Here is a 72,089-nt window from a genome sequence, read left to right on the forward strand (position 1 = left end):
AATTCTCTTTAAGGAAGTCTCCGCCTTCCTATCCATCACGTCCTTTAGGCCTGACCCATCTTCCACCGGAATTGTGGTTCTTTTTGAAAGTCGGCCGACTGCCATATCCACCTTTGGAGTCTCCTCCCATTTTTTGAATTCTTCAGATATGGGAAAAAGAGTTTTAAACCGCTTGTTAATTGATGGTGGTCTGTCTGGATTTTTCCCTTCAAATTCAATCAGATCTTTAATAACTGGATGCAACGGAAAGGCTCTAGGTACTTTCCTTGACCATCCTTTCTCCTGTTCTGGCTCAGCACTCTTCCCCTCTTGATCTTCCATCGCACCTTTAACTGCTTTTATCAATTTTGAAATTGATTCTGATTGGAACACAGCCATATCTACTTCATCCTCTGAAGAAGAATTCACCTCATCAATAACCATGTAATCCTGTTCGTCCACCGATATAGGTGATTTTTCAGCAGGATTACTGAGGTTCTGAGTTAAAGAACTCCTGATCTCCGAAAAAGACTGTTGCATGAAGTCTTTTAACCAGGCCATTGCAGTTTCTGCAGTGTTAGGGGTTTCATTAGCTTTTTGTAGACAGGTTTCACAACGACCTCTCTCATAATTATCTGGGAGCGGCACCTCACATTGACTACAAGCCAAGTGTCTGGTCTTAGAGCGCTTTTTCCCCTGTCTAGTTTCCAGACTGGACATCTGTAGAGAGAGTAAGAAAATATAATACAATTTTCACTTTATAATACTGGGACATACTTAGGGCAATCAGAAGATCAGCAATACCTTAATTGCTTCCTCAGTTAGCACAGCCCTTATTTGCAGCGTGACCACGTGTATACAAGTAACAATAGGCACCTAAGGTAATAGACGCTGGCTTTTTAAAACCGGCGCTTCCTTACTGTGTGATGACGTCATCGCTATGCGCCTCCTGAAAGCCTGCTCCGTGCAGACGCGCATCTCAGCAGTCACGCTGAACGGACGGGTAGGAGCTGTGTCCTCTACCCTCCCCAAGGACCACCAACCGAAGCTGGCTCCCTGGAAGTCCCTGAGCTCTCTCACGAGCCCCACAAAGAAAAAAACGGCCCACTGTCCAGGTAGGACAGAAAAAACACGGTTGGAAGGGGGAAAGGGGGGGTTCTTATGAATGTAAAACGCTGTCGATTGGTCCTGCTGTCCTAATTAGGGGGAGGGAATCTCATTGTGTGCTGCTGTTGGACGTTTAGGAAATATATATATATGTATGTATGTATATATATATATATATATGTATGTATATATATCTATATATATATATATATATATATATATATATATATATATAATAATTCCCCGAAATCCCAGCACTCTTGATAAATGCACTCACGCTGCCTCGGTGCACGCTTCGGAAAGCTGCATACAATCCTCCCCGGAAGAAGCCGCACTTCTCGGGACTTATCAAAAAATATTTGTTTTTATAAGAAAACTAACGTTTCGGCTGCAACATCATTTGTCTTTGACAAAGGCTGATGCTGGAGGTAAACACTCCTGTTGGGTTTATTTAACGGCATATTTATCAATGGTCGAATTTAGAATTAAAAAACCTCGGAAATTTTAATTCAAAAAGACCAACCGAAATTAAGTCTAAATTTTTTTTTGGTCAAATAGGTTCATTTTCGATCCACCAATTGACTCCAAATACAGATGAAGCCACTTGGATTTGTGAGTTAAATGCGTCATGAGACTGTGTTTTCTAAAGTCATCTTAACCCATTTAATGCATTTAATGCATGTTGTGATGCAGTGTTAAATGAGATAAATGGGATGTCTGTGTTTAGTTATTCTGTGTCAAACAGACAAACCAAAGTGGCTGCATCTGTAGGTTCTAGGAGGTTCCCCATAGGCTAAAACAGCAATTCGGCAGGTTTTAGATGACAAATGATCGGTCTAATTTTTAAAGAGAGATTACATGATACATTTCAATATTCAAATTTTTAATTTTTTTTCAAATTCAAATCTAATATGGACTATTCCCTAGTCGAAGTACACAAAAAATAGCTTGAAATTCGAATTTTTTTCATTCGAAAATTCACCTCGACTTTGCCCCCTAATGTTTAAATAATTTTTTGGTAGACTTAAGTATGATGATCCATACTAGGGAAAGATTGCTTATTCATAAAACTCCAGATTCCAAGCATCCTGTCATTCTAGTCTTATTAAAATGGGCTTCAAGTTATCAATTTGCAAAATATGTTGGCACTAAATATAAAATGCATGTTCAAAAAATACATGTTAATTAGATAACAGTATTTTTTGCTGATGAATATTTCAACTTAAGATCATTTTTTTGCAAATATATAAAATTGCCATTTATCTATAGCAATACATCTTATTCTGCTTTTTATTTTTCAAAACTTTTTTATTCAAAACTTCTTCTGTCACTTCCTCTGTCACCAATTCCATTAAATACATGCAACAATCGTTTATTCCTATTGTTATTTACCCTGAAAGTAGAGATGATTTTCTTTATAGAACCAATATTGCATTTGTAATCAGTAGAGCACAGGAGAAAATTTGTTATGCTAGGTATGGGATCTGTTATCCAGAACCCCATTATCCAGAAAGCTCCGAATTACAGAAAGGCCGTCTCCCTTAGACTCCGTTATAATCAAATAATCCAAATTTTTTAAAAAATTGTTTCTTTTTCTTTGTAATAATAAAACAGTACTTTATACTTGAGCCAAACTAAGTTATAATTAATCCTCATTGGAAGCAAAATCAGCCTATCGGGTTTACTTAATGTTTACATAATTTTCTAGTAGACTTAAGGTGTGAAGATCCAAATCACAGAATGATCCATTATACGGAAAACCCTAGGTCCCGCGCATTCGGGATAACAGGTCCCATACCTACTTACTAGTATTCTCAGAGATTTTAAGATCCAAAATTACGACCAAAGGTTTAATTTTCTTTTGACAATGTCATCAATTCACAATTATTGCACTCATGTTGTGGTGTAGCAATTAAATGCAGTAAGACAAATGCAGTAAGACATAATAAGATGTTTAAATACTTGTTCTTTACAGATATATATATATATATATTTGGGATATAGAGAAATACCTTTAATAAAAACTGCATAAGTAAAAGTAATAATGCACACATACAGTAGATGCAGTAGTCCAGGTATTAACAGCTCTTACTGTAAATGCCAAAACTGTGCCTGATACTAATCTGCTTTTTTTGTTGAAAGATAAAATCCACTATGTAGGATAGAGATACGGCACTGACAGAAATAAAGCTTCCAACATCATACCATAGCGTGTCATCTCTTATACAAAGTAAACTTAACACCCAAAGTCACAGCAGAAGCAAGCGCTTAGTCAGTAATCCGATACCAGCTGCTCTGTTTTTTTTTTTTTTTTTATTTATTCTCACTTATGCATAAAGGGAACATTGCATTTACTGGCAATTGATTTTCAGCTTTGAAATATGCTTGAAGCATTAAAGCTAATTACAATTTTTGATTAAATCATAACAGTAAACACCGCAATTCTCAAAAGCACAGAAGAACCACAAATACTCAAATCCGCTTCACTTTGAAACCAAATATTTGTTATCAGCATCCTATGAAGTTGCTTAAAGTGATAGTCAAAGGTGCAATTTCAAAAACAAAACAAAAAACTATCCTTGGAAAAAAAATATTATTCATGCCTGTGAGCTGATATTATTATTACATACTACAGTATATGTGAGCCTGTAACATTGTAATATAGTTTACATTGTATCTGCTGTATGTCTAACACATTCTCAGTGAGAATGTGTTAGACATACAGCAAAAAAAGAATAAATGAATACAAATAATTGTCTCAAAATTATTACTTTGGATTTTAAAATTTCATAAATAATTTGCTGTTAAATAAACATTTAAGTCATGGAACAGCAATCACTTACCTTCAGTTTTTTTTACATGAGACCACAATATTTTAAACATCCACAGTCTATTGGATATGGAGCTCTGAATTGGTGGTATGGACTTTAAATAGCTTCAGTACTGCCTCTTCATTATGCTCAGCCAACTGGACTTTTTGGAAGTTACACCCCAATGTAGGTATTGATGGCAGCATTTGGAATCACATTGCAAATACCTACATGATCTTCTCTTTAATCCTTGATCTTTAAACCCATTTTACATGAAGCTTGTAGTAATAGCTCAAGAGTCCAGTTGGGAGACCTTCAAAATTCCACCAATTGCATAAAAAAAAAACTTATCGCACAAAATGTAACCTCACTTGATAAAATCTGAATAGGGATTTCTTTAAACCCAGTGCAGCCATTTACTTAATCTCCCAGAGTAAATTAAAACTTGTGCAATCTGATACTACAATCAGAAGAAAGTTGGAATGTTGTCTAATCGCTGTTGGCTATTGTATGACATGTGACATCTGAAAATATGTTGTTCTTTAGAACTGTTAATCTAGATGTGCATTCTTCATTATCACATAACAACCACAGAAAGAGACAATGTTAATGAATTGTGTCAGAATATATCTTGCTAATAGAATCCGCCAGAGATGAAGTCAAGCCCCATTTGTGTGTGTGTACCCTTATGGAATTAACATAGATTAGATCACTGCATTTAAGGGGCATGGCCATGGCCAGAAATGAATTAGAATAGGGGGAAAGTAGATTCCCAGTAGATGGCCTTCAGCCTGTTGTTAACTATACCCCAGCATGTTTATATAATATCAAACCCTAAACTTCCCCTTTTACTAAAAGGAGGTCAGGAAGTGAAATGAAAATATTAACTTGATACACTTGTGCTTTGTGTCCAGAGTGTGTCCTTGCCTTATTCTCTTGTTTCACACACTAGACAGAGCATAGTTAATACATGATATTTAGTACAAAATAAGAGGCATACAGTAAGTATAGGTCCTTCACTCTTAATGCAAACTGTTGGTCTGGGCATTCCAGAATATGTCCCCTTAGCCACTAACAATTTAGTAATCCTTGATCCTCCATATTACCTTAAATGTTTAGTGTGTGATTGCACCCCTTAAACTAGAGTTTTTATTCTTCTGTGGTGGAATATCCATTGTGTTTAAGGGGTTTAAGGGGCAGTACCTGCAATCCCATTACCCTCTTCAATAATGCCCCTGCACTGACCAAATATAAGCTGTATTCTTCTGATTTAAATATTAGCATTCATGTTGTTTGAAATAATCAGTGTATTTTTATACTAATATTACAATGGTGTTTTAACAGGGAACATTCCCAAGTATGACAAATTGCGCAATGTGCAAGAAGGCGTATTAATAAACGTACCTCTCTTGCTATCATGTGGTTATAAGGAACAATATGTTTGATATTGACATGATGCTGGTTCAGGAATGAAATTATATTGTAGAGTGGATTATTTGCAGTTTAAACAGTGTAATTTCGAAATAAAAACTACATCATAAAAATAGTGACTGAATCCCACACCAATTAAGTGACAGGATATTTTTACACATGTGTATAGACTGATTGTACAGGAGAAACCAAAGGAAAGCTGATAAAAATGCACTGACAATTTCCAACCAGATACAAAAAAACATTTTTTTCCCCCATATAAGAATTACTTCTGCACATAAATAGATGTACAGTATAGTATAGTGCTGGTATGGGATCGCTTATCTAGAAACTCAATATCCAGATAGATCAGAATCACAGAATGGACATCTCCCATACAGTTAGTTTAAGAATTCTAGTATTTTAAATGATTTCTTTTTTTTCTGTAATAATAAATAGTACCTTGTATTCGACCCTAACTGAGCTGCATGGATCTATATTGGTGGTAACAATCTTGTTAAATTTAATCAGTTTTTTTTTTTTTATTTTTAAGCAGACTTACGGCATGGTGATTCAAATTATGGAAAGACCCCTTATCTGGAAAACCCCACCAAGCATAAAATATGCAACACCTGTATTTATCTGCTGAGGGCATTCCTAAATGTTACTTAATTGTTGCTTTGATATTAAGCAAAGATTAGATGTAGCTAGCATACAATTTTTTGTATGCACAATGGCGGTTGTGTGTGTCTTAGGAAATCAAGCACAATAATGTGTAACCCCCCTAACAGTGTCTAGTTTTGCTATACAGCTATGCGACCTATCATCATGAATGTTTGGGACCTGGGGTTTTACAGATAAGGAACCATTTTGTAATTTGGATATTCAAACCATAACTCAACTAAAATACTATAAACATTAATGAAACCTATTACTTGTAGTATCCCACCCCAATATTCCTTCAATACTATACATTTATAGCATATATGGGATTGTGTACCTGCCTCTTGATCGCACCTCCAGCATCTATTTGAACTGTTCAGAAATATTTTCTTTAATTTGGCTGGTGTATGAAGCCATCTGGTAGCTAATTTATAGTTCATTTCCCTTATTCTTGCTGCTCTGGATGATTTGTGGGTTATAGCTAAAATCTTGTCCCATGTACTGGGTGAAATTGAGATATTAAGAACTTTTTCCCATTCCTTGTGGGCTACATTTTTCAGGAGAGAAATCTCCGACAGTAATAATTTGTATAATGTTGAAATTACTTTATTTGTATTCTCCTTTCTGTCCAATATATTTTCCCACTTTGCAGGTAGTCTCTTTCAATCAACAACCTTGTTTTTATGAATATAATGCTATAATTGTTGATGATTCCACATGTCTCTAGGATGACAACCCCATTTCCTTTGTATTTCTGATAGAGAGATTATTCTATTGTTGTTCACAAATTCGCTTATTCTTGTAGGTCTTCCGTCTTAATCTTGCCACTTGTTAAACGCACCAGATTCTAAACTAGGATTGAACAAAGGATTATCCTTAAGTGATTGTAAAATAAAAGGAGATTTTGCCAGATTAATTTTTTATCTATTGTTAAACCATACCTTATAAGTGGATCCTATTAAAGGGTGTTCTTTGGCTATTCTTGGTAGAGACTTCAACCCATAAGTAGTTAATCATGGGTTTATCTAAACATGTTTTTTCCAACCATGCTTTTATTCGGGCTAAATGGATTGAAATGTAATATAACTGCACATCTGGCAAAGCTAACCCCCCCCTTTCTTTCGACAATATTAGTTGTTTGCATTGTATCCTAGAGGGTTTCCCTGCCCATACAAATTTCAAAATCATTGTTTTAATTTTTTTTGAAAAAAATCCCTGGTATCCTTATAGGTAATGATTGTAAGTAATAGATCAATTTTGGCTTTAAAGTCATTTTTACTGCTTGAATTCTTCCACTTGCCCACCAATTCCTGTGCTGATCCCAATAAGGATATGAAGTTTTTATTATATAAATCTGACATCTTCTGGGTTATATTTACCCCTAAGTATCTAAACAGGGGGGTTGTGGGAGCACTCTAAAGGCTTTAAAGTATATATATATATATATATATATATATATATATATATATATATATATATATATATATATATATATATATATATATATATATATATATATATATATATATATATATATAAGTATAATAAATGCTATTGCATATGTACCCAAATAGGGGTTATTTTGTTACAAAGTTATGATCATAAAATTGATAAGCCACCATACCACGTCAAGGTAAACCCTGAATGGCGGTCCCTAACTTGTTTAATTTTTATGTGCATTCTAGCATTACCTGTAATCAATGTCCATTGAACGCTGTTTTTTCACTGAGGGCTAAATCCTCCCCAGCCAGCAATCAGGCTTTTAAAGGAGAGATATTCCCAAAACAAACGCCCAATTTTAAAAGCATAGGATCACCACTAGTTTAAAGGGGGGTATGGGGTGCTACAACCACTGAAGCTATGCCACAGCTTCCGGCTAAATATACAATATCAAAACAGGGGGGTTGTGGGAGCACTCTAAAGGCTTTAAAGTATATATATATATATATATATAGCATTACCTGTAATCAATGTCCATTGAACGCTGTTTTTTCACTGAGGGCTAAATCTGACATCTTCTGGGTTATATTTACCCCTAAGTATCTAATATAATGTTTCACCTATTTAAAGGGAAAACTTTGTTCCAACCTTTTCATTATATTGTCTGGTGTATTGATATTAAGAATCTGTGATTTGGTTAGATTCACTTTAAAATTTGATAAAGTTCTGCAAAAGCCGATATCTTATATTCCTTTTTCTTAACCTTAATCCCTGTGATTTTTGGATTTGCTCTAATGTGGGAAAGTAAGGTTTCTATTACTAATACAAAAAGCAAGGGGGATAGGGGGCATCCCTGCCTTGTTCCATTGAGTATATTCACTGGAGTTGATAAAGAACCATTTACTTTCACCCTAGCATATGGTTCTTTATATAATGCTAGAATTCGATTTATTGTTATGTCGCCTAAACCAAATCCTTTCAGTGTTTTTTATAAAAAAGGCCAATCCATCTTGTCAAATGCTATTTCAGCATCTGTCATAATCAGTAGTGCAGGATTCTTTCCTTTTTTCGCCAAATGCATTAACGATATGATTTTATATATATTATCCTTTCCTTCCCTTCTAGGTATAAAACCTGCTTGGTCCTCATGGATTAAGTCCGGTAAGTTTTTTTTTAATCTGTTAGCTATCATTTTGACATATATTTATTAATGAAATTGGCCTATAACTAGCACATAATTGGGGGTCTTTACCAGTTTTTTGGATAATGGTAATGTGTGCTTCTTTAGCCTGCTTATGGAAACCATGTGATTGATCGAATTAAAGTAGGAACTTAATAGGGGAACTAATTTTTTTTGTACGCTTTATAATATAGGGTACTATTCCCGTCCGGTCCAGGACTCTTTCCTGCAGCCAGTGAATCTATGGTTTTCTCAATTTCTTGTATTGTAAATGGTAATTCCAACATATCCCTTTCATTATCTGGCAGTCGGGTTAACTGTACCTGTATTATAAACTGATCAATTTCAACTAACTTTTCTTTATGCCCTTTATCTATTTATAACCCGTATAGTTTTTGATAATATTGTTGAAATATTTTTGTTATATTATGCGTATCATAATATATGTTCTGATCTCTATCTTTTATGAAGTTATATGAGTAGCCTGGTTCATTTTTTTTAATTGTTGAGCAAATTGTTTGTTGCATTTATCAACAAACTCATAGAACCTCTGTTTGCTATTCATATACGACTTGTATGTACTTAGATACAATAAAGCCTTCAGCTGCAATATTTTTATTTTCTAATTGAATTGTTTTTTCATCTGTTATGTTTGCTTTATGCATCTGCTCCAATGTCTGTATTTCTTTAATTAAAATACTTATTTGCTTTTCTTTTTCTTTTTTTAGATTGCTTCCAGGTGCTATCAGTTGACCTCTAAGCACACATTTCTTTGTTTCCCATAACGGATTAAAATCTCCTCCCAATATCACTAGGCCTTCTTTAAAGGTGTCTAGTTCATCTAGAAACATACTTAAATACTTCACCTGTGCTTGATTTGGTACACAAACATTAGCTATGGTAACAAATTTACTATTGGTCGAATATCGAGGGTTAATTAACACTCGAAGTAAAATCCTTCGACTTCGAATATTGAAGTCGAAGGATTTACCGCAAATGCTTCGATCAAACAATCGAAGGAAAAATCGAACGATTCGAAAGATTTTAATCCATCGATCAAAGGATTTTCCTTCGATCCAAAAAAACGTAGAAAGCTTATGGGGAAGGTCCCCATAGGCTAACATTGGTGCTCGGTAGGTTTTAGGTGGCGAAGAGACAGTACTTAGACTATCGAATGGTCGAATAGTCGAACGATTTTTAGTTTGAATCGTTTGATTCAAAGTCGTAGTCGAAGGTCGAAGTAGCCACTTCGATGGTCGAGGTACCCCCAAAAAAAACTTCGAAATCCAAAGTGTTTTTCATTCTAATCCTTCACTTGAGCTAAGTAAATGTGCCCCTTAATGTTCCTATCCTTCCTTTTATAATGACATACAGATGGAGCCAGAATAGATTGTACGTTTGACGCGCTGTAACGGATCAAGATAAATGCGCTGTTCGCACTAAGCGCAGGGAAACGCACAGTCCCAGCGTATAGAAAGGATTGCTCTTAAATTTTAAATAGGTGCAGTTCAAGCAATGGACACCAGGTGGCGCCTGAGCTATTAGAAGCCCCATAAGCAGCACCTATAGTGTAGTGGTTAAGGTGTAGGTCTAGGAAATAGAGGGAAATAGAGGGTTATTAGTTTGAATCTGCCCACCATTATTTTTTTTTTTTTAATAAGCGTTATATTATTTGTTTTTGCTACAAAAAGGCAGAGATCATTTCAGAAAGGATCTCTTGAGGGGAAGAAACAGGGCTTCTGCGGGGAAAGTACCTTTACTCTCCTCTTCCTGAGCTGAAATATTTGACTGTAGACAGCAGAGTGATTTGCAATCACCCTTTTTAGTGATTGAAGTTTTAGGCTTAAGCTTGACATTCTTAGCTAAATGGGTAGCAGTTTCTTATAAGGTAGAAGAGCTAAATTAAGTAGTGACCACAGTCCCCCTTTCCCTTGTGTGCATTTGTTTTTTGTTTTTTTTTGGGTTCTGTAGCAGCCTGACCAGTGTCTTATATAAAGTGATTCAGCTTTACTCTTGTTCTAAGAAATGGCTCAGTTGGCTAATGCTCTGCTTTATGATACAAAAGGTTGGTGGATCGATTCCCATTTTAGCAGTTTTATAGTCATTAGATTTTTTTTTTTTTTTTCAATTGTAGTGGCAGTTTTGAGTCTTTTAAGGGCTCTTACTCACGAGCGTTTCTTCATGCGCTCCGTTTGGCTGCGTTCAGCCGCAGGGGAGCGCAGGTCTAGACGCTGTTAATATTTTTCTATGTGCCTGTACTCACACAGGCGCATGTAAGCGCTGAACCATTGAAAAACGCAGAAAAATGCAGCATGCTGCATTTTTCCTGCGTTCAGCGCTTACATGCGCCTGTGTCAGTACAGGCACATAGAAAGACATTAGCAGCGTCTAGACCTGCGCTCCCCTGCGGCTGAACGCAGCCAAACGGAGCGCAGGGGAGCGCATGAAGAAACGCTCGTCTGTAAGAGCCCTAACTGTGATATGGAGTGGGTAAAAACGGTCAGCAACTTCTATTAATAATATTTTACTACATTGATGTATTCAGTTTTTGGGGGGACACAGCCAAATAAATGGAAACAAAAATCAATGGGCTTTTGTGCCAATAATTCTAGGCATTAGTAATTTGCATAGTACTGTATTAATACTTGGTTGAGTACTTTACCCCCCTATAAAAACAAATAATAATTATAAAAACAAATACATACATCAATGTTTTATAGCAATATTTATTTATTTATTTATTTATTTATTTATTTATTTATTTATTTATTTATTTATTTATTTTACTTTTTAATAGCTGTGTGTATTAGCCTAAAAGAAATGTTTTCAGCACATGCAATAGATCAGAGGCTTCATAGCCCTGTGGTTAAGTGACTGGACTTTGAAGATGAAGGTCATGGGTTCAATTCCTCTATTTTCTTTTTCACAATCATGATTTTTTTTTTTTTTTGGTGTGTGGGACACTGCTAAATGAATGGAAATAAATGAATGGGAGTTGTGATAATAATTATCTTATAAAATGATAAGCCTAAATATGACAATGATTTTTTTTTTATGTTATTTTACTATTAGCCTTGAAAAAATGTTTTCAGCCATAACAGCCAAAAGGCTTCATAGCATTGGGGTTAGCTCACTGAGCTTTGACACACAAGGTCATAGGTTCTAGTCTTGCATTTTTTAAAAAAAAAATTTGTACTGTTAAATGTTCCACAGACAGCTGCAGCAACCTGCGCTACTAAAGACACAAGAGACTCAGAGAGGGGCCCCGGTCATAACTAACTAGGATTGCAGACACCTGTAGCGCAAAGTAATTAGGGACCCGGCTTACCGGGAACTAGTGTTGCCACCTGCCCGGTATTTTACTGGCCTGGCCGGTACATTTCATGGCTGATCCCAATGTTATTAATAGGGAAAAAAATTAAATATATAAGGGGGAGGCGGCCGACATTGATCCTCTGCTCCCCCCACCACCTTCACTACCAGGGCTTCCTCCAGAAATCACTGACAAGGGAGAGAGATTTCAAATCAGCGGCCTCGTTCTTCACAGACTCGCAAGACTCTTCTTCACGGACTTAGACCCACTAGAACGATCTCCGGAGTCGCTGGAGTCACATTTCCACTGTGCCAGTGCTACGTGCTTCTTACCAAGGACCACAGCTCCTTCACACACTGTCACGATATATGGGATAGAGCCAGGGAGGAGAAATCCAGTGCCAAACGATTGATCGTCGCCATTTCTGAAGAGGACAGGAAGTGGAGTTTCAAGTTATTTATTAATAAAGGATTTGCGATTTTAAACTTTAATTTGTGTTTGTGGGTTTTTTTGCCGTATACTAACAAATTTTTTTTAAAAAATTTTGATGTTACTTGTCCTTTAACACAGGGGTCCCTGAACTTTTTTGGACCGGGGCCGGATGCAAAATTTTTTTTCGAGGACCAGGGGGTGGGGTGGGATTGGGGTCAGCGGGGTCAGGTTGTGGGGGTCAGCAACATAGTTGGATGCGCTGGCGTCCAATTCGGGGCGCGTCGGCATCCAATTCGACGCACTGGGTTCAGTGTCCACAGGCTGCTTCTGGGCTGCAGCCCGACAATTGGGGAACCCTGCTTTAACAGACCTTCCCCCCAACAAAAGTCCTACATATGTGAACACTGTAATATAAACAAACCCTGGTGCTTTTTAAATGCAAATGAGATGAGGGCATGTAATTAGTACAAAGCTCCTAGACTCAGTAACTGGAATGCACAATTAAACAATGAGGCAGGAGTGGGGGTTGGGTGTGCTGTACTATACCATGTGCTAAGTAGGGAATTGTCAGACCATTCAAATTAATTTACAATGCCTTCAATTCTTTGAGCAGAGATTCACCTGAGATCACTAAGGGCTCATACAGAGAAGCAGGTTTAAGCTGTATAACAGAGCATTCTGTCCCAGTGGCTGCACAGATCCTATCTGATCCCCATTGTAAGCAGCAGTCCTGTCCTGCTTTATGGCAGCTGAGATTCTATCAATCTGTATAACAGAGCATTCTGTTCCAGTGGGGTGGGGGGCATTACTATGCACATATGCTCATGTTATTGGTGGGGGATGGGGTGCCTATATATTATTTACCTACCAGCTGACATATTTGCAGGCCCCCACGAGACTGAAAAAAGCAGGCTAATGAGGGATGTCACCGAGTAGGCCGGGACTGGCAATCTGTAGGTTCTGACAAATGCCAGAGTCCTGACCAGATACTACAAAAAAGCAAAGCATTGCGTCTGCATGCGACAGTCGCGTCGCGTCGGAACAACGCTGCGACACGATGCGATGTGACAATTCTATCTATAACCTTATTTTTGACGCATGCATCAAATTGCATGCGTTTTGACGCAGCGCGTATTATTGATGTTACAATGGAGTTCAAAAAGTAAACCCTCATCTATATTTAAGGTTTGATTTTTTGTAGTATCTGGTCAGGACTGGGAGTCAAAATAGGCCCAAACATTACCCAACCAGCCCACTAAAGAGTGACTTTCTATAGCTTGTTAGAGAAGCCCCTCCTCTGGCATTTGTCAGAACCTACAGATTGCCAGTCCCGGCCTACTCGGTGACATCCCTCATTAGCCTGCTTTTTTCAGTCTAGTGGGGGCCTGCAAATATGTCAGCTGGTAGGTAAATAATATATAGGCACCCCATCCCCCACCAATAACATGAGCATATGTGCATAGTAATGCCCCCCACCCCACTGGAACAGAATGCTCTGTTATACAGATTGATAGAATCTCAGCTGCCATAAAGCAGGACAGGACTGCTGCTTACAATGGGGATCAGATAGGATCTGTGCAGCCACTGGGACAGAATGCTCTGTTATACAGCTTAAACCTGCTTCTCTGTATGAGCCCTTAGTGATCTCAGGTGAATCTCTGCTCAAAGAATTGAAGGCATTGTAAATTAATTTGAATGGTCTGACAATTCCCTACTTAGCACATGGTATAGTACAGCACACCCAACCCCCACTCCTGCCTCATTGTTTAATTGTGCATTCCAGTTACTGAGTCTAGGAGCTTTGTACTAATTACATGCCCTCATCTCATTTGCATTTAAAAAGCACCAGGGTTTGTTTATATTACAGTGTTCACATATGTAGGACTTTTGTTGGGGGGAAGGTCTGTTAAAGCAGGGTTCCCCAATTGTCGGGCTGCAGCCCAGAAGCAGCCTGTGGACACTGAACCCAGTGCGTCGAATTGGATGCCGACGCGCCCCGAATTGGACGCCAGCGCATCCAACTATGTTGCTGACCCCCACAACCTGACCCCGCTGACCCCAATCCCACCCCACCCCCTGGTCCTCGAAAAAAAATTTTGCATCCGGCCCCGGTCCAAAAAAGTTCAGGGACCCCTGTGTTAAAGGACAAGTAACATCAAAATTTTTTAAAAAAAATTTGTTAGTATACGGCAAAAAAACCCACAAACACAAATTAAAGTTTAAAATCGCAAATCCTTTATTAATAAATAACTTGAAACTCCACTTCCTGTCCTCTTCAGAAATGGCGACGATCAATCGTTTGGCGCTGGATTTCTCCTCCCTGGCTCTATCCCATATATCGTGACAGTGTGTGAAGGAGCTGTGGTCCTTGGTAAGAAGCACGTAGCACTGGCACAGTGGAAATGTGACTCCAGCGACTCCGGAGATCGTTCTAGTGGGTCTAAGTCCGTGAAGAAGAGTCTTGCGAGTCTGTGAAGAACGAGGCCGCTGATTTGAAATCTCTCTCCCTTGTCAGTGATTTCTGGAGGAAGCCCTGGTAGTGAAGGTGGTGGGGGAGCAGAGGATCAATGTCGGCCGCCTCCCCCTTATATATTTAATTTTTTTCCCTATTAATAACATTGGGATCAGCCATGAAATGTACCGGCCAGGCCAGTAAAATACCGGGCAGGTGGCAACACTAGTTCCCGGTAAGCCGGGTCCCTAATTACTTTGCGCTACAGGTGTCTGCAATCCTAGTTAGTTATGACCGGGGCCCCTCTCTTGCAGGCCCGGACTGGCAATCTGTGGGTTCTGGCAAATTCCAGAGGGGCTGCTATAAGGTCCCATAGAAAGTCAGTATTTAGTGGCTGGTGGGGTCTGTTTGGGCCTCTGTGTAGGCTGGTTGGGCCTGTTTTACCTGAAATGCCAGGGCCTATTTGGACTCTCAGTCCAGCCCTGCTCTCTTGTGTCTTTAGTAGCGCAGGTTGCTGCAGCTGTCTGTGGAACATTTAACAGTACAATTTTTTTTTTAAAAAAATGCAAGACTAGAACCTATGACCTTGTGTGTCAAAGCTCAGTGAGCTAACCCCAATGCTATGAAGCCTTTTGGCTGTTATGGCTGAAAACATTTTTTCAAGGCTAATAGTAAAATAACATAAAAAAAAAAATCATTGTCATATTTAGGCTTATCATTTTATAAGATAATTATTATCACAACTCCCATTCATTTATTTCCATTCATTTAGCAGTGTCCCACACACCAAAAAAAAAAAAAAATCATGATTGTGAAGGGGGAAAAGAAAATAGAGGAATTGAACCCATGACTTTCAGCTTCAAAGTCCAGTCACTTAACCACAAGGCTATGAAGCCTCTGATCTATTATGTATGCTGAAAACGTTTCTTTTAGGCTAATACACACAGCTATTAAAAAGTAAAAAAATAAAATAAAATAAATATTGCTGTATTTAAGGTTCTATAAAACATTGATGTATGTATTTGTTTTTATAATTATTATTTGTTTTTATGGGGGGGTAAAGTACTCAACCAAGTATTAATACAGTACCATGCAAATTACTAATGCCTAGAATTATGGTCACAAAAGCCCATTGATTTTTTTTCCATTTATGCTTTTTCCACACCTGTACCGCAGCAACAGCGAGAGGAGATCGGCCAGGCAACAACTGACAGAGGGGTCGGAGCACAAGAGCATGGTGTCCCCCAAGCACCAGCTTACCTGCAGTACTGCAGGTGGAAAGAGCTCTCGGCCCCCCATTCTTCTTGGAATCCGATCTGGGGGGTTGCGGGGGGCTCTTGCTGTTATTGTTACCCATGTTGAAGTACTTATTCAGCCATTTAGCCATGATCGGCCGCTCTGGGTCCTGTAGGCAGGGCCGCCATTAGAAATCACGGGGCCCCGTACAACAAAATTTTTGGGGCCCCCTGGGCCCCGCCCACACTGACGACCAAGCTCCGCCCCATATCCCGCCCACATCGCAGTTAAAAGACCACACAGACATCAGCGCTAAAAAAGTAACCCCCCCCACACAAGTTGTAAAAAGCTATTGATGGTCAGGGCCCCCTTATAAAAATTAAAATTTTTTTTTTTTTAAAAACATTGGTGGCAGGGGCCCCCTGTTAAAAAAAACTTGGGGCCCCAACAAAAAAAAATGTAAAAAAACCTAAAAAATAAACAAACATTGGTGGCAGGGGCCCCCTTCTAAGTTAAAAACAAATTGGGGCCCCAAAAAAAAATTTGAAAAAAAATTAATTTTTTTTTGAAAAAAAAAAAAAAAAACATTGGCGGCAGGGGCCCCCTTATAAGTTAAAAACAAATTGGGGCCCCAAAAAAAAATTTGAAAAAAAATTAATTTTTTTTTGAAAAAAAAAAAAAACATTGGCGGCAGGGGCCCCCTTATAAGTTAAAAACAAATTGGGGCCCCAAAAAAAAAATTTGGAGAAAAAAAAAATTTTTTTGAAAAAAAAAAAATGGTGGAAGGGGCCCCCTTACAAGTTAAAAACAAATTGGGGCCCCAAAAAAAATTTAAAAAAAAAATAATTTTTTTTGAAAAAAAAAAAAAAACTGGTGGCAGGGGCCCCCTTACAAGTTAAAAAAATTTGGGGCCACCAAAAAGAAAATTAATTTTTTTTAAAAAAAAAACCCAAAAAAAAACAATGGTGGCAAGGGGCCCCTTACGAGTTAAAAAAAAAATTGGGGCCCCAAAAACAAAAGTTTTAAAAAAAAGATTGGTGGCAGGGGCCTATAGAATATTAAAATAATACATTGGTGGCCAGGGGATTAAAAAAAAAAAAACACAAACTGGTGTTCAGTAGAATTGAACTCATGGCTTCAGTACTTCAACTTCGCCTCCTTTCGTGACTTCGGGTCTTTTCACCGCTTCAGGACTTCGGCTTCGGCTGTTTTCGTGACTTCGGGTCTTTGCGCTGCTTCAGGACTTCGGCTTCGGCTGTTTTCGTGACTTCGGGTCTTTTCGGCGCTTCGTGACTTCGGGACTTCGGCTTTTTCCGTGACTTCGGGTCTTTTCGTCGCATCGGCTTCGGCTTTTCGGCACTTCCGCATTCGGCACTGAAGAGGCAAGACGTACGGCTCGGGCGCTCGTAAGGGGGGCCCGGATCTTCAAAAAAATGCAGCGCTGCCGGGCCCCCCTTCATGCCCGGGCCCGGTACGCTTGTCCCCCCTGTCCCCCCCTGATGGCGGCCCTGCCTGTAGGTGTGCAGCTGGGCAGCTACTGGCATTGTAGCGTGACTTCCTTCCTATAGGCTGTGTGATGTGACGGGAACAGCCAGGGGAGCTGCGGGAAGGCTGTCCAGCCGAGTTTAATGAATGAAGCCGATAATGGTGATTGGCAAAGGCAGTGAAAATATCAAAAACATAAACCAGCAGTCAGGGGCTCATGTGGAGCTGCAGAGAACCCCCCCAACACATACCCAGATGTCAGGATATTTATCGTCCAGGGTGTACTGGGTCCAACAACAGGTGGCCCCAGCAGCTTTGGTCAGAGTGCTTTCAGCACACCTCCCAACATTTTATAAGTAAAAAGAGGGACAAAATTTTTTTCGCATGTAGCATGGCAATTTTTTTTTGACCACACCCATTTTGTGGCCACACCCCCCTAATTACCATGTTCATTTTACAAAATTTGGCCTTATCTAAACTGTTACAATTACTTATTTTCTTAATTCAAAATTGTTACAAAGTATCTTAGTTGCACCTGTTAGCTGTACTGGCCTCTCTGCCAAAAGCCAATTAAGTTGGAAATGTTGTCTCTCTCTCTCTCTCTCTGGCAGGACATGGGGTGCATTTTATAAAGCAATGTTTATTCTGTTGCTGTGTATATCACAAATCCAATCTATAACAGGAGAATATTTTTTTTGTGCTGTCAGAAATATAAATATTATTTTTAACATGAATAAATCAACTGGTAGAATCTCTAATACATATACTGTGGAACATTTAACAGTACAAATTAAAAAAGAAAAGCAAGACTAGAACATATGACCTTGTGTGTCAAAGCTCAGTGAGCTAACCCCAATGCTATGAAGCCTTTTGGCGGTTATGGCTGACGAAAACATTTTTTCAAGGCTAATAGCATAATAAAATTAAAAAAAAATCATTGTCATATTTAGGCTTATTATTTTATAAGATAATTATTATCACAACTCCCATTCATTTATTTCAATTGATTTAGCAGTGTCCCACACACCAAAAAAAAAAAATCATGATTGTGAAGGGGGAAAAGAAAATCTAGGATTTGAACCCATGACCTTCAGTTTCAAAGTTCAGTCACTTAACCACAAGGCTATGAAGCCTCTGATCTGGTGCATGTGCTGAAAACGTTTCTTTTAGGCTAATACATACAGCTATTAAAAAGTTAAAAAAAATAATAATAAATATTGCTGTATTTAAGGTTCTATAAAACATTGATGTATGTATTTGTTTTTATAATTATTATTTGTTTTTATAGGGGGGTAAAGTACTCAACCAAGTATTAATACAGTACTATGCAAATTACTAATGCCTAGAATTATGGTCACAAAAGCCCATTGATTATTTTTCCATTTATTTGTCTCCCACCCCCCACCAAAAAAATATTTTTTTTTAATGTTGGGACATGGTTCATTGCACTGAAAGTGACAACAGAATTTAACTTGGTTTGACTTTGGGGATTGAACACTAAACACACTGGTCAAAGGCAGGGACTTTACCCACTAAGCCACCATATGTAATGTGGTTTGTTATAACTAGCATTTGGTGACATCTAGTGGCCACAACTCTGTATTACATGCAGGTAAACGCGACGCATGAGATGAGACAACGTAGGATTTCGCATTAGCTGCGCTTATCTACCGTTACAGCGCGACAAATGTATAATCCATTCTGGCTCCATCTGTATCTGCCCTCCGTGTCTGTTCTGTTGTCTTGTAACTCAAAGGGTAAATCTTTGTGGGTCATTACTCCTACTGATTTTTTTCTGTGGATTGTTGCTAGTATATCTGAGTGTAATGTTTATCAACAAGTTTTGGACTATGACCTTCCTTAAAAATGTGTTTCTTGTATCAAAACTATCTTAGCTTGCAGCTTGCTACAGGTTTGTAAAATTTGACTCCTTTTAAAATTCTCATTTAGCCCATTTACATTATAACTTCAAACTGTACACATAATTGAAGCCAATTCCCTTTGTAGTTTCCACCTTTACATTCGCTGCCTTCTACTTTCATCTTTTAATAATAAAGAGGAAATAAAAAGGATAAAATAAGAAAAGGAAAAAGAAAAAAAGAAAGAAGAAAAAAAAAAACTTTGAGACCAAATAAACTCACCCATAGGGTGAGAGTAACAATGTCACCTCAGACTTATATCGGTAGTTTCCTCCTGCTGTTCCCTAAGGGCAACTAGGTGTGCCATAGCACCATATTGTGGGGTAATGAGGTTGCCTTCTTGCTGTTCCCTATTGGAGACAGCTCTGTCGTTATTCATAGTGTACCTTTTTTCTCACCGGGGCCTGCTGTATTCACCCTTTGCAGGTGGGCTTATATCCGTAACTTTATTCCGGACCTATCTATAAATGATTTCTTTCTACCTGTTTATTTACTCATAAACCTTAAGGTCCTGAACCTCCTCCAAACTTTTTTTTTCTTTTTTTTTTAATGTCCCACGCTTTTATGGTCAACACTTTAGTGGGAACCCTCTAATCCTAGCATATTTTTATTTTTTTGCATGTTCTCCTTATTCACTCTATATCCCTCCCTTTTATAAGTATGAGACACATAATCCCTTTTCAACCATGATCTGCCCCCCCCCATTTCACTATTTGCTTCAGCCACACTTGGGCAACATTTGATGTCCAGGCCCCATCACCTCCTCGGTCCCCCATTAATCAAAGTATCTCTTGCTCATATGGGATAGTTGGTATCTATGTATAAGGGGAATTATTTTTCTTTTTACCTGTTCCATTATATGTTGATGTTGAGTAAAATTATTTAATTTTTGTAATTATTTGTTTATGTGAAATTATAAAAAGATTATGTGCTTATAACATGAAGGTGTTTTATATAGTAGTAGGAATATTCCGCCTGATAGGTGATTATGTGACAATCTTACATAAATAGAATTATTTAGTGATGAGTGAAGTTGTTTGTATATGTGAGATTATTAAAAGATTACGTGCTTATAACATGAGGGTGCTGTATGTATTAATAAAAATATTCTACATAGAAGGTGATTAAGTGACAGCCCTAAATAATGTATTGAGATTTTGCATCTAGATGGATAAGGCTGATTAGTAATTAATACAGATAATTACTACATGGAAGCACAGAAACCAGTGCAATTAGCATGAGAATTTAATAATCAACCCTGTAGCATCAGCTTATATTACAGACAAATCTCATTTTCTGCTTGATTATTTGCAATGACCCCTAAGCTTAGCTTCTCAACAGCTGCTCAGAACCTGCTGAGCATGTGAGTGTCGCAGACACTTTCCAAGATGGTGACCCCCTGTGACAAGTTTGAAGTCTTGGATTATTGCTGCTATTGACAAGCTGAAACTTTAGGCTGGTGCAATCAATTCACTATATATAATATTGCATTCTTATCCATATTAATATTTAGAGTTTAGTTCTCCTTTAAATAAGGATTATTTTTAGCTTAGTTGGAATCAGGTATAAGGTACTGTTATTATTAGTACAGAATAAAGGAAATAGTTTTTAAACATTTGAATAAATTCTTTAATATGGATTCTATGGGAGATGGTATTCCTGTAATTTGGAGCTTTGTGGCTAAAGGATCCTATACGTATACTAACTCTTCTAACCTTTCAGATAACCAGATTCAGATTTTCACAGAACACAGCAGTAAAGTTACTTCAGAATACCTGCCGTCTTCATCCCAACACAACAAATTTGAGTGGCAAACTAGCAAATTTAATAGGTGTCACCTTGTCAAACTTACTAAGACAAAATATGACTGCACAATATAATTCAGACATGATATATTATTTATTTACTGAAGTCTAATTTCAAGAACACAAGAGCTTATGTACCGGGATTGTCAACATATTATCTATCAAATGTGTTATCTAAATTATAAGTGAATGGCAGACACTGCTACTAGGAGAGAATATGAGTTGCCAGAGTTGATGTATTGTTACAAAAATAAACCTGGCTAAAAGATATTCACACATCTGATTTTCTCTAAATTAAAAAAATATATTTATGTAACTCTCTCTCTCTCTCTCTTTCTCACTCTCTCTTTTGCTGTGGGTGCAGGGTCAAGGTGTAATATGTACATCAAAAGGACCCGCACTCCAAGGTAAGTGAAATATCAGTGTTTTATTCTTCAAACTTGGGCATCCAATGTTTCGCCCACATTAGGGCCTTTATCAAGGATATATATATGTGGAATAATTGTAATACTATAAAATACTCTTAGATATTGTAAAATACTATAAATCACTGGGGTGTTCAGGGTGGGAGTAGGAGCAAGACCTATATTTGGGCATTGAACTCCGGTCTTTGGCTTCCTTTAATTTAAAACATCAAGTGGCGGTGTGTCACATCTTGGAAAGGAAGTGGAGTTCTAGAACGGAGCTCTGCTGTTAGCTATTTTTTGTACTCAAACTCATTATTCTGCAATAGGGTACTATAGAGGTGTGTGTGTCAATTGTCTGCAATCCAATATACAAGTAAGTGTACGGCAACTGGATTTCATCATTTTCATCATTTGGGTTCATTTTCCATCTTTGTTTTCCAAATTTTTTCCAAATTTGTTTGCTATGAGAATAAATGTTCACAAAGGGAAAAATGTTGTTTTTGCAAACACTTTGCCCCTCTCGAGACAATCAGATTGTAAATTTTATAGTTAGCGATAGTGTCCAGTGTATGTAATAAAACTTCTTCAAGAAAAAGTTATTACTTTTGCTCCAATGTTTTACTCTACCTTTAAGCAGGTGTTAAAAGGTTGGCAATGTACTATTAAGATTCACAATTACAAAAAAAGCCTAATGAATAATATTATATTGTGACAGGAAAATTTTTATTCACAAATTTGTTCTCTTTGCAAATTTTATTATTTCCCCCCCCCCCATAGATAGCCATATTTATATCTTCAATCAATTCAGTCCTCAGTTTTTCTTGGAGAAGTTTTAATGTGTTTCCTAGCTCCAGTGGTTGCTCGCAGTGTTGTTGCTAGTGCCATAGATAGCAGAATGTTCTTCCCTGTGGCTTTGATAGATCAGATGTTGTTTCACACAGAACTTTCCTGTCAGTTTCCTGTCCTGTTACCACCGGTGTTATCCTAAGACCTCTTTCAGAAGAATGTAAAGATAAACAAGTTGTCTGAAGGCTGCAATTACATCCAAATACTTTCTTCATGCTTTGCCTTATCTTTCAGGTACAAACCTCTACTCTTTTACCCTGAGGGAAATTTCTTTTTAACGTATTATAGGCTAAAAAAAAATATTCTAATAAACACAAATGCTGAAAAGGAGCATCTGCTTCTGTAGCATTATAAACTTTAGTGTGGAATGGTTGGTGCTGCTCTGTTAATTCATTGCTGATGGAAGCATGAGCAGGTTAATCTGTTCTGCATTAGATATAATTTCATGGGTTTTTACAAGCTCATATTTAAATAGGCCTAGGGAACAGTTTTACAATCAGCTGAATCTGCTTATTGCAGAGATTTTGTCAGGCATTACCTTTAAAAAGGAAGAATGGCGTTAGAGTTAAAATAGCTACATGAGTAATGATGTCAGGCAAGTGCATGTTGCTTTACTGAAAACTATGAAGGATTAGATACGCCATATTGTGGGTCATTTGGTGAAAATAAATATGGAGAAAAAATATCCGTTTGCACTTATCTTAGGTTTTTACCTTTAACACAATTAGATAAAATATGATTGTCTATAATATAGTAGGCACCTAACCTGTTTCTCAGCATATTTGCTATCACCATATGAATAGAAGGTTCAGTGTTGATCAGACATACAGGCGATATTATACAATATGATCACACTCAGGAATTACCAACCTGTCTTGCGAATGGACCATGTAAATTGAAAAGGAAGCTACAGAACTGTCAACTGATAACCAAACAAGCTAAGTTATGGGAAAATTTAACAGGTCGTATTTGCTGTTTGGGTCAATGTTGCCAAGGAGTGCCCATAAGCCAGCCACGTTGGCCTTCTAAATTGTTCTATGTATGGTTTCCAAAGCATTCTCTACATTTAAAGAAGTGCAGAATATTTTAATAATGAGTAGCCATGCTTTTTTTTATTGATGTATATGGAAAATGTCTCTGCTAAATCAAGCAAGTGCATAGTAACCATTAATATATTATTTTAAGTAACTTTACAGCAGAACTAAAGCTTAACTAAATAAATAGAGCAGAAATGTTGTAGATTATGTTTTGGGCTTTTTTTTACCAGCCCAAGGCAACAACATCCCTTTAGCTGCAAACATCTGTGCCTTCAAAATGCCCCCTGTAGCTCCCCATCTTCTGTTCTGCTGATTCACTGCACATGCTCTTTGCTGCTGTCAGTTACATAAGCTTAGGGACCAGCATAATAAACTGAATATACATATATATATATATATATATAGAAGCCATGGAGGAGCCGGCACTCTCGTCACTATGTGCAAACGTGCCTGGGTGCAGTGTCCAAATTCAGTACATTTAACTCACAAAAAGGTCCGCACTCTCAGGACTTACTTGAAAATAAAAAATGTTTTATTAAAAGACTAACGTTTCGGCCTCGGAGAGTTAAATATATATATATATATATATATATATATATATATATATATATATATATATATATACAGTATCTCTCTCTCTATATAAAATAAATATCGCAAAAGGCATATAAATAAATAATTCAGCTCATCAGTCAGATCGGGCAACTCAGAAACCAACACAATTAGCACTGGAATTTAATAATTCACCTTGTAGCAGTTTAGTTTAGCTCCTCAATGGCTCACTAAGCATGTGCGTGTCACAGACACTCCAAAAACTCCTTTGACAAGTTTTGAAAGCCTGGATCATTACTACTATAGAGATGCTGAACCCTTAGGCTGGTTCAATAAGTTCAGTACGGTATATAAAATATGGCATTTCTAGCCATATTCATTTTAGGTTTTAGTTCTCCTTTAAGTAAAAGTAGGCTGTTGCTTGGTCGCTATAGATGATGCATAGCCTGCACCTGGGCACCATGCCTCCTAGTTTCATTACTGGCAAGATATATGGATGATAGAGTGTAGCAGTCGGCAGTGCTTCTCCGATATTGGAGTACCCTTGTATATTCTGTACAGAGTTCTGTACATTTTTATTGTGATCATTATGTCTCTCTTTATGTTATAAATATTGAATATTCATTTTAATCCGCACTTTGTTGTGTGGCTTACTTTTAGACATCCACCTATAACAGCTATATGGGGACAGACACAAATCTTAAACAAATGTATATTGCAAACATTTTGTTCTGCATTCACTATGGGGCACATTTACTTAGCTCGAGTGAATGAATAGAAGAAAAAATACTTCGGATTTCGAACGTTTTTTTTGGCTACTTCGACCATCGAATTGGCTACTTCGACCTTCGACTACGACTTCGACTTCAAATCGAACGATTCGAACTAATCGTTTGACTATTCGACCATTCGATAGTCGAAGTACTGTCTCTTTAAAACTTCGACCCCCTACTTCGCCAACTAAAACCTACCGAACATCAATGTTAGTCTATGAGGAAAGTCCCCATAGGCTTTCGAACAAATTTCTGATCGAAGGAAAATCATTCGATCGATGGATTAAAATCCTTCGATTGTTCGATCAAACGAATTGCTGTAAATCCTTCGACTTCGATATTCAAAGTCGAAGGATTTAACTTCGACAGTCGAATATCGAGGGTTAATTAACCCTCGATATTCGACCCTAAGTAAATGTGCCCCTATGTGTTTACTGCGGCTGCAGTGCAAAGAGATTGGCCATAATGAGTATATTCCAATAGAAATCTGAAGGAAGACAGCAAGCAGGATAAATGCAAAAGCAACAGGATTGACACATATATACTAAATAAACATACTCAGTGGGTGGTTGTGAAAGGCTCGGATAAACAGTAATGCTAAGAAACAAAATTCTGCTCTAAGTTATTGGATTTCTAAGATTTTAGATTGACCTTGACCTTTAAAGCATAACTTTATCTTGTTTATTCTGGCATATTCTTATTGGCTCAGAACAGAGATATTTATTTCATAACATAGCATGCGATTAACACCCTATAATTTATCTAGTGTATTGCTGCCCTTAGACTCAAGGCACCATAGATAATTTATCACCTTCTGGAAGTCTGGAAAACTGAAACAAAGAAATGTACAGTTTTTTATTGGTTGAGATAGTGACTTTCAGTAGGGTTGCTAACGCCATTATCCACAAACCTGTTATCCAGAAAGCTCCAAATTACAGGAAGGTCATCTCTTTAGAGTTGAATTTAAGTAATAAATACAAATCTTTTAAAATGATTTAATTTTATTATTATTATTAATAACAATAATAATAATAATATGACAGTACCTTGTACTTAAAACCAGCTAGGGTATGCCAAAAATTTGAATTTCTTTTTTTACTATAGAATGCAAATTTTAAGTGGAAAAAAAAATCTCAAATTTTTCAATATTTATTATACCCCGAGTATGGAAAAGGGCTGAATAAAAAAATCTGGCATCTCAGACCTACTGAGGTTGTATATAAGTCAATGGGAGAGGTTATCCTATTTGGAATGGTCTGTGCTGGTATTAGCCCGAAAATTCAACTATTTCGGACTTTTCAGGCAAAAATCTTTTTGGGAAAAAGCACGAAAAAATAGAGCGATACTGTATTCAAAGTATGGAAGTAATGTATTGAAATCCAAATTATGGAGAAATTCCTTATCCGGCAAACCCCAGGTGCTGGCCGTTCTAAATGATACCTATACACATATTTACACACATAAATATAATATATATATGGCTTACTGAAAATATGCACTATAATATTTTGAGACATTTTTAAGGCTCTGACAACATGGATGACTAAGGCATCAAGCTTGGTCAAAGTTGTGCTCAAAGCAGTTGTGTGCACCACCAAAAATTGCAGTACAGTCAAGCACGGGTGTGCATAAATAGGCCAGCACTGGAACGTGAAATGTACTATGGGCCTTAGTACTTAAAATGGCAATTTTCTATTTATGGTTATCCAATGGCACATACAAAATACAGTGAACAAATACAGTATATTTTTATGATATTGGTTTACTTATATGAACTGGGGTTTTACATTAGGGTTGTTTTATGTGAGATATTTTATAGAGACATTGTTCGGACACTTGTCTGTCTGCAACTACAGGAAAATCAATGCAAGACACTTCTTGGGACATTCATGTCTGGTTATGAAATAAGTGTGTATAATCCGATGAATATTAAGGTGTACTTACATTTGGCTGTGCTATTAGTTCATTTAAAGGGAAAGCTTACTTTTACAAAGCTTATTTGCTATACCAGAATTTTCTTTCCAATTTAGCATAATATGTAGGCTTTAAAAATTAACTGTTTCATGTTACTTCCTCTCACTTAACTCCTGTAAGCTAGGTCATCCTTCTTTTAAAGTATTTTAGAAGTTTGTCGATACATTTCTTAGCAGCATCAGTGATATTGCAATGGGCAGTACTGTCATGGGAAAACGTGTTTTTTTTTCAAAATGCATCAGATAATAGTGCTGCTCCAGCAGACTACTGCACTGAAATCCATTTTGTAAAAAAGCAAAACAGTTTTTTTTATATTTAATTTTGAAATCTGACATGAGGCTAGACATATTGTGAGATTCCCAGGTGCCCCCAGTCATGTGAATTGTGCTGTGATAAATTTCACCCCCCTCCCTTCCCCCCCCAGCAGCCCATCAGCAGAACAATGGGAAGGTAACCAGATAACAGCTCCCTGGTAGATATAAGAACAGCACTTAATAGTAAAAATCCATGTCCCACTACGACTCCTTCAGTTACATTGAGTAGGAGAAACAATAGGCAAAAAGCAGTTCCATCCTAAAGTGCTAGTACTTAGTGATGGGTGAATTTGAGACATTTCGCTTTGCCGAAAAATTTGTGAATTTCCTGCGAAATGGCTAAAAATTCGCGAAACGGCGCCGTTTACAATTTTGACGCTGGCTTCTGTTTTTTTGACTCCGCCGTCTGTTTTTTTTTTTTTGTCGGTGCAAATTTGCTGGCGTAAATGCCCCGGCGTCCAGAAAAATGGACGCCAGTGAATTTTGGTGGTGGTTTTGCAAATTTATTCGCCAGCTGCGAATCTCGGGAATTCGCTGCGAATTCACGCCTGACGAATAAATTCGCCAATCACTACTGGCACTTTCTGAAAGCACATGACCAGGCAAAATGACCAATATTACAACTTAAAAAAATACACTTGTTAGGAATTAAATTTTACATGGAAGAGAATTATTTGCGGTATAACCAGTGTAATTTAGAAATAAAAACGGCACTTTAAAAATCATGACGGAATCCCTTCAAGCTTTGACAACTTAAGCTGGAGCTACTGTACAGCTGTGACTAATATAACAGTGAACTTTCCCTAAGGAACCATATATTATTTCAGCATCTGCCATATAAGTCAATGCGACTGTGTTCTTTTTAAGGTTTCAGGATTATGAACTCTCAGTCCTTCAGTTATGCAGACTAAATGCCAAAATGAAAAAGACCTGCTCTTTGTATCTGGAGATGCAGTCACAAGCCAGTTACCCTACACCTTGGTAAAACCCAGGAATGTCAAAAAGGGAATTTCCCCACATAATTATAGAGAAACCCTAGATACAGGATTGGGTTTTGAGAGGACTGATCCTGTTTGTTAACTCCATGAGATTACCTGCGGGCTATTTAAAATGAGAATCATGTTGATGATAGCATTTACCTCATGACCCCAACACAGGTTAAAGGGACACTTTCATTTTTATTTTTTTTTAAAAAATAACCTTTTAAAAGATGCAATAAAAATAAAAAGCTTTCATAGCTTCATAATAATAAAACAGAATATTTTCGCTGTTTCCTTCCAACTTCTGGTCATGACAAAGATCATATTTCAGTTGTATCTTATTCCTTAACCTACTAGCAGGTCTGTTATTAAATTTACCAGATTTTCAAGACCGAGGTTAGAGAAGAGAGGACCAATGGCAATGTAAAGCTGAGGGTCTGTATTAAAGAACTAGTGTGGGAACTATTTCCAGAGTGCTCGAGACCTGAAGTTTTCCAAATAAGGGATCTTTCTGTAATTTGGATCCCCAGATCTTAAGGATAAAACAATACTAGTGTGTGTTGAGCTAAATCTATTTTACCTCCTTTCTAGTAGTGTTCCAACAGTAGTTTAGTATGAGAAAATGGATTATGAGGATTATATTGCACTGTCAGAGCTTTTGGGCTTTAAATTGACAGCAGCAGTCTTCATCTGTCAGTACTTCCAGATTGCCCTGTTCTTGTCATAATAATCTGAACTGATGTTGGCCCCTACCATAATATTCTTAATGCTGCCAAACTGTCACTACCTGTCTGACAATATCTGAAACATTCGTGACTTAATTCCGATCACTTTCATTACTTTATGTGACTGACTACCTTTCATAATATACAGTATTCTCAGATTCTCAGCAATAGCTGCCATATTAAAATGGGAAAATATACTTTATTGTTTTTGAGGCTGAAAGCCCATGTAGTCTTTTCTCTAATGGAATATTTCTGGGGTGATGTGCCTTAAATCATCTGGATGTACCTTCTGCCTTCATATTCTGCAGTTATATACTTTTTAATAAATAAGAAATAATGGGCCAATTCATTGAGAAAAAGTTATCATGTATGAGATTCAATTTGAGGAGAAAAAACTTTGCTCCTAATTTAGTTCCAGTTTTTTCCCCCCCATACACTTCTATGGAGTTTTCACGTAAAACGCAATTCAGAACATTTCTCTGAACTCAATTTAATCTCAAATTGAATCTCGTGCATGACTTTTCAAGGGTTAAACCTTTTTCTCATTGATTTCTATCTGGCTCTTCTGCTATAAAATATTTGCGTATTAGAAATCACTTTAGAGTTCTATAACCTGTAGAGATAATGCAAGTTCAAATATTTTGTGTTAATTTGCACAGTGGTCGTTAGTGTTAATGTTATTTGGATATTCTGATTGCAGATCCTGAAACTTGAAGATACTTTTGTAAAAGTGCAGTATTATAGAGAACACCTAGCAAATCCAAAGGGCCATTGATCTGAGAAGTCTGATACCTATGTGCAGACCAGGATTTGTGGCGAATAAATTTGCAAATTTGCCGCCAAAATTTGCCGGTGAAAATTAAAGCCAGCAAATTGACGCCGGGCTCAAAATTCGCATTTCATGAATTTTTTGCCATTTCACGAATTCCGCAGGAAATTCGAAGTTTTTTCCGGTGAAGCGGAACGGGACAAATTCGCCCATCAACATGCCCTACATTATTAGAGAAGCTCCTTTTCTCTGTACTAACTACTGTTTTTCATAGGGAAAAAGGCTCCCATGCCATTTTCTCTTCCAAACACAGAGCCTGGACAACTCCTTAGATTGTCGGGGGGGGGGGCTCCCATCTTTTGATGTTAAAGGCAAGAGGCAGATAATAATGTTTTTTCTTTTGATGTGCAACAGACTATGTTTTTTTCCCAAAAGAGCAGACCTCATGGTGAAATTCCAGTGGAAATTCACGCTGGCAAAACCACTGGCTGAAAAAATATACTGGCGTTTGCTCATCCCTAATCATCAGTAGATAAAAGTGTCCAAACTGCCACCTCAGGCCACTGGCGATGCATATGGAAATACCTGCCAGTCCAAACTGAGCAAAAAAAAGTTTTGCAGATTTGGGTGCAAGCTATAAATCTCACAAGGTGCAAACAGCAAATAAATAGGCATGGATATCTTTCCATAAATGGCAATTTAAGAACTTTACAAAGTGAACAAGTGACTACAACATCTAGTTGTAATTATCTGAGGCTGTCTACTAGGGAATTGCTCTTAAACTAATTAAGCTTGTTCTATTATTGTTTCTTCCACAAAAAAGATTAATTTAGAAGAACAATTAATTATTACTATAGAGATTTTCAAGTGTAGGATTAGAATAGATAATAGAAGCATGAAGTACCATACACATGTCCCATAAGTGTCACTCTCCAGTTGATAATTATCTTCACTTCACTGATAGCAGTAACAAACTGTTTTTCACTGTGACCTACAAGCATAGTGGGAATGATACTTGTTTATTGGGTTTTTCCAAAAATATTGCTAATATCTGCAGCTTGTGACTTTGCATAAAATGTCATCATTTGTCAGGTTTGTAACTTTCAGCAGAAAGAATGCAAAAGTATATTGTAATAAAGGTCATAACAGCATTTATTTATAGTCAGTGGGATTCACCTTTACTTCAGGTTCACCTTACTGAAAGTATACCTAAAAGATAAATTGACACCATTAAACCTTACCCAGCATGAAGTATGTTTATACACACTACATTTATTTAACCCATTAATAGAAAAGATATCATTTGGTTAAAACTACAGTATATCCTGCAAACTGGAAAAAATGTACAGTGCAGAGCACATGGGAGCCATGTACTTTAAGCAAAAATTTGCACACGCACACCTGGCCTCTCCAAACGATTTAAGTACGGTGCCTGGGGTATAGGAGGACGGCCCCTCCACAGTTAATGCATACAAAGTAACTCCAGCACACGTAACATGCTCAAGGGATTGCTCCCGTGTTTAATGTCAATCCAACAATACAACGTTTCGGGGGCGTCACCTGACGAAGGGGCACGCCCCCGAAACGTTGTATTGTTGGATTGACATTAAACACGGGAGCAATCCCTTGAGCATGTTACGTGTGCTGGAGTTACTTTGTAGCCATGTACTTTAAACCTACATTGAACAGCAATTTTTACAGGGCTTTCAATGTGCCTTGCCCCTATAGAGTGGTGTTGGAAAAGGATGTTCATATAGATGCCAACAGGCCTCCCATTACATGGCATTTGCATGCTTTGCCTGCCAGTGTACCATTCATAGTGTAAGTTTGCGGTATCCACAACAGACCCTTTCTTCTTTTTAAGGCAGTGGGTGACCATTTCAGGATACAAAACACAAATCATAAAAATAAATAGTGAATTTGTCCCATTTCGCTGAAAAATTATCGAAACGTGAATTTTGGTGTCTGCGTCAATTTTGACGCCCACATAAATTAATACGCTTGCATCAATTTTGACGCCAGCATTAAAGTCAAAGGGCGCCCGAATAATGTTGGCGCGCATGACTGTTTTGATACAAGCGACTTTTTTCAACACGCGTCCAAAACTTTTTGCCACTGGCGAATTTTCACAGGAGTTTTGCGTATTTATTCGCTGGCTGCAAAACACAGAAGTTCACTAGGAATTTGCCCATCACTAAAAATAAATCCTGCCCACTGGGCACTACCTTCACACATTTGATAAACCCCTTGTGGACTACCAGTACAAATACATATGTCGGGATCAAGCCTGTGCTCACAATATTTCTTTAGGGGAATGCTCAGCCTCCTGGCTTTCCTCAGACAGACAGACTTTCTCTCAATTGGTCATGGACTCCCTCTGCTCCTTGCAGTTGTAGGCAGCACCCCCAACCACTCTGAGAGTTCTTAACACAGACAGGTATCCTTCCTGCTATGTACCCTGCTCAGAGAGACCTTCCCAACAGTCTCATTAGAATAATAAATACTTTTCCACAGGACAGCCTTCCTGTTGAAAGTAAGCTCTAATACTTAAGCTGGACTACTGGATCGTAGTACCTGTCTTGCCTGTTCCTTCCAGAATACTCTGGCTTCCAGGACCTGGCCACCGAAGTCTTTAAACAGAGAAACTCTTCTCTGTTTATTACCACCTTTCTTGGCGCTTACCTTTCCCACAATGGAGAACTTAAAGGGAAAACACACCTTTTCCCACATTCTGGTCACTCTACAACAGTGATCCCCAACCAGTAGCTCATGAGCAACATGTTGCTCTCCAACCCCTTGGATGTTGCTCTCAGTGTCCTCAAACCAGGTGCTTATTTTATAAATTTCAGACTTGGAAGCAAGTTTTAATTGCATAAAAACTAAGTATAGTGCCAAGCAGAGCCCCCGTGGGCTGCCAGTCCACATAGGGGCTACCAATAAGCCAAGCACAGCCCTTATTTGGCACCCCAAGAGACTTTATAATGCTTGTGTTGCTTCCCAACGCTTTTTACATTTGAATGTGGCTCACAGGTAAAAAAGGTTGGTGACCCCCTGCTCTACAACAACAGTTAGGTGCAGTTCTTTGCATTTCTTAGCAAAGGTATCTCATATCATTCAATGCAAAAATTAGGGATAGGGTGCATTTTAGATTTTGTTTCTGTGCTTCTTCCCTTTTCACACTAGAAATGTAACTTTACTTTTTTGGCCACTATAAAATAAAAATCAATAATAATGTACATTCCTGCCAGTCCACTCACCTTCCATTCAGCTAGAAGTGCCATTTATCATTCCCAATTTAAGAGAACAATACCTTTACCAAGTGAATCATACCTGCCAGAATTAGCTTCTTTGACAGTATTGATCATCATCTCTACTGCTTTGGTCTCTTAGATACAGATGTCTGCTACCTCAAATCAAATCTTTCTAACAGTGTACATAGCATTTTATGTTTGGCCCCAGTTTTTTACTGCTATAAATTTTACAGTGACAAACAGAACATGGTATTATTATCAGAAATGCATTGGTACATCAAGGAAAATAAATGATCAGAGAAATGTATTTTAGAGTAATGGGGGAATGTAATATGTTTTGTTAGAGACCAAGTTTAAAGACCTCCACGACTTCCTCGCAATGTTTGAGAACAAATGGCTTTTGTGAACATTTGCAGTGTCTTTAATGTAATTTCGCAATCGCAAAGCATTTTTTGCGATTCAATAAATCTCCAGAGCAGGTGTTAACCCTAATCTTTGCTTAGCAAAAATGAGCAAGGTAATATTCGCCAGCAAATGATTTTACAGTGAGACCAGTGCTAAACATTCGCAAAAATGCCGTTTTAAATAACACGTGATTTTTTATTACATTCCCCCTAAAATGCCTCTGACTTTTTGAAGAAGGATATTTTTTAATCTCTTTCATTCAGAATTATCAAACAATAATTACTACTGTTGACATTAGCATTCATGGACATATTTATAAAAGAAAAGGAAGCTAATTTAGCCCTGGTATATTCCTGTCTACAGAACAGGGTAGAACTGGTCTGTTACCGCTACCATCTGCAGAGGCCCTAAGACACATTAAAGGGGTTGTTCGCCTTTAAAATACTTTTTATTATAATGTAAAGAGTAATATTCTGAGACAATTTGCAACTGATTTTCATTATTTGTGGTTAATGCGTTATTTAGCTTTTTATTCAGCAGCTCTCCAGTTTCAGCAATCTGTGATTCTGGCAAATGCCAGAGGGGCTGCTCTAAGATGCTATACATCAGAGGTCCCAACCTTTTATAGCTGTGAGCCACATTTAAATATAAAAAGAGTTGGGGAGCAACACAAGCATAAAAAATATTCTAGGGGTGCCAAATAAAGGCTACGATTGGCTATTTGGAAGCCCCTATGTGGACTGGCAACATATAGGAATTTCTGTTTGGCAGTACACCTTGTTTTTATGCAACCAAAACTTGCCTATAAGACAGGAATTAAAAAATTAGCACCTGCATTTAGGCCACTGGGAGCAACATAGTAACATAGTAACATAGTAAGTTGAGGCTCTTTGGACCTCTTTGAACTTGAAATACCAGGGCCTTTTTGAAGCCCAGTCCAGACCTGCTTACATATGTTTTCCTCCCATCAGTCCACTTGGGGTTCATTATCATCTTGGTGTAATTGATTTCATTATCATCTTGGGGTATTATTTTCTGAGAACATTCCTTTTAAAAAAGTATGTGGAAAACTATGGCATTTAACTGGAGGCCCTTAATGAAGATGTGGATTCATCAATGGTCAGGGTCTACATGCGCTTCTTTTTATGGTATCATCATTTTTATATTATCTGGCCCCCATCATTTAGTAAATTGGATATTTGGTCCACTGTGGACATATTTGGGCAGATGCTTTATTAAACATACTTTAACTTGTGATACTGACTTTAAGGTTCCCCAAAACAGCTCTACCATAACTTAAACTATAACTTAAACCATAACCTACCCATAAAATAAACCCATTCTTAATTAGAATATAAAGTGCTCTGGCTTTTTTGTGATATGATTTTATTTATATTTGGGTTCATACCTGTAACGTTAAGTGTCTCAAAACCCAAAACAAACCCCAAAGTCCTGGTCTCAGCTCAAACTTCTGCCTCTAACAACCGCCTTTTGCGAAGACTTCCACTACTCAGATGCCACCAGGTCTTAAAGTGAGAGGACCAAGGGGGAATTCTGAGCAGGCAAGGGAACCGTAACGTAAACATGAATGATTGGTAACAGAGAGAGAATAGTCATGGAACAGACCAGGTCAATACCAGTCAGTAATGCAGCACAAAGTTGGAATCTAGAAGAGTGGTCAAAAACAGGTAAGGATTGGTCCAGGCAGCGATACAGCAAAAGTCAAAACAGGAAAGGGTCAGGAATGGAAAATCAGACATGAATCACACCCATGATCTATGGAACATAGACCTATGTTGGGCAATGAGTCAGTACAGAACGGGGTTTTATAGGCAGTCGAATGGCTCACACAGATCACCTGTGGCCAGATTGGTAACAGGTGAAACAATATCTTCATCAAAACATATCTTTTTTTTAAAGATCCTCACCACGTAAATAAGGAGGCCCAGGTGCTCTGCCGAGCCTTCAGCATAACTGAGCGGACATCACCATATTGTTTGAGGGTAAGCACTCAAAGATCAAATCCTCCAGGCAGTTGTAGTAAAAATTGGTCTTAAATTGATCTACAAGTGTGGATAACAGCCTTACACGCTTCGTATTCTCACAACACTTAATCATAGGAGCCTATGATTAAGTGTTGCGAGAACACGAAATGCGTAAGGCTGTTATCCACACTTGTACTTCAATAAAGACCAATTTTCACTACAACTGCCTGGAGGATTTGCTCTTTGAGTGTCTACCCTACAAACAAACAGGTGAAACAAGCAATGCCTCCTTACAATTACACAGATAGTAATAGGCGTGAATCTGGGCCTTAGCTTTCTTCTCACATAGAGCAGCGGCAATGAAGACAGCACAGATACACCAGGTCCCCGGTTCAGCTCCAGGCAGGATATTACAGTACCATTGTGTGGGTACTGACATTATGACTGTAAGCATGTAACCCTCAGAATCCATGGACTTGCAAAGAATATAATGAATGAAAATTTAAGGCTAGGGAATGTGCATGGTATGTTTACAACCTTTGCCTTTGACCTTCAAAAATATGACCCAGTTGCATTTTATAAAGTAAAATACTAAAAATAATTTCTTATGGCCGATTGTTTGCTAATAGGCACAATTTTGCACCCATTAAGTAAAACTCAAACTACATGTAATTAAATAATCTTGAAATGCTAAAAAATATCAACTTAACTTGTTTCAATAATTAAGTGCTACATTTAAATTAATTGACTTGCCACTACAATAGATTGCAGGCACCAGAGTGATCTTTGCTTTCTTTTGAAATGGAACAATCGCCACATTGCTTAGCAACTGACACACAGAACACAATACACATGCCACGCATTTGCTTACACACTTGTTGGTAAGTATTCCCAAATTATCCCATTGCTTTTTAGTAACCAAACTCTGTGGGAGAAAAATATAAGATATTGTGAGTCTTTTGTATGCTTAACAATGCTGGTTTGTGGGAGTGTAACACAAGACAATCAAGAACATTATGAAAGTAGAACTTTTGCTCCCACCTCAAGTTACATGTCTCAGAGTACACAAACATAAAAAAGATAGAGAAATAAAAAGACTTTATCTATAAAAACCTTAAAGAGGAACTCCGGCTTCCAAACCAAAATTTGATAAAGAGACCCACATAATCCCTAATATACCCACACAGTTACCTGTTTCTTCAAAAAGTATGAATAAATGCCATTTTCTATGCTGAAATTCAGCTAACTGTTCTTCTCTTTCTGCATCAGTTGAAATCCTGGCAGGGAAGGAGGGACTAAAACACTGATGTTACAAATTGTAACAACTTCTCCACAGCTTACAGACAGCATGCAGGAACTACATAACCCACAATGCATTGTACTGTGATGTTCTGTTCCTTATTGAAACCATGCGTGCAGGGGGTTTGGAGGATGCAGGCTGAGGACAGATCAGGGTCTAAGCTTATGGAGCTCACAGAAACCATTAAAAATTATGAAATGTCTTATATATATAATATGTCATATTTTTTAATTGATGCATATTGCAAATTTGCTTGAAATTATAGTTACTTTATAAAAAAAAAGCTTAAGTTATGTTTTTTGTGGAGTTCCCCTTTAAAAAGACCATATAAAAACCCACATGTACTATAACTAATGAAATTTTTCAAAGTACACCAGGGTACTTACAGTATATTCGTGTGGTATAATGTAATAAAAGATGGCTACAGGTCTAATTACCCATAGCAACCAATCACCAGCTATGGATTATGTGCTATTCCAAGCATATTTTAGCTGGAATGAATGTTTATTGATGGCTAGTATACTAGTCACTCAAAAATAGAAATGGTTGATGCCTCAAACAGTTACCCATTGCTCTAATATTAAATGATAATTGGTAGGAGAGTTTGATACCAATTACCTTTAAAGGTTTGTCCTGCTAAGAGCTGACTTTTTTGATTTTCGTTGTTTCCCCATGTTGAATGGAATATTGTCTAGCTTCCACTTTATTATTACACTGAGCATACATATGCATTTTTAATTGGAGAATCAGTTTAAATTTATAAGAGATCAAATGCTAAGAGAGCTAAAAATTCACCCGCCCTTGAATTCTTGTCTCTAATTCTTCAGCAACTCACTAAAATGACAGATTTCAATACACTCCTGATGTGCACCTACTGTTGCCACTACTGGAGATAACTGCTGTCAGGGTCTTTTGTTTTTACTCTGATACTGTGTCGACACTTATGAACATGCCTCAAAGCCTTTTATCTTGGAGGTAGTCATGAGCTATGGAACAACTGCCGAAATAATTGGGGCATATCCACCTGGTTATAATCCTGTAGGTTTTGTTAAGTTTATTTTTGTTTTAACCTATTTTACACTAATCAGTGCCGTTGGTTACATTACTAAGAAATATTGTCATAAGAGAAGAAAATAAAAACACTGGGAGAAGCAGAGAGAATGAAAAAATATCAAAAAGGGAGCTGTGAAAATCTTAATGCAAGGTTGAAAATAATAGAAAAAAAAGAATAAAAAAAGCATAGTCCAAGATAATTTTTTATTAACATATTCTTTCAATGACAATACAGTTTTTATTGACTCTGAACTTTTGTGTGTTCCCCCTGAAAGAAATTCTATTTTTATCAGTTTATAAAGACAGGCATATTTTTCGTGGTCAGAAAGACTTTGTAAGTAAATTTGTCACTAGGTGTCAGTGTTACAATTCTAAATCATTAAAAAATGACCTTGGCCCGGACTGACCAGTTCAAGCAAGTAGATACAATTAGCTACTGATGACTTCTGAGATGTTTCATTTATTCTGAAAAAAATCTGCTTTTCCTGAATAATTCTGTTTGACCTTGAATATGATAAAGGCTTGGAATAATACTGCCTCTCTAGATTTATGCACTGGTAGCAGAGGAAAAATATTGTCTTTTTCCTAGATATTTTTTTTAATTAAAAGTTTGCTAAATCAATAATTTTCCCTTGGCAAACTTGCCCTAATACTAATGTTGGAACATCATTTATTACATTTTCTCATGCTGGGAATGGGTCCATATATGGATGTGACAGGATATTGTAAAGTACATAATACAAATTATATATTATCTCTGTAATGAAAAATGCTTATGACTCCACAGGGAACTTCTTCCAGGAAATTAATCAGAATAAGAAAATATATGTATAACTACCTAGTGAGAGCTTTGTCAAAGCAGAAAGGTCTTTTGACCTCTCAAGAAATCCTACTGTGAGAAGAGGTAACTACATTGCAAATTGACTCTAATGGTTATATTATCAGAAACATGCAGACATAAATGTAGGCTAAAAGCCAGAAATGCTAAAGTAAACTACATTATCAAAACCAGATGATACTAATTATTATATGTTGTAAGAAAAAAAGAATAGAGATGGGCGAATGAACTTGCCGGGCACGAATTCGCAGCGACAAAAAAAAATGTTGCTTGTCCGAATAGTCAGGTGCATAAAATTATTTGGATGCCCATTTGATTTTATTGCATTTGGACAAAATAGTCGCGTGTATAAAAATTGTAGATCGCGTCAAACTTGGCTCGCACCAAAATTATTTTGATGCCCATTGACTTCAACGTGTTTCGCGTATTTTTCAGTAAATTTTTTTGTGAAACGGCACAAATTTGACCATCACTAATGCAGAAGAACCGGGAGGCTGGTAACTGGTTTAAGATTGTTTTTTTTTTCACCAGCTTTTGTCGGACATAGATATCGTATGATTGACAGGGGCAGAACATCGGCTGATCTGTTCTTTAACTACTTTATTTGGTCGGAATTAAGGATGCACCAAATCCAGGATTTGGTTCGGGATTTGGCCAAGATTCTGCCTTTTTCAGCAGGATTAGGCCGAATCCTTGTGCTTGTCTGAACTGAATCTGAATTCTAATTTGAATATGCAAATTGTGGGGAGGCGGGATTTCAAGTGACTTTTTGTTACAAAGCAAGGAAGTAAACCAATTTTTTTCCACTTTTTCCTTTCTCGCCTCTAATCTGCGTATGCAAAAAAAGATTTGGTTCGGTATTCGGCCGAATCTTCCAAGATGGATTCGGTGCATCCCTAGTCGAATGGTAAGACTGAATGGTTAGTGGCAGGTCGGGAGATGGAAAAGTCCGATCGTACATTGATTCGTACGATCGGATCTTTGCGTCTGTGGCCAGCTTAAGGTCTTAGGTAAACATGTCAGTAGATGGTGATGTTTGACTAATTCAATTATTGAAGCAAACCTGGGCATGTAAGAGAAAATCCGCTCTTATGTAAAGGTCATCTAACAAGGGAATATGTACTGAGCTTAATCAGTCTTTTGTATGTAATGTATATATGTATAGTATAGTTTTATTTACATACTGGTACGTAGCACATAGCACAATATAGTCTTACTCGTTCATTTGTCACAGTAAGGGGACGAGTTTCAGTGCTTAGGACAAGGGGGCGAGCTGAGTTTCAGTGCTTAGGACAGTACCAGACCTAAATACAGCTCTGATTGCACTTATCAAAATCAAGTACATCAGGATAAAATGTGCAGTATTTCTTTGATGAAAATGAGTATTAGTGAAAAGAGAAAAACATAGTTAGTAGGGCTCTGCCCACGAGTGCCTGGGCGGGCTAATAGCCCAGTCCACCGTGAGGGGAAGGGCACAGCCCACTCAGTAATATCAGACTCTGCCTGGGTTTTTGGACACTTGTCTACAAAAAAGTTTACATTCCTTCCACAGTATAGTAACAATGGAAAAACAACATATTGAAACTTTAAATACTGTATTTAGCTTTTTATTCAGCAGCTCTCTGGCAATCTATCAATCAATCAATTAGCAATAAATGTATAGCTTTTACAAAGCATTTGTTTTAAGATGGGGTCAGTGATACGTGATATTTGAAAGCTGGAAATAGTCAGGATAAAAAGGCAAATAATTTAAAAAAAACTTGAAAAAATAAAAAGTTGCTTAGATTTAGCCATTCTATAACATTTTAAAAGTTAAGTTAAAGGTAAATCTCTAACTGAATCACTAACTGTAGTCCAGAAAAGTCAAAGAAAAATCCTTAAAGCAACACTTCACAATAAAACCTTTCTCCAGTTTTCCAGCTGCCTCCTTTATTCATGAAAAAAATCTTTGTGTAATTTGTGTAGCTATTCTGTAAAACTGAGCACCTATAAACATGTGAAATATGCTGTGCGCCACATTACTCAATACATTATTAGATATTTGGTTGAATTCATCCGACCCTCGACTTTAACAAGGGCCCCAGTCCCTGAACTAGCCACACAGTCCCACAGCATGATGGAACCTCCACCAAATTTGACAGTAAGTAGCAGGTGTTTTCGATGTTCTTCTCCCACCATGCAAAGGTGCTTTTTGTTTTGACTAAATAACTACTTTTTTGTCTCATCAGTCCCAAGCACTTTGTTCCAAGATGACTGTGACTTGTCTAAATGAGCTTTTGCATACAACAAGCGACTCTGTTTGTGGTGTGAGTGCAGAAACGGCTTCTTTCTCATCACCCTGCCATACAGATGTTCTTTGGGTTGTCTGTAACCATTCTCACTATCCTCCGCATATGCCGCTCCTGTATTTTTCTTGACCTGCCAGACCTGGGTTTTACAGCAACTGTGCCTGTGGCCTTTCATTTCCTGATTACATTCCTTAAAGTTGAAACTGACAGTTTAAACCTCTGAGATAGCTTTTTGTAGCCTTCCCACCATGATACAGAACAATCTTTGTTTTCAGATCTCTTGAGAGTTGCTTTGAGGATCCCATGCTGTCACTCTTCAGAGGAGAGTCAAACAGAAGCACAACTTGCAATTGGTCACCTTAAATACTTTTTCTCACAATTTGACGCACCTGCCTATGAAGTTCAAGGCTTAACAAGCTAATCCAACCAATTTGGTGTTGCCAGTAATCAGTATTGAGCAGTTACATGCATTCAAATTAGCAAAATTACAAAAATACCCAAATTTTTGCACAGCCAATTTTTCACATTTGATTTAATTTCATACAACTGAATACTGCTTCACTAAAAGCAGAAAAAAACCCCAGTAATGTTCCTGGGAAATGAAAGACATGCCACTGTTATCTTTTTTGTTGAGAGTGGAGTAAATTATTATGCAGGCTGAGAGGGGTTCCCAGACTTTTTCATATGACTGTAACTCAAAAACCGCAAGTGATAAAAGAGAAAACCAACTGCAGATTTTCTCAGAATATCACTCTACATCACACTAAAAATTAATTTGAAGATGAACAACCCCTTTAATGAACGGATAACGTACAATTTTTTTTTTTGAACTTTGATGCATTTTCAGCACACAGGATATGATGTAAGTGACAGAAGATTAAGGAAGATCTAGCTGCTTTATAGCACTTTGCCTGGTCTGAGATGGCAAAGGCAACTCTGGCAAAAGTTCAGTAAAATCAGCATTTTAGTGAATTTGCGAAGTAACGTCCATTCGCCTGAGTGAAAAGAGTGTGAATAACTGCTAGCGACAGTCCTGTCCATTAGCGAATTGGCACCTGCGCCTGTTAGTAAATTGGGGATGTCCCTGAGGGCAGCAACACTGGTTAAAAGTCGCTAACATTAGCCACTTCGCTCTTTAGTAAATCTACCCGAATGTGCATGTTTTCTAACCACTGTACTGGTAAAAGAAAAATGGGGAATGTGAATGTTTTTAGGGAAAATGTGTTTTTTCTTTTTTCATCACTGAACTGTTTTTTTTCCGTTTTTTTTTTGTATTTCCAATGACAGTATATCTTGTGGTCTATGGCTGAAATATACTGCAAAAGTGCATCAAAACAAATCGAACTAACATTCATAGTCTTTATCTTCTCAACTTCAGAATGGCAAGCACTTTCCCACTGCTGATTCAAGGCTTGTTTTTGGATGCTGAATTTATCGTAGCCCTGAGTAATAAAGCATTATTTGTCGAAGTCTTCATAGTTTCACAAATGTACCAGGATGATCCCGATGTCAAGGATATTTTCTTACTATATTTACAGCAATAGGTTTAACACTGTCTGTTTTAAAAATTAGGGGTTTGACTTTGTGTTTGACTTTTCGTGTTGGTACCTGAATAAGAGTTGCCTGGCAACTTGGTTTGCAAGACTTTCAGCAAAGTGCCTGCTTTTGAGCCGGTGTTTGTTTTCATGTCTTTTGGATTTATCCCATGATAGACTACGCTTTAGAAGTCAGGATGCATACTTACAAGGAATCTTTAGACTCACAGAGACCATGCTAGCACTGTGATGTACGCTGCAGATATCTGTGTGGGTGTCCTCTGCCAATATAACATTTTGAAATGATTGTGATTACAGAAAGCTTTAGAAAGAAAACTGTGCTGCTGCATTTCATAAAACCCAGATGAATTGGTGAAACCAAATCTAGTTTCAAAACAGAATAACACTTTCTGAATTATTTGTGCATTGCACAGTGATGGGCGTATCTGATCCATTTCACTTTGCTGAAACTTCGTGAAATAGTGGAAAATTTACCCAATGAATCGGTTGCCCATATTCTGGAATCAAGCCCTCATATTAAAGACTTATAAACTATGTTTACAATTTATAATGTAACTATAAAATGGGGTTTAAAGTGTGATAATAAATGAATGTTTTGTCACTTTATAAAGGATAATAGTAATAAAAAACATCAGTATGCCTCTAATTCATAAGATGTCTTCCGATCCTACTCTGAGAAAGTAAGCTGTGTGAGTTGATGTGTCTGTTCCTACAATCTACATATTAGAATACATTTCATAAGTCTTTCTAGTCTGCAGATCTGCTCTCTCTCAGGGCCGGAACTAGGAGTAAGCAGAAGAGTCACAAAGATGTGGGGGCGCTGGACAGGTACCTATATAAACGTTTTCTGCCTACCCCTAGTCCAGATGACTCGTTCTACTGCTTCTTATGCCCTCCTCCTCTCTCCTCCCCTATAGCCCTTTCTCCGCATTCTGCCCCCTCCCTCCATCACTCCTCCCCTGCCCTTTCCCATTGTTATTCTGCCATCTCCTTTTGGCGCATGCACACAGGGCGAAGGTATCTGACCAGGTGCCTAGGTCGCCCTGTCGGTATGGCCCGGCCCTGCTCTCTCTGGGCCATCTTCTCTATGTCCTTAGCAAAAATGATGGCCCTTGATCCAAGGTTCCACACACGTTGCTTTCCTGGTTTTCAACAATGACACTTCCGCTTAATGGAGGTTAGGGGATAGCAGGTCGGTTCCTGGTAATGCAGTTGCTGGTCAGAACAGGTATCAGGTCAAAGTGAGTAAAAATGCAGGTTATGGTCATGGGCTGCAGGTTGGTTCATGTTTCAAAAATTGGACCCATGCAGAACTCAACAATGTGGTCTTGTTTCTTCAGAATACACTGAATGGCAACAACCTGTTGGACCATTTTTTAAATATAGGAATTGGCAAGAACGTGTTTCTATTGAATTTAAATGGTACCCAAGTTTCATACATGAAAGACAAGTGAGCATTAAATATTTATTCTTATTATACATATTATTTTAGCAAAAACATTGCAAACAGCATCATGCACATGGATGGCAATGATCAATTTAATTAACTTGAATAGTCCCTTACTCCTTTAGATACATTACAATGATAAAATGGCCAAAGTGACAAAGTATAGTAAGACAATAAATAGTTAAAAATCAAGGCTGTGTGAAGTCCCAGCCAATTGGCCAAACAGACATATTTACTTTACAAAAGTCATAAGCAGATCACATTATCTGTCTAGAATCTATAGCCTAAGGCAGGGGTCCCCAACCTTATATACTCGTGAGCCACATTTGAATGTAAAAAAGAGTTGGAGAGCAACACAAGCATGAAAAATTCCATGGGGATGTCAATTAAGGGTTGTTGTTGGCTGTTTGGTAGTCCCTTCATGGACTGGTAGCCTACAGGAGGCTCTATTTGGCAGAACACCTGGTTTCTATGCAACCAAAACTTGCCTTGAAGCTGGGAATTCAAAAATAAGCACCTGCTTTGAGGCCACTGGGAGCAACATCCAAGGGGTCGGTGAGCAACATGTTGCTCGCGAGCTACTGGTTGGGGACCACTGGCCTAAGGGCATAGTGTGATCAGGGGACCACCTAGCTTTTTTTCAATTATTATTCCTATGTTTGTGTCATTTTTATTTCTGCTGCTGGGTCCAGTGGGGTTCACCTACTGGGAGAAGAAGGCAGGCAAAGTGAACATGCTTGTATGCGCTCAAATTGAGCCACTGGTGCACGCCAAACCCAACCTGGTATAGAGATCTTGGATGCACACGAGGCTGGTTCTGCACATATCTAGACCCAGCAGAAGCCTAGAACGGGGAAGGGAAGCATGGATGTAGCTCACATGTCATTTATCCACCACTGCCTTCCTCATTTTTATAGAAAGCAGAAAACATTCTGGGAAAAAGCCCATGATCGATCTAAAGATTTCAAATTAAATGCAGTAAAGAGCAGTGACCAATATTAAACAATCAGCAATTATATTCAATGTACTGAAGGTAGAACACTGAAAGCAAATAGCTGATTGGTTGCCATGGGTTATTGCACTGAGGCAGTTTTAAAAAGTATTGCTCTACTGCCCTACTGGAATTGTTTAAGGATTGCAGGATGATCTGTCCAAAATCCTAAATTTAAGACCAAATATACACTAATGGTCAAGCAGTAGAGTATGTACTGTATTATAACTGCTTACAGATGATTATGATTACTTATGAAATTATTTGTTTACAGGAGTTGTTTTGCCTATAGTAGGTACCAACCTGTTTTTTAAATCCTCAATAGTTAATTCAAAGTTAATTCCATTAAAATATGTGTGGCCAAATCACTGGAGAATGGTCTAACGCAATGATCCCCAACAAGTGGCTCATGAGCAACATGTTGCTCACCAACCCCTTGGATGTTGCTCTCAGTGGCCTCAAAGCGGTGATTTTTTTTTAAATTCTTGGCTTGGAGGCAAGTTTTGTTGCATAAAAACCAAATGTACTGCCAAACAGAGCCTCCTGTAGGCTGTCAGTCCACACAGGGGCTACCAAATAGCTAATCACAAATAAATAGATTTAGCAATGCTGAGTTTGCCTAGGCATGCATATCTGATTAGTGAACCTTTGTGTATGCCTAGGAACATTGGTGGTTCAGTGGAGGGCTGATGCAAATGTGGTCATTGTGTTAAAGCAATAGAGATGTTTTCTCATATATCCCCACCACCCACAAGTATGTGTCGAATTATTTTGCAATTACAAAATGTAAGATAGGTATCTATGCAGCCCCAGTTAGTGAGGAGCACTCATTTGTTCCCTGCCCAGCACATCCAAGTAAAGGTGGCCATACACGGATAGATCCGCTCGTTTGGCGATGTCGCCAAACGAGCGGATCTCCCTCCGATATGCCCACCTTGAGGTGGGCAATATCGGGCTGATCCGATCGTGGGCCCTAGGGCCCAACGATCGGATCCTTCACGTTCGCAAACGGGCGGTCGGATCGCGGGGCCGCATCAACGAACAGATGCGGCCGCGATCCGACAGGATTTTTAACCCCATCCGATCGAGATCTGGCCGACTTTCGGCCAGATCTCGATCGGGGAAGCCCGTCGGGGGCCCCCATACACGGGCCAATAAGCTGCCGACTCGGTCTTCACCTTAAGAGAAGACATCACAAGTAAATACATCACAGCTCAGAAAACTTCAGTGAAGTTTTAATTACCATGAAATGACTTTTGTAACCCCATACAGATACAGCCACCCTAGGTAAAGGAATAAAGTTGTGGCTGGCTTCTCATTTTGGGCTTTCATTTCATTTTCCAAAAACCCAAAATGAGCGAAAGAACTCAGACTACAGAGGCCACCATGGAAAGGTCATGCTGATCCCTCAGTGTATAAAACATTGAAAGGATTAAGTATTTATTTACCCAAACCCTTGAATATATTAACTACAAAGAATCTTCTTGATATATTTTTAAACAACACACTGACAAAGTTTACACTTAAGTCAAGTGGTAAAAGGATTTCTGGGTGTTAATTAGTTGGAGGCTTCCAGTTCAACTAGAGGTCAAAATCCTCTGTTTTTTGTCAAGCTGTTTCTGTGTGTCAAATACAGCTGTTTTCAGAGAATAGTACAGAATACTTCATCATCCTGACACAGATAATTTCCTAATTAAAAATTCAGGCTCCATGCGGAAGATCTTAGTTTTTTTGGTTTTCAAGGGAAATATCAAGGGACCTATGAAGGAAAAGCTATTTGTGAGTATAAATAAAAAGTTTTGTGATATATGGGGGTGGGGGAATGGTATAAAAAATGTTTTTGCCTTTTACTTGTATATAGTACCATATCAAGATACAAAAACCCCCCAACAAATAGATATATGTTTATTAATACAAATTACATGTGTTTTAATACAAATTATAAAATATGTTATATTAAATAGTATACAGCTAATAAATATTTCTTTACTTCCATGGGAAGAGTTAATGTAGATATTTATGCTTATAGAGCAGTGAGATTTTTTTCTATGCAGGATCTTCTACGATAATGCAGCCTTGTTTTCTCTGGTGTTTTTGAATGCGAACCAAGTTCATAAAAATTAAACCAAAGTATAAATGCAGAAAAGGATGCCAAATGCAATAAGGTATATTGAGGATTGTTCCATTGGTGCACTGGAATGTATTTCTTCCTCTTCGACTTCATCTGCAAAAAGAATTATTATGTTATTATATTTACAGTAGCAACACATTCGGCACTGCATGAGATCAAGTAATAACAATAAACTTCACCTTCAATTAACTTTTGATATGTTGTAGGCATTGACATCAACATGTATAGACCCCTTAAAAGGTGTTCTTGACAGGCTATCCTGTGAGTGCATCATTACTGCATTTGAGTGGCATAAATAGACTAGAATGTCATAATAGGATGTGACAGTGGGTATAATTTACTCCCACTTCCATTCAAATGGTTGCCAATATACGACAATATCTGACCATTTGGCTTCTGGATATAGTCTGACAACTGAAAACACAGTCTGCATAAGGCTTTATTAGAGCTGAAGGATTTGTTTTTATTTTTGTGTATTTTAAATTACTATCTGGCAATGTAAATTGCCTATTATTTGCAGTGGTCAATGTTTGACCATTTTGGAAGCGACGTTAAACTAGAGCAGGGGTGTCCAAACTCTTTGCAACGAGGGCCAGATTTGGCAATGTGAAATGTGTGGGGGGCGACCATTCAGCCTGACCTCCATTCCGAGGTAGCTAGCTTGTGATCAGGATCATTCATTTCTGGAGGTGGACACGTACACGGTGTTTATTGAGTGGAGAAGTGGAGTCTGTTTGGACTTATTCTCTGCGCCTCATTTAAACAAGAAATCATGTAGCTGTAGCCGTAATATTTGATTAAAATGATTAGTGAAATGATCTGTCACTTGGTCTATACTGCTGCCTGTGTGCTGAAGGTGTTAGCAATAGACACGTACTGGCAAGAAGTGACGCACCGCTCTTACATACTTCTTAATTCACTGAACTGGCACGTCAGTACATCTATTGCACCTTATGCAAACCAGAAGCGCCGAAAGGAAAATCCTGGGAGAGGAGAGCAGTGATCCTCATGCGACTAGCAGGCAGACTTTCCACTCCGGTCACGTGGTACACCAAACAACGAATCAAAAAGCACATTAGCAGGCTGCCATAGACACTGGATCCATCGGCCAAAGTAGTTAAAAATTCAAAATGTTGCAATAAAAAAACATTGTGCAGGCAGGGTGAAACCATGGCTTGACGCGTTTCGTGACTCAAACTAGTCACTTCCTCAAGAATCTATTGCACCTTCAGCCCTAAAGAAGTATATGAGATTGATGCGTCACTACGTTCCAGTACGTGTCTATTACTAGCACACAGCCAGCAGTATAGACCAAGTGGCAGATCATTTCACTAATGTGCCCAAATATTACTGCTATGGCTACACAATTCCTGATTGCACTGTGCTGGGGGGCCACATTATTATTAATTTCATGATGGAGCTTGAGGCCCGGTGTAAATTTGTAAATGTGCCCGAATTGGCCCCCGGGCCTGGCTTTGGACATGCCTGAACTAGAGTATATTACAATGTTGTCTTTATACGGTGCATTTTGATTCTGTTCATCTCAGCTTTCTGTTATTGCTCTCTCACTTTTTTTTTTATAATCACTAGAAGCAGTGGGATCTAAATGCCAGCTACTTTTTCTTACAATGTAATTTCTCCTACCGCACACCTGTAGTTCACCAATCCTGCAACTGGTGGTGCGTTTCTTCCGTTGACCCGGCCGGGTCCCTTAGCAACGAATGTGTAAAGAAAACGGATCCACACACACACACTGGTTAATGCAGTCGGAGAGTATCCCCTTTTATTCAGCCACCAAACATTCAACGTTTCGGGGGGGGGGGCACCAGGATGAAGGGTGGGTGTTCCCCCCGAAACGTTGAATGTTTGGTGGCTGAATAAAAGGGGATACTCCCCGACTGCATTAACCAGTGTGTGGATCCGTTTTCTATACACATTCATTAGCTAATTTCTGTACTAGTGCATGTTATAATAATGGGTAGCTTGAATTTTGCTCAGACTTTCCTTTTACTTAAGAGGCTATTATATGCATTGGGACAAAATGTCAGTCATATTTTACTTGATATTCAAGACATTGCTGTCCTAGATGCTCCAAATCAAACCTTGGACAGTTGGTGAAAACACATTATTATCAAAGTATGTCATTGTCTTTGATCCATTATGTGATTTGTTGGGTCAGTGAACCTAAATTGCAAATTAAATGCTGAAATTCAAAAAGTGCAGACCCATCCAAACTGTCTTTAATTACAACTGTTTGCAATGTTTATGACCTACTTACAGTTAATTGTGAAAATGAACCCACCTTTAAATACCTGTTACTGACATTAGAATACAGCTGTTCTTTATTGAAATGGTTTTCCATAAATGTCACTACATTGCAAATAACCACATTAAAGGCTCAATGAAAGAGATTGTAGATTCCGACAGGGATATCTAATGAAGGACATGAATGCCACTTTAAATGTGTCTTTGTGCAAAGAATGACCGAGAAGTAACTGATAACACTTAACTGCAACATTCTTTCATTTTGACTTAATCTAGTGTAAATACTACTCTTAACAAAGAAAACAGAAAAATAAAACAACACAATTATCTCGATGGTAATACTGTGTACAGCATTTTTTGCTGGCACAGCAGGTCAGTGCTTCAGAGAATGTACGATGTAATTTTTGCTGCCTGGGGAGATAACTTTGCTAAGGTTCGAATGGAGCCAAAACTGGAATCAAACCAAGCTTCCCTGCAGACTCAGTATCAGAGCCAGCATACTGATCAGCCATGTCACTTTCTTTTCCTTGTACACGCTACAGCAAAGAGCAGACACAACCACTGTATTTCCACACACCTTGTAGTGGAGTTTGATAAACTTTTAAAGGGAAACTGAAATCCTGTGTGAAGTGACTTTGTATAAAACAAAATGTTTTCTTAAAGGGATACTGTCATGGGAAAAAACATTTTTTTCAAAATGAATCAGGTAATAGTGTTGCTCCAGCAGAATTCTGCACTGAAATCCATTTCTCAAAAGAGCAAACAGATTTTTTTATATTCAATTTTGAAATCTAACATGGGGCTGGACATATTGACAATTTCCCAGCTGCCCCAAGTCATGTGACTGTTTGCTCTTTTGAGAAATGGATTTCAGTGCAGAATTCTGCTGGAGTAGCACTATTAGCTGATGCGTTTTGAAAAAAACATGTTTTCCGGTGACAGGATCCCTTTAAGATTCTTTTCCACTGTAACTGGTTCTTTTGGTTCTTGCCCATGGTAAGATTTTCAGCTTACTGCACAATATAGCAGAAAAACACAGTTTAGACCAGTGCTGGCCTAACATTTTCATGCCAATACACATCAAGCCAGTGAAAAGCATGTCTGGGCACACACTGCTGCCAATACTGTTTCTCCCACCAGAAGACAGTGCTACGCAATATGTTGGCGCTATATAAATACATGTTAATAATAATAATAATAATAAAGAGTGTCCTGTGCCAGTCTAGAACTCCTGTAAGGAAAGCATTAGTGATGGATGAATTGTTTTCCTGTAAAATTTGCGAATTCACAAAAAACAGCAAAAAATTCAAGAAACTCGAAAATTGACGCCCGCATCAATTTTGACACCCGTGTCAATTTTGTTGCCGGTGTTAAAGTTAATGGGTGCCTAAATAGTGTTGACGCGCGACGGTTTTGATGCAACTTTCCGATGTGCGTCCAAAATTTTTTGACGTCAGCGATTTTGTGTCTGTGAATTTTTGCGGGACTTTCGGGAATTTATTTACCGTGGCAAAAACCCGGAGATTCGCCTCGAATTCGTGCCTGCCGAATTTATTGGCCCTTCACTAGAAAGCATTTTGAGGTTGGTGCCCTTTAATACAGGTTATAAAAGTTTATATGAAATAAAATGCCACCCCTTATTGAACTGAGCCCAAAGCAAAACTCATTTTCCACAATATTTCAGAGCTACAAATGAAAATAACATAGTGATGGACATTACCTGCATTGTACATAGTGTTTTAAACAATTCAGTTTCCTGTGATCTTAATTACACCACCACCCTGACCCTCAAAGATCTTACCACAATCAGTCTGTGTTTCTACAAAGCAATGAAGAACCCCATATGCGCAGCGACACAAACGGCAGCCCTTGCGTATCCAATCACCATGTTGGATCTTAGCTGCGCAGTGTCTGAAAGAAAAAAAGATGAAATCAATTATCAAGGGAAGAAGCTATTTATTTTTCTGATGAGCGATTATCCTCTGCTACATTGTAAGTGCAATATAGTTTTATTTGAATAAAGGGGTTAATACATGGGAGTGCCCCTTCTTTCATGTTTATTTTTTGCCATAAAAAATTGGAACAACCAGAAAAACAAAACAGAAAACCCTTGAAGCCTAATCTTTCATTCAGATGGGCATCTATTGCTCAATTACAAATCCATTAACATCCAGTGGTGCCAACTTTTTTGTCCCTCTTTTTATTTCCAAAATATTGGGAGGTATGTATGTGCGCAAAAAAATTTTTTTAACTCATGTGCACATTTTTTAAAAACTGTGTGTTCAGGTCAGAATTAATGCAAAATGTTGTTTTTTCACAAACAAAATTCTTTGTGTTCACCAAAATTTGTTATGTGGGTGATCACACGAGCACACACCTTGGAGGGAACATTGATTGGCTCTGTCCAAATCTTCTGATCTTGAAATGTGACCTATAAAAATTGGTGGATGATACAACTATTAAGACTAAAGTCTGGGATTAAAACCTTTTCTGAGAAGAAAACTGGTCTTCTAAAGGTGACCAAGTACAGGGAGATGCGCTCATTTGGCAATGTCGCCAAATGAGCGGATCTCTCCCCGATATGCCCACATTGAGGTGGGCGATATTGGGCTGATCCGATCGTGGGCCCTAGGGCCCAACGATCGGATCAGAATGGAGGCAATATGGACAATCGGATCGCTGGGCCGATGGGATTTTGTACCCTGCCCGATCAACATATCGATCAGGAATGCCCGTCGGAAAGGCCCCACACAGGTGAAAATTAGGGATGTCGCGGACTGTTCGCCCGCGAACTAATTCGCGCGAACATCGACCGTTCGCGTCCGCCGAATGTTCGCGAACGTCGCGCGACGTTCGCCAATTTGGGTTCGCCTTAGCTGGCACTTATTTTTGACCTCTCACCCCAGAGCAGCAGATACATGGCAGCCAATCAGGAAGCTCTCCCTCCTGGACCACCCCCACACCCCCTGGACCACTCCCCTTCCATATATAAACTGAAGCCCTGCAGCGTTTTTTCATTCTGCCTGTGTGTGCTTGGAAGAGCTAGTGTAGGGAGAGAGCTGTTTAGTGATTTGAGGGACAGTTGATAGTAACTTTGCTGGCTAGTAATCTACTTGATACTGCTCTGTATTGTAGGGACAGAACTCTGCAGGGATTTGAGGGACATTTTAGGTTAGGTAGCTTTGCTGGCTAGTAATCTACCTTCTACTGCAGTGCTCTGTATGTAGCTGTAAGGACTGCTTTTATTTTCTTTTTTGTTTTTTTTACTTTGCTACTATAAGAGCCCAGTGCTATTAGTCTAGCTGTGTTGGGGAGTGGGACTGGTGTGCTGCTCCTCCTAGTAGTTCACCACTACCAGCACCAACCAGAGTCAAAATTGTTACAAAGTATCTTATTTGCACCTGTTAGCTGTTCTGAGCTCTCTGCCAAAAGCTAATTAAGTTAGAAACTGTTTTTTTTCTGGCTGTTCAGTTCAGAGAAAAGAGGGACTTTCCAGTACAAAAGAGGGACAGGGGGTTGAGTGGTCAAAAGAGGGACAGTTGGGAGGTATGCAAGTGCCACCTAGCTGTGTGAGCTTTTTCACATTCTGTCTAAATAACAATAATAATTCCGTGTCCGTAAACATCACCTGAGTGATGTTTTTACAGCAGCAATAATATATTCCGTACCCACTACTGTATACGTTGCCCTTGCAGGCATTGTTTGCCCAGTCTTTAACCAAGTGCCACCTAGCTGTGTGAGCTTTTTCACATTCCGTGTCCAGAAACATCACCTGAGTGACGTAGTGTGATTTCTGCCCTTTACAGCACAAAACGCAGCGCTGTGTCAACAATGTATTTTTCAGAAACATTTTTGCCCTTGATCCCCCTCTGGCATGCCACTGTCCAGGTCGTTGCACCCTTTAAACAACTTTAAAATAATTTTTCTGGCCAGAAATGTCTTTTCTAGCTTTTAAAATTCGCCTTCCCATTGAAGTCTATGGGGTTCGCGACGTTCGCGAACCGTTCGCATTTTTGACACAAGTTCGCGAATATGTTCGTGAACATTTTTTCCGCCGTTCGCTACAACCCTAGTGAAAATTAGCTGCCGACTTAGGGGCAGATTTACTAAAGGTCGAATTGTCACCAGAGACCGTTTCGCGCACATCGCACCACTTTGCCAGGCACAAATTTGCTACCACAACGTTAAATCACAAAGTTGCGCCCTGGGCGCCGAATGATGGTGTCTTGTTTGTGCCTAACGAAGTCAACTCTGGCAAAAGAAGGAACGTTCAGTAAAATCTGCACTTGAATTTGCAGAGTAACGATCGTTCACCAGAGCAAAAAGTCGTCTGTCGATAGAGTGCAAATTAACAATAGCAATGGTCCCGTTCACTAGAGAATTGGAGCCTGTTAGTGAATTGGCGATGTCCCTGCGGGTGGCAATGCTGGTGAAAAGTCGCTAGCGTTAGCCACTTTGACCTTTAGTGAATCTGCTCCATAGTCTGTCGGCAGCTTTTAATGGCCAGTGTATGGGGGCCTTTTAGATTCCCTTATTAAGATTGGTATCAAGCACTATTTTTACCTGATAAAATACTAACCAGGTGACAATGATGGATTAGTCATAAATCATAGCAAGGAAAAAAAAAACAAATTAACCACAGAAAACTTACTTTGCTCTTTCATCGTATTCGCAGTGTCGTCCTGTAAAGTACCTCGGGCATACACAAAAACTTCCCAGGACACATGTTCCTCCATTATTGCAGCAATGTTTGCTGAGTTTGCTGCCTAAACACATAAACACAAGTTAATTGCCATGGAGACACACTTCGACATCTCTAACCACAGATACATTTAGTTTTCACTCTAGTTACCGTAGTATCTGTAAGCTTTGCTTTATTGTCTTGTAGTGCAATAAAATTAGGTGCCTGTTAGAAGTGTTTGTTCAGCTAAAGCAGTGTTGTTTATATAAGGATTAAAGGAAAACCACCAGAGATTAGCAAATTCTATCAAAGCGACTCCAGAATGCCCGCAGGGGGTTTTCTATTACCAATATATTATATACAGTATCTATTATATTACAGTTTTAGCTGAGCATGTTCTGTATAATGCAAATTAAATTAAAGTTTATGTAGTTATCAGGGATACATTTCAGGAATGTTATAAAGTGTTTCCTTAATGTAAAGTATATCTATTCTCCAGTTTAAAATACAGTGCAGGTATGGGAGCTGTTGTCCAGAATGCTTGGGATCTGGGGTTTTCCATATGACGGGTCTTATTTGGATCACTATACTACTAAAAATAATTAGTTTTCCGGATAAGGGGTCTTAATTTGGATCACTCTACTTTAGGTCTTAGGTCTACTAAAGATAATTTAATCATTAAATCAACCCAATAGGATCGCTTTGCTTCCCGTATGGATTAATGATATCCTGGTTTGTATCAAGTTCAAGATACTGTTTTATTATGACAAAGAAAACAGACATCAATTTTAATAATTTGATTATAATGGAGTCTAAATAAGATGTCCATCATGTAATTTGGGACTTTCTTGATAACAGGTTTCCAGAAAATGGATCCTATACCTGTACACTGTATACTTAAGATTGTTTTCTAAGAATGAGTTACTGTATATTGGCACGTTATACATGGGTTTATTATTCTAATTGTTATTATACACAAATCTCCTGTACATTTCCTTTTAGCAGGGAATGGTGAATGGCACATTTGCACTGCTCTTTTCACTAAGGGTTCATGTCTTTGTGCTCTAGCATGGATCACAAAAACCTATTGTATGTTTCTCCTATAGTTGCTGTACTGCTTGTGTTTCGGGAGGGAAGTAATTCAGATTACAGCAGAAATTACAGGCTGGTATCTATCCAGATCCCAACAGGTGTAAAATTGCAGTTCTTGTAGTATAAAAGAAATCAAATTTATTGTTTCAAGTCTTCAACAATCATATTTAATATCCTTATGCATTTTGTGCCACCTACAGGCACTTAATCATAGGGTATATGGTGGCATGAAACGCTAAATATAGGGATGCACCGAATCCAGGATTCGGTTCGGGATTCGGTCCTTTTTCAGCAGGATTCAGATTCGGCCGAATCCTTGTGCCTGGCCGAACCAAATCCTAATTTACATATGTAAATTAGGGGTGGGTATGGAAATCATGTGACTTTTCATCACAAAAGAAGAATTTTCTCCTCTTTTTCCTTTACTGCCCCTAATTTGCATATGAAAATTAAGATTCGGTTTTGGTTCAGTATTCGGCCGAATCTTTCACCAAGGATTCGGGGATTCGGCCGAATCCCAAATAGTAGATTCAGTGATCATTTTCCTCCCCGGCCTGGGGTGTGTGCACTCGGACCCAACATCCTCAGTGGTGCATCTTACTCCTACATCTTACTGGAATTAATTCAGATATGCTTTAAATAATTCAGATTAGCAGATTAGGCAGCCCTGGCAGCAATGTGGTGCAAAGGATCTCTTTGGCAGTTGATAATGACAGAGCTGCCTTGTATCCGCCCTGCACTCTACCTCTCACTTGGGATTTGTAATTTTTCAAGCGGTGCAGAGTACAGCAAGACCCCAGACACAAATTCTTATTGAATGCACCAAGATTTTGTACCCATTGGTGCTCTTTCATTTAGCCTGTCTAAGTATAGGATAGGATCTATTATTCAGACACCCGTATACAGATATGCAGCAATGTAATTTCCGACAGTGTACTCTTGAAATACTCAATTCCTGACTAAAGCTGGCCATAGACGCAAAGATCCAATCGTACGAATCAACGTACGATCGGACTTTCCCATCTCCCGACCCGCCACTAACCATAAAGATCAAAGTCTTACCATTCAGATCAAATAAAGTACAAAAGAACAGATCAGCCGATGTTCTGCCCCTGACAGCAATGGACGATAGTTATGTCTGACCAAAGCTAGTGACAGTCTCCCACTGAAAATCGTACGATCGGCAATACACGCAGAAATATTATCGGCAGCCGACAGAAATTTTCTAACCTGCCTGATCGACCAAACGACCGATCTCCAATGGACGAAAAATGTCGGGACTCTCCACACACGGTCGGAACATCGTACGAATCGATGATTTGTACGATCGGATCGTTGTGTCTATGGCCAGCTTTACAGTTTTCAGGCAATAAGATCCAGTTGTGTGGCAACATTGCCAAATAATCACATCTGTGGCAGTGCATGGCCAGCATTAGCATACATGGAAGTTTAACTTGGGGTTACAACAAATGACAGTTTTCAAGTGGGTCCATAAGATCTGCTGCTCATATATTACTGGTCACTTGCTCCATAGAGCTTTAATGCAGCACAAAATTGTTCAGTTCAGATTATCACTGTGACAATTCTCAATAAAACAGAAGTGACATGCATTTGCACACCTGCCAATGCACCTATATCAGATCACTGTTATCTAAATGCAGTGCCAGCTCTGCACAATGCATGACTACAGCAAGAAATATAAACACCTTAAATGCTATTTTCATAATTTCAGAACGCTCTTTGGATACAGAGGGAGGGTACATACTCCATGAAAGTGCTGACACTTACTGTCTGTAAGGCCAATGAAAGGCACAAGTCCTTCGGTTTTATGCTGGTTTCTTTTCTCATTGTCCTTGTTTAAATGATAGAAAGTGTCAATTGTTCTATTATGATTTATCAATAGATCCTCTTTTGTAGCATTTGAACTCCCTTTGTTGGAATATTCCGCTGCCTCTAATGCCAGTCCTAGAAAATGAAAAACATAATCTGTATCAAAAGAAAATCACTGAATGCTAGCGAAAGAAAAATTACTTTGCATAAAGGAAGCACTTAAAAAATCGTACCTTTGCAACAATAAAAGGTCAGCAGAGCCAACGTTATACATATGAATCTGAAAACCAAAAAAGAAACAATGGTAAAGTGCCGGTATTTCACGAAATATTATCTCAACATAATTTACAAAAGAAGAAGAACAGTGGCTGTTGATCCTTGCCATATCTCAGTGATAACTGCAGGTATCATATCACATGGGAGCCTCTTGTTTCTTAAAGCCATTTTTGAATTTGTTGCGGCGCAAAGTGCCAATGCACCTCACCAGTCTGTATAGATGATGTGCGTGACATTCGACTATTGAAGCAGGGCTTATTTCTCAAAGGATGTTGTAGCTCCAGTAACCAGTTAGTAAAAAATTACCGACAATAAATGTATCTGTACATTTGTAAGAGTGCCAACGCTACCTATAAATCCCTCCCTTCACTCCCCCTCACCTGCTTCCATATGGTCCATTTCCCTGCTCTATTTGCCCTTGCCCCATCCTCGAATTTCATCATTGCTGCCTCCAACCTGAAGGCCGGTATTATGGGCACAGAAAGGTGGAATCCCTAGTGATGGACAAATCTAGCGAATCTGGTTCCCTTTACCAAAAACTCATGAAGAAAGTTGGCAAACTCAATGAAGTCAATGGATGTTAAACATCATGACAATGTATTTGTATAAGAGCACTGCTCAGACCATGCCTGGTGTAAAGTATTGGGCCTGTGTGAAATATTTTTAAGTGCCTTATGGAGAGAGAGAGCTATATACAATGCATAGTAAAAGTAGGCAAAAAATATTGGCACAAATTAACCTTAAAGTCATGAATACAGGAGTGGTTTTACAATGCTCATCCTCCGCCACGTTTTTATCTGTAGACACATTCGGATGCCATGTGAATTCCCAGATTACAAACAACGGGGGGGGGGGGCTGTTTATGCCCACCTGTGAATGATAGACATGACTGAGTCCAGAAGAGGAAGAGCACCATAAAAGTACTCATGTATACATAGCCTATCAAGTAAAGAAGTATATTGTGGCCTAACTAGAGGTTGCTAGGCTGTGCAGAAAATCATTTTAGATCTCAAAAAATGTAAGCCGATTAACATTTTTAGCCAAATAAATAATTTAAGGAAAGTTGAAATCAATATGTGGTTCCAAGTTGTTGGGCATCCTCCTGTAATAGTAATAGTGCCTTGACATTAGTTTCTTTTTTCATAGGATGTATGCACAGTACAATTTCAGAATAATTTCCATGTTGTACATGCACTCGCGCAAGGCTGAGAGAGGATGCCTGGAAGACCAGAAGTAGATGGTGGCATTACCAGTCTAAGTGACTAGAATCACTGTGGGGTACCCAACAACTTTGCATGTTGCACGTCACATGTAACTCCTCTCCTTTTCACTGCTTTAAAGTACTTATTAGACAGGGCCCACTGCATTATTTACATTCCTAGTAGCAGTTGCAGGGTCAACTTCTTTTGTTATTATGCCCTGCGTCATAATCATATTATATTTGCATTTCTATAAATGAGTGCCCATATTTAGGGATGGGCGAATTTGACCCGTTTAGTTTCGCCAAAAAACTCATTTATAGAAATGCAAATATAATATGATTGAATATATATTTTGAACAAATAATAAATAATGACCTTGTGAAGCAATCTCATTATATAAATCATATACTGTATATTAGCCTGAGAATTCCCTAAACATAATCAAAAAGGTTCCTTATCATGCACATACTATTTTTTTGGGGGAATTTCAACAGCAGATACTGTATATGTGTAAGCTGTATCAACTTCAGGGCACACACACGTACAGTCCAACAAAATATTTAATTCATGCAGTCAAATCAGGGAATGCTATTAAGAGAAATTCAGATTTAAGGGAATAAATATGGCTCTAACCCAATGAACTCAGTAGATAGTCAGTCAATAGGAACTAAAAACCAGGAGTGATTTCTTGCTAGTGTATTCATGCGTGGAAATGAAAATTTCAAAAAAACACCCAAGGCTGTATTTACAGGTCAGTGCAAGCCTCCTTCAGAAATGCTGCTCCCAATACAGTGTTAAAAGAAAACTCCAAAACAATTAGGATTAGCATAAAAGAGCGCCACAGTTGATTTGGCAGAAAAGTTAATTGTTTTTATCCACACGCTTAACAGAGTAATTCAGTCTCAGCAAACATCAATACTAAATCATTCTGCTTTATTCTGGCTGTTCTTGAAACATCTTTTAGGGCTCTATCTGTCTGCCACACTGAGAGCTCTCCTAACTGGAAATTGACATTCTGAATGTAGCAATTGACATCCAAATCTGAGCAGATTTCCGCAGCGCTTCATAATATTAACGAAAAACCAAAGAAGCCCCCCCCCCCCAACTATTTTGTCTCATTGAAGGGTAAGATGAGATTTTAGGAAGGTATGACGCACAGCAAAAATTTTCTGCTTTTTGTTTACAGGCCAGTGTTATCAAAATACAGTTTCATGTATTGTGAGATTAGTTATGCTTCACTGTATAAGCCTTTCAATGTATTTGAAATAATCCATGCTTATACACTCACTGTTAGTTCTTACCTCCCATGGTCCCTGCAAAGCATTTCTGTTAAGCCAAACGTTGATGTGAAATTGCTTCTGCCCCTCACAGCTGCTGATCTGAAATCAATAGAACTCTTGAGATAAAGTTTCTTATGTAGATATACTTGGACACACGTCTAAGAATTAATCCATACTGAGTTGGGGCCTCAGAATGTAAGGATCCCAAGGGCCGAACTGCAGTGATAAACTTTTAAATCTCTCCATAGCATATGAATACCAAGTGGACACAGGTCTCAGTGAGGCTCCTCTTTGGTGTCTGGCGGAAAAGTACATACTCAGCATGTTTCCTCCACTCAGTGCTCCTCCCTGCAATATCATTTACAAGAGGAGGAGCAGCCCACACAGAGCTGCCGATTTCCTGAAACAAAGTAAACTCCTTTGAAAAATGATGGTTTTACTGTCCGTTGCTAATGTTTCCAACAGTAACAATTCCCACTGTTAAAAATAAATAAATAAATAAATAATAATAAAAATTTATATATATATATATATATATATATATATATATATATATATATATATATATATATATATATATATATATATATATATATATATATATATATATATATACCTTTTAAACTTGTTTCAAAAGCTGCCAGGGTAATAGAATTTAATTCTAGTGTTAAATGTGGTACAAAATGAGGACTAGGAATGGGCTATTCCTGCCAGTCATTTTTCTTATATTTTTCTTATATTTAAGGATCTTTTGTTAGGAAAGGCATGAAAACGTAAGACTTCATTTGTAATGAAAGCCAAGAAAATATCCCATAACTCTATAGTATCTTAAAAAGTTATTTGTATTCAAAAATCATGTTCAATAGGCAAAATAGGCATACAGACAACATGGAACTCCACCTTACATGTTTCATACCCTCTGATACTTCAAATAAGACCAAGTGGTAAACGGGAATGCAAATAAAAAATCCAATATACCTCCCTTTTTGCTAAAAGGCCTACTAAGTTTTAAGCTGGCCATAGACGCAAAGATCCGACCATACGAATCATCGTACGATCGGACTTCCCCATCTCCCAACCTGCCACTAACCATTCAGATCAAATAAAGTAGTAAAAGAACAGATCAGCCGATGTTCTACCAACGACAGCAATCGTACGAAAGTTATATCTGACAAAGCTGGTGACAGTCTCCCACTGAAAATCGTATGATCGGCAATACATGCAGAGATATTATCGGCAGCCGACAGAAATCTTTTAACCTGTCCGATTGACCAAACAACCGATCTCTGCCGGACGAAAAATGTCGGGACTCTCCACACATTGTCCGAAAATCGTATGAATCCTCGATCCTCGATTCGTACGATCTGATCTTTGCGTCTATGGCCAGCTTTACTCCTAGCCTCACTCGTTTTGCATACCCTTTTACCACTTGATCTTAACTATTAATTTGATGTGACATGTTTTATCTAAATTATAGCAAGTTTCTAGAAGATACAGTTGTGCATATATTCAGTAACATTATAGTTACACTAGAGATTGAGTAAGAATACGAGTGCACATGATTTTGAGTGATATAACTATAAAAGGAGCATTTACCCTGCTCAACAGTAATATTTTATGGTACTGACCTTTTTCAAATGTTTTAACAGGGCTCACATATATGTTTTTTACAAATTTAGGAGTATTTTTATTATTATTTATGCTAAGTATAAGCAGACTGAGGAATAGAACCCTAACAATTAGTCATGGGCGAATTTATTCGCCAGGCGCGAATTCGCGTCGAATTCCAGCAAATCGCCGCCGGTGAATAAATTCGCGAAACCACCGCAAAAATTCACCAGCGACAATTCGTCAGCGTCAAAAAACGGACGCCAGCTTCAAAAACGAGACGCCAGCTCCTTTTTGCGAATTGTTTGCCGTTTTGTGAATTTTGCGGGAAGCAAAACGCCCCAAATTCGCCTATCACTACTAAGAATGTGTATGTATAATCTTGCTTTGACATCTGAGTAAAATGTGGCAATGTCTGATTGGTTTTAAAAAGTTTAAGGGTGGGACCTTTTGGGGTATAAATTCTCATGTTTAATTGAGTATCATTAATGCCTATGATTAAGTACCAGAGGGTAAAAAACACGTAAGGTGGAGTACCATGTGGTCTGTATGCCTATTTTTTAACATTATTTTTGAAAAAAATGACATTTTAAGATACTATAGAGTTATGGGATTTTTTTTTTGGCTTTTGGAACTTATCCCAATAACTATTGCCCTTTTGATAGGCCTTTTGGACTGTAGCATCTAATCACTATTTTTTCTATACATTTGTAATGAAACATGATCTACTATACTCAATTGAGAACAAAAAGGAATACATCTGCATGTGTGTGGGTATAACTATATAGAAGAAAGGGGCCTGGCACACACCAAATGTAAGCTACTGTGTTAGCTTTATTGTATCATACCAAATAGAAACAACATTTGGGGGTATACACCTCCCTTCGTCCGAATGATTGGAGGTGTATACCCCCAAATATTGTTTCTATTTGGTATGGTACAATAAAGCAGAAGGGAGGTGTGTACCCCCCAAAAGGTTGTTTCCATTTGGTATGACACACAAAAAGCTATCACAGCAGCTAATATTGGTGTGTGCTGATCCCCCTTCTTTTCTATAGCTGCATTCGTTAACATGGCCATATGCCACAGAGTCTCACCACCAGAGGGAAAATAAAATCTACACTGATAAAGGGTGTGCTCCCATTAGCAGAGTTGCAGTGTTATAACTAGGAATTACAGGTCCCCATGGCAAAATTATTTTAGCACCCACGACCCATTTTCTCTGTACCTCTTGCCCTTCCCCATGAACAGTCATAGCGTCTGCTTCCTCAGTTATGCCCCTGTATGTGTAACTTCTTGTAGACCAGGCCAGGCCAGCAGACTTGTCACTGGGGAATCACTGCTGATGTCCTGCAAAGGATCATTGTGACTGGCAGCTTGTCAATCTGTAGCCCTGTATGGGGGGGTTTGTGGATGCACACCTAAGGCCAATTTCAAAAAGTATAATTTCAAAAAGTATAAAGCCCTGTCTAAGTAATTCAAGTAAATATGCCAGTGCATTTAATTTTGAAACAGGGTTTTTTTGTTACAAAGTTATGATCATAATATTGATAAGCCACCATACCACGTCAAGGTAAAACCCCACATGGTGGTCCCTAACTTATTTATCTTTAGTCATAGTAAACAAGGTACATTACCTCTCTGTAGTAACAATTCTTTGTATAAACATCTCCTGTGCCTTGGTTTCAACTCTGTGCTAGATCCTCCCCCGCCAACTTGCTGAGCGGCTTTTAAGAGGGAGAGACTGCCTTAACCAACGCCCATTGCACACTATTGTGCAACTGCACATATCACTCTACCTTGATTTTAATTACAACACCTGACTTCTACTTTTCTAAAATGGGCGTTGGTTAAGGCAGTCCCTCCCTCTTAAAAGCCGCTCAGCAGTTGGCGGGGGAGGATCTAGCACAGAGTTGAAACCAAGGCACAGGAGATGTTTACACAAAGAATTGTTACTACAGAGAGGTAATGTACCTTGTTTACTATGATTAAAGATAAATAAGTTAGGGACCACCATGTGGGGTTTTACCTTGACGTGGTATGGTGGCTTATCAATATTATGATCATAACTTTGTAACAAAAAAACCCTGTTTCAAAATTACATGCACTGGCATATTTACTTGAATTACTTAGACAGGGCTTTATACTTTTTGAAATTATACTTTTTGAAATTGGCCTTAGGTGTGCATCCACAAACCCCCCCATATTAATCTGTAGCCCTGCTCATGTTGTCTGCAACACTAGCCTGTCATCAGCAATGCAGACTGAGGCCTATGTGTCTAAAAACAAAAGTCATGCCCTGTAGTGATAAAGAGAGCAGCCAGATCTAGTTTTTTTTCAGTCCCTGTACAAGCAGTGAACAAGCATTGGGATTATTCCTGGTAATTATTCCTGGTAATTACTGGCAATTTTTACCAGCCTCAACTCACAATAATATTCCTTGGCTACTAGAACCCCACTTTGCCTGGCTACACAATGCAGAACAGAATTTGGCATGATAATGCCTGCTTTTGCATTATTCAGGCTGATCTCTGCTCTGCTCTACTGGGAATCTCTAGCCTAAATTATTATTTCCTAAATTCCTACTCAAGATGATTGTATGGAAGATCATAATTAATGATGGGCGAATTTATTCGCCAGGAGCAAATTCATGGCAAATTCCCACGATTTGCCACCAGCGAATAAATTTGCGAAACCGCCATGAAAATTTGTCCGTTTTTTGGACACTGGTGCAATTTCAGCAAAAACGGACGACGGTGTCCAAAAAAACTGATGCCAGCGTCAAAAACGAGACGCCAGCGCTGTTTCACAAATTTTTCGCCATTTCATGGGAAATTCACGAATTTTTCGGCGAAACGAAACGCCCCAAATTCACCCATTACTAATCATAATACTCCCCACACTTAGTAATGTCAGCAAACAGCAAGATGCAAGTAGATAAGTTGCCTTCACCCCTGATATGTGTACCCCATTCATGTTAATTAATAGGTTCATTTTTTGTCTGATGCAGGTCATTCTCATTTAATACTCATTGGTATCTATTTTTACATATGAAGGAGTGACAGATTCCAGAACTAACCTTAACTGCAGCTCTTCACCCACTGATTGCTCAACACTGTTATCAAAAGCACTTACCACCCTGCTGTGTCTGGAGGCCTCCCCTCACATACCACAGGCCGTTTTGGTCAAAGTGTTTATTTTTAACACTTACTTTTAGATTATTCTAAGTAAGAACTGCAAATTGTACTATAATATAAAACTTCAAGCAGCCCTTAAAGGTCAGGTCACACACTCAGATTCGTGGAGATTAGTTGCCCGACGACAAATCGCTTCTTCTTCAGGGCAACTAATCTCCCCAAACTGCCTACCTCCCACTAGAATGTAAATCAATGGCGGGATGGCACTCGGAGCATTTTTCTGAACTTTTCTGAAGTCGTCCGAAGAAGCCTCCTCGTGAAATGCCTTTTAATCCATTTATTTCAGCAGAAAATGTGGCACCAAGCTTTTGGGGGGACACCCCCTTCCTCAGATCAAATACACACTTAGCGAAACCATTACTACAGAGAGGTTATAATAAAGAAAAACTAGATCAAGTCAGAGAATTAAAAAAAAGTTGAACACAAGCAAATGTTAAGAAAGGTAAGAAAAAGAAAATAAGGTTCGGAGAATTCCTTTTGTATCAACTTTTGGTAACTTAACCTGCATGCATTGGAAAATACTACAAAGAAATCGTGAGGATGGAAAAATATTTAAGGAGACTCCGTTGTTTTCATACAGACGAGGTAAATTAATAGGACAAATGATATCAAAAAAGGGGTTACAAAAAGTTAGTTGAAGTGGTTTATTGGCACCATTTAAATTGGGTACATTTGGTTGTGGTGATTGCTCACATTGAAGTGGCATTATTCGTGGTGACTCTATAGCACATCCAACCAAGGACACTCCAATTAGAATCAATGCACATGTTACATGCAACAGTGTAGGTGTCATCTATTTATTAAAATGTCCATGCAGATATGTACAGTATAGGTGGAATAAACATCTAGAGTGATACGTGTATGTTTAAACTAACATCAACGTTAACTACGCAATTATGTATCTGAAATGGAAGAAAAAGATAAAAGCAGGGAGAAAAGTTTGAATGTCCATTATTGGCTGCAAAACATTTTTCTTATAACAAACATACAGTGGCCCAAGCCAGATGGATGGTATAAGAACAGGTGAATTTACCTCGACGAGGTAATATATAGGTAACAATTATTAAATAGATAAAAATATTGGATTCTCTTTTTCCACTAGGACTAAATGAGAGTTTTACTTTGCAATGTTTTTTTAATGTTCATAGGAATGTACATTTTGTAAGCAAAATAGATACTTTTTAAGATCATTTAATGTTATATTTTTCTAGGTAATGGACTATAATATGCTATCACTCGGTGATTATAGTATATAAAGAATAGAGAATAGGAGAATAGAGGTTGAGGAGAAGAAGAATAATAGCACTGAGAGTGGGCCCCTGGTATATGGTTCTTTGGTGGGCCCTTGGTCTAAGGTTTTTGGGCGGGCCCCTGGTGTCCCAGTCCGACACTGCTCAATACTATGATTCTTTGCCCTTCTTTTTCTTCATCTAAATTCCTAGTTAAAGAAGTAACAGGTTATAAACATCACAGGGGTCAATTTCTCATGCCTTTATGAAGTATATGTAAATGCTGTGTTCTGCAATGCACAATTTTCAGTTCCGACAAGATAAAAGGGGACAGAATAGATCCCACGCTACAATGTATTCTTTTGACACAGATGGCAGCCAGGAAAGTTAAACAACTCACTGTCAATAAAGGGACTTACATTCTTGCTCCAATATATCTTACTGTCATTGTAAATATATTCTTAAATGTATTCAGCTTAAAAAGAAGTATTTTCATTTTGTACTGTATGCCAGAGGAGATTCCGCTTGTGGATACAAACAGAGGTAAACTAAGATGTTGTGTGCTCCTTATGGGACCATTTGTTAAAGAATAAAACTTAGCTGCTGTGAGCTAAAGACCTAGGAATTTACAAAAGAGCTGATGTATGTTTCTTCCTAAGACACTTCACCCTCTGCCCTTCTCCTTCTGTTGATATAAATAGGGATGGAAAACTAGATAATGCAGCACTGCTGCTAGGTTCCTGTGATTTTTGGAAACTACATAAAGCTCTCTTATCATCATTCCATCCCAGAAACAAACATCCCCTGCCCAAATAGAGCTCAAATCATGGGAGATAATGAAAACAGATTTCATGTCCAATGTAATAAAATCTGTTCACAAAAAGCAGCAGATTATAATGTTCATTACATGGGGGGGGGCAGGAACAAAAATCTGTAACTGTGAACTTAAAATCTTGAAGACATGAGATGATTTGTGTAAAATAACAGAGAAAATTACAGGCACGAGATCTGTTATCTGGCCTGCTTGGGACCTGGGGTTGTCCAGATAAGATCAGTTTTTATGTCCAGCCAGGTGCCCCATATGGCTTAAAATTTCTCTGGGCACCCTCTAGATAAGTATGTTAGTTTCTGACTTGGAAGAGTGTCATTTACCAACTTTTGCCAATATTTTAGCTAAGGGGAGTCCAGGGACTTCCAATGCATTAGAATGTTTTTTTTTTAGCATAATACAGAAGCTGCAGGTAACAGAGTCTGGAGTAGGAACAAATTGGAACATCGCAGGTTAGTTCAAGTAAACATATTTCCGGGAAGTGAATATTTGGCAGTGCTAGCTTTTCATTCAGGGGCCGTAGCAAATCTCTGTATCACCAAGTAGGACCAAAAGACATGCAATGCGGGGCAAATTCACTAAGATTCGTAGTTGCGCCAGGCGTAACTTCGTCGCACTTCGCCACACTTCACCAGGCGTAGTTTCGCCAGCGCTTTGCAAATTCACTAAAATCTGAAGTTGCGCTCAGGGGTAGCGTAAGGTTGCGAAGTTGCGCTAGTGTTGATTCGCTAAGCGAAGCGAAGTTACGCTAGTGATGGTTAATTTGCATACGGCGCCAAATTCAAATTTCAATGGAGGAATACGTACAATCACTAAAAATGCCTGGGAAACCTTCAAAACATCAAATAAAATTTTTATTTTGCCCTACACATGTGCCCACTGTATAGTTAAGTTGCCATGAGTTAGGAAATGTAGGGGGGAAGGAGGGGAGCCCCAAAAAAATTTTCGATCTTTTTCCGCCTATCACTTATAAAAAATTTGAACTTTTTTTGGAAGCAATCCCTACTCTATTGCGCTTCGCCAGGTCTGAGGTGGCGAAGGAAGTCTAGCGTAAAAGGTAGCGTTCAGTACACTGTGTGCGTTAGTGAATTTGCGTAGTTACGTCCGTAGCGAAAATTCGCCAGGCGTAAGGGTGCGAAGTAACACTAGCGATTTTACGCCAGAGTTCGTTAGTGAATTTGAGAGAGAGAGAGATGCACTTATTTATTTATCCAGGCATTGACAGTAAAGTTGAGAGATATTGGTTACTCTTGCTGGCCAGATGTATAGTGAGATACAAAGTTCAAATTTAATCAGGTGGAAGTGTAATGCTTTAATGGTAGCTCTTGGTACAAAATGGCTTTATGTACTTAATACAGATATGGGTGAACGTCAAAGATCTCTATATAACAGTATAACAGTCTTCAAACACAGGAGCTAATATATCCTGAATCATCATTACCTAACTTTTATCCTCTGTGAAAAAACAAGCAACCTTGAAAAATTCTGACCAGAATTATCTTTGGATAAAATAGAAAACGATATCATTTCTTAACCTAAATTGAATTGCATTTTATTATATTGGGAAATAGATTGGACACCTTAATTGGAGGTTTGAGGGAGCATATTGAGTTTTCCTGCGGACAAGAGCCAAATAAAAACTGCCTCCTGTGGTGGATCAGCAAATGTTAGCCAAACAACATATCATTCAGAAATAATGAAAACATTACCACTTACAGTCAGAGCTAATTGCCACTCACCATCAGCTATTACTGGATTTCCTTTTAAGCTTCGGTAACATTTTATGTTGATATATTTATCTTTCATAGGACTTTAATTATGTTGCCTAAGTAGACTACTAAAATAAAATTGCAATGAAGCTCATAAGGAAACCGTAAGCAGAGCCCTGTTTTTAGTTTAAATGTAAGTGTATAGAAATAACTCTTAAGGAAGTCACTGTTAGGATGCTAATAAAAGCCATAGTCAGTTATAGTTGTGAAGTACTTAAGTGCTATTTTATAAGTGAATCATAGGTTTCTATTTCCCTGCTAATTTTATTGTATTTTGGGATTTACTTCTTACTTTCCATTTATAAAGAATAAACGGGCACTTGGAAGCACAAGATAAATACAGCACTCTTCTTTCAAGGTCTGAATATGTGATCGGAATCTCGATATTTTTGTACTTAAGAACTTTAGAATTTTAGAAGCAGGTCCTGATAAGATAAAATATCTTTTAGTAATTTGGATCTTCATACCTTGAGAGCAAAGCTGATTTAGCAGATCTCTTCTGTTAATTCCCTCAGCTGTCAATAGAAATAAGGACTTTAATCTGATACATTTTGTTTGTGATAGCAAACCTGCTTCCTGTTGAGTTTTGATTCGTAAAAGGGCAAGCGTAAAGCAACTAAAACAAACCGCTATTGATCATGTCATCTGCCAGGCAGCTTGAGAGTTTAATTTGGTCTGTGTAGAGCACAGGATATTATGCAGTATACCATCAAATCATTTTCTCATTTCTAAAGGAAGACTTAGATGGAGTTATTTTACAAAATATTGTAGTAATAAACCAATGATTTTTCACAGCTAGTAATTATAAAACAGTGTTAGATTTCCAGTTACATTAGGCAACGTCTGCTAAAAGGGAGTGCTTTTTTTTCTGATGTTGTTGCTTGTTCCCTCTTAATCATGCATCTTGGCCATGCTGATTCAGAAAAGAGGGATCATCTCCAACTGTAACCGCAGTTGTGGTTGCATAAAAATGGACACAGATGTTTTGTGCATTGAAACCATTCATTAAGGGTACCTGCATCCAAAGACTGTCCTTGCCCTATCCTGACAGTAGCAGTAAGTCCAGGGTTCCTACTGTGGGCTGCATCAATAAGTACAAAAGAATTGCACCTAAAGTATTGTAACTCCTGAGAGTTTTTAGTACAATTGTTTCTGATTTGTCAATCCATGAATGCACAATTGTACATGTTAATGCATCACGCACATCTGAGTTAGGTGCAACTGCTCCTTGTGGTCACCAATATGGTTGAATTGTGGGGAAACCCCTGCATTCTGGGTAAATAACATGGCAAATTGTGTTCAAATTGCACACTGCAATTGTGGAAAAGATTCATGTTTCCAGCTGACACAAAGTACAAGCCTCCTTTTAAATGTATCCCTACCCAACCAGATTTATTCATGGTTGTCCGCTCCCCATGCTGAGGGCTCAGGGCGGTGCACCTGGGCCACTTGCCAAATGTGGTGAGTAAATATTACACTTCATGGAGACCCCCTTGTTAACTTCTCATAATATCCCTACCTAACTAACTACTAACTGTCTGCTGCATAATTTCTTTTCTGCACAGTGAGCTCATTGCTACAACGTCTGCCACTGGAAAAATCCCAGAGTTTTCAGAATCTGCTAAAGAATTATTTGGAAAGATTTGAGAGATGACTGTCTGGGAAAACAAAGCAGATATCGTACTGTCTAAACTGCCAGCAAATACCTACAATCTTCTTAAAACTCTGCTAAGGCCACTGAGTCTCTTACAGCTCCTGTAAAGGCCACTGAGTTAACGTATTAGAAGATTTCAGAGACCCTCTCTAGACATTATAATCTGCAGCCCATCATTATTGTTGAATGCTTCAGATTTTATGGCAGGGACCAAAATATGACAGAAGGTCTTGCAGACTATAGTCAAGCCACACAAGATAAGTTTGTGTGTGGCCTGCATAATGAGTATAACTTGCATAAAATACTGAATGTAAAGGATCTAATTTACCAATCTGCTTGTTAGACTCCCTTGGCTATGGAGTTAACCTGTTGTGACTATCAGCAATAAATACAGTATTACATTAAATAACTACAATACCTAATGTCACTACATGAAATGTACAAGACACAGCTACAGTTAATACTGGTTACTGTTGAAAGGGTGCATCAGTAACAGACACATATAAATCAGAAGCCTGTAGGAACTGTGGGAAATTAGGTCAAATTGTTTGACTTTGCAGTAGCAAAATGCACAGATCCACAATATGTGACTAATTGGAAAACCCATGAAAGTCAGTACTGCACATGTGGGAGATAAATACATATTAGACTAGAAATTGGAAGGCATTCAGTAAACATGTTGCTTGGTAGAGGTGAGATCCTAGCACCGAACACAAAGGTTTGCAGCTTACATTGCCTTTAGTGCTTGGAAAGGACAACAGGCCAATGCTATTCGGGCAAAACTGATTGAAAAATATAAAGTTGACTTGGTGTAAAGTATTTGATATCAAATGAACTCTGCCTACATTTACAAATCACCTGAAAAAGATGTTGCATAACCACAAGTCTTTCTTTCAAAAGGAATTCTTTAGTTAGTTTTAGTTGGGTTCTTTGCCAAACCTTGGAAAGAGAAATAAAACAAAAATAGCATTGTATCATATGACCAGTGTTGGTCTGGGCTGCTGCCTCAGGGACCTGCACCCCCCACCCCAGCTGAAACCTGTCTCCAGCCCTGGACCCCCACCCCAGCCACAACCCCCCTCTGCCCCCCACACATACCTTATTTTAACTTGTTACAGCTGGGATTAGGGCCTAGTCGAGGTAAGGCAGTGCCCAGGGTGGGGAAAAGGTCTGGGTTGGCGGGCCCATTTGGTTTTTTTCCTGGTGTACCGCCAGTCCAATCTGACCTTGCATGTGTCAAATACTGCAGTTGGGCTGCCCTAATTGTAGGTTTTGTTATGTAGGCCGTGAGTTCTAGGCTATTCCCTCCTATTCATTTTTTTGTGCAATGGATCTTGCCAAAGTGTATTATGTCTGTACAGATGGCACAGCAAAGGTAACAATAGAATCTACATTGTTGACACATTGAAGATTCTATGGTGTGGCATGTAAAGGGTTAAAGAAGATGGTGTTTTGGCCAGAACACTTTTCTTTTTTGCATCTTTACAATGCAACAAATACAAAGTAACACTCTGCTTTTAGATTAAACTTGTAAATAAAAATTCCCTTTGCTTCCTTCTTTGTTTCCAACTACATTAATTTGTAAAGTGATGTCTAAATTGTTTGCAATGTATAAATAACATTTTTAGATAGTAGATGGATTGAATTGTATGTACTTGACATTTATGCAAATATTTTTGAGGAAACCAAAAATGCTGTTTGCAGAACTGCAGCTGCTTAAACAATGATGTTCCTTTTACGTGCAAAATAATGTTGATTGGAACATGAATATTTTAAAAGGAATGCTTTGACTGTGAAAATAAGAAAAAGGAAGGGATGTCTGGCTACTTTCAGAAAATATACATGATGTATGCACAGTCAATAAGGTCTCACCAAGTGACCAGAATCATTAGCCTGACTCACAAGGAGAAAGTCAAATCCTTACAAGAAGTTAAGTTGTCCCACAGCTCTAAAGCTGCTGTAAGAAATGATCCCCTTTCCCTTTATTTACAAGAATGCAGAAAAAAGAAGCTTAAAGGATGATACTAAAGTTGTTTTAATTATTTGACTATATGGATTAGTCAGACCCTGCTAGCTTCAAATTACATTTGTACTCAGTTGACTGCAAGGAATGCATTAAACGAAAAGCCCAGTCTAAAGGCCGCAGCAAATGCTTCTTACATGGCTCTCGGTACTTATTGATAGCAGCTAATTTATTTACATCATGTACGTGTTAGCTCACAGTATGTCTTGACCCTCAGAACTAGAAATTGACTTCATTGTACCTTACGTGTTCAGTGATAAAAACAAGATTTTAACTCTAAAGCCAAAGGCAGACTGGAGTG

General features: G+C 38.3%; 1 protein-coding gene across 2 annotated transcripts; it reads right to left on the reverse strand.

Annotated features, from left to right (window-relative positions):
* Positions 1–46,613: 46,613 nt before the first annotated feature.
* tdgf1.2.S (teratocarcinoma-derived growth factor 1, member 2 S homeolog) lies at positions 46,614–59,756 on the reverse strand. 2 transcript variants are annotated; one of them, NM_001095665.2, is given in 6 exon segments: positions 46,614–46,946; positions 50,920–51,029; positions 53,770–53,884; positions 56,680–56,856; positions 56,955–57,001; positions 59,501–59,756. In NM_001095665.2, coding segments are annotated over 6 exon segments (576 nt in total). In that variant the 5' UTR covers positions 59,524–59,756; the 3' UTR covers positions 46,614–46,842.
* Positions 59,757–72,089: the final 12,333 nt, after the last annotated feature.

Source organism: Xenopus laevis, chromosome 1S (assembly GCF_017654675.1).
Source record: "Xenopus laevis strain J_2021 chromosome 1S, Xenopus_laevis_v10.1, whole genome shotgun sequence".
Lineage (NCBI taxonomy): Eukaryota > Metazoa > Chordata > Amphibia > Anura > Pipidae > Xenopus > Xenopus laevis.

Excerpts from the sequence above, each read along its gene's own strand:
- tdgf1.2.S (XM_018239176.2), bottom strand. The coding sequence starts at position 57,424 with ATGGGGCAAGGGCAAATAGAGCAGGGAAATGGACCATATGGAAGCAG. Across the intron at positions 57,002-57,377 it reads AATGGACCATATGGAAGCAG|ATTCATATGTATAACGTTGG; the intron begins GTGAGGGGGAGT and ends TTTGGTTTTCAG. Across the intron at positions 51,030-53,769 it reads GAATACGATGAAAGAGCAAA|ACACTGCGCAGCTAAGATCC; the intron begins GTAAGTTTTCTG and ends TTTTTCTTTCAG.